The following is a 72089-nucleotide window of genomic DNA, read 5'->3' as shown; positions in this document are numbered from 1 at the left end:
AAATACAGCCTTATAGTTCCTTTATATTTCTTAATATAAAAATCTCTTCGATTCTCCCTCTGAGTCACCGAACAAAATTCTAACACACCCTCCATAACGTTTACGAAACTGGAAAACGGACACTGGCACATTTGAGACTAAGTAGTCTCACAAGCCATTCATTAAGAAAAAAAAATATTTCTTAACATGTTACTACGTTAATATAGATTAATTCCGGACATTTTTTTCTTGGTTTTTGTATTAGACCTGTCGCCTTTCTGTTGGTAGGTCAATGACCAGCATGGATAATGATTGGATATATATCGGATATTTATCAGATAATTACCAAAAAAAATGAACATCTTGATACTTTCAAACCCTGGTTTTTCATAAAAATCGCAAAAAAATTAAGTTAACAAAAATTTGTACTGGAGATAGCCATTGTAATTTCGTAAACCCTTCCAAAATACGTTCGCGTTAACGCAGTCTTTATAATTAACTTAATCTGTCTCCCCGCCGACATCTCAATATTTTATTCAAATCGTGATTGTTGGCTTTAAAAGTCGTTGGTGGCGGGGTAAGGCCACAAGACGCATTATGCTTGCTTAATACCGTTACTTTACGTACATAATGAGGTCTTATCTACAACGAGGGTAAAGATTGCCTTCCTTTTGAAGCTAAATAGATATATTTTTGTTCTATAGCCTCATTACGTAGATGTCGCCTGAGGAATGATGTTCAGTAATGTAGTACACGACTGTAAGTTCTCTGTTTCAGTGATACCCGCAGAATCTTGCGTCTATCGTCACGAAGCAATGCGTGCCGAAGATTCGTAAGTTTTTCTCAGTAAAAACTTATCGCCCTGATGCGGTAGTCACACTAGCGGCATCGTAATTTTGAACCTAGGTTTCTTAACCTTTTTCTATTCATGAACCCATCTGAAAATTTCGATGAGCCTATGAACCCTATCTGAAAAGATGAAGAACTTCTTGCTTGTTTTTCTGCCGCCAGATTTAGATTAATAAGTATCCTTTTTTAAAAAAAAACACAAATAGTAAATAAAATAAGAAAGGCTCGCCGGTTGCATTGACGCTCGTCTCGCTCGCTCCCATAGATAGCCATGACAGAGCGCGAAAGTTCAAAAAGGTCACGTGCACTGTGTTTACTTACAACATATTGTATACCAATATTTATATTAATGCAACATGTTATGTAGGCTCGTCATGGACCCCAAGCATTTATTATACGACCCCCAAAGGGTTCTTGAACCACAAGTTAAACCCTGTTTTCAAACGAATTAACGTGTAATAATACAATATAGCCGCAATACAATTTTACAATTTTTAATATTATTTATTTATTTATTTATTTTAAACACTAAGAATATTACAAAAATATATATACATCACACCCTTAAACCTACATATCAGTAGAGCTCTTTGTGACAGAGTTTGTCCAGGGTAGTACTTGCCTATTTCTGCCGCCCAGCAGTAATGTCAGCGTTACTGTGTTCCGGTTAGACGGGCGCGGTGGCAGTGCCCTCAGATCTTTGCAATTTAAGGCTCTGAGTGACACTGCAACTGTTATAGACAGGCGTGTAGCTTACCATCAGGTGCATGACTTGTTCGTCCCGTTTCTTGATATTATAAAAAAAAACAATTTCCAGACGTATTGACTGTGGACGACAAATTTCTTTACGTCTACATGTGTGCTAGCTATAACTTTTCATGATAGATATTGTTTGGAGCTAATATTATAGGCTCAACTTTAAAGTTGTGTAAAGTCAAAGTCAAAGTCAAAGATTATTTATTCCATAGGTAAAATAAATTTACACTTGAAAACGTCACATTTAAGCTACTGCTCGTTCACTACGCTGACCTCCCTGAGAAGAACGAGCAAGAAACTCTAGGGATTGCTCTTTTCAAATAAACTTAAATGCTATGGAGTACACTTTGAATCAAATTTGTGTGGATTCTGGAGCCATGTCGTCTTTCCATACATCTTTATCTAACACGTAGTCTTCAATTTTGTAATATGATTTTTCGATCAAAATATTTTTAATGTAGTTTTTAAACTTAGGAAATGATAAACTTAATATATGCTCCGGAATCTTATTGTAAAAACGTATACAGTTCCCCATAAAAGAGTTGTTTACCTTGGTTAAACGAAATCGTGGTACCATGAGTTTGGACTTAGCTCTAAGGTTAATGTTATGGATATCTTCTTTCTTATTGAAATTATGTATATTTTTACGGGCATATAAAATATTTGAGTAAATGTACTGCGATGCCACAGTCATGATACCAGTCTCCTTAAATTTTTCTCTGAGAGATACCCGAGAGCCTAGACGGTACACAGAACGAATCGCTCGTTTTTGCAATACAAATATGGTTTGAATATCTGCCGCTTTACCCCACATGAGAATCCCGTAGGACATTATACTATGGAAGTAACTAAAGTAAACTAGTCTAGCAGTACTAACATCGGTAAGCTCACGTATTCTGCGGACTGCGTATGCAGCGGAGCTTAATCTGCTGGCCAGGGACGATATATGTGGAAACCACTGAAGTTTACTATCTAAGGTCACTCCCAAGAAGACTGCTTTATTAAAAATGCAACACCATTTCCTAGTATTTCCTTTTTCCCACGATGGTATTTCGTCGTTCCACGTCATTAAACATTTAGAGATAGACGTTTAATCAGTCCGATAACAACGGTCGAAATAAATAACGCTAGTATGACCACGCTGCACGACGATTAGCACGCTAAAATTCTTTGATGTTCCTCCACCCGAGAGATAACTTGTACGCAGTTCGAACATTCTAGACGATAGCCGATAATGGGGGCGTTATATCTGCGTGTATCGTATTGACACTTGAAAAGCAAAATGGGATAAGCGATACTTTTGGATCATATTGAGTTATATATACCGTTGGAATCAGAAACATTAGCTGATTCCAACGATATATATAATTGAATATGACCAAAAGTGTCGCTTATTTCATTTTGCCATTCAAGTGTCGGTATAATTGTACGAAGCTTCGTAACGATAGACGCAAGTACCCCAGTGTAAAAAAAAATAAAAAAAATCACAACCTTCTTTGATGCTGCTGTAATAATATACTCTGTACACTTAAATCATTATAAATTAAAAAAAAACTTTGATGATTATATTGCAAAAAAAGTAATATAAAACAGTAATTTGAAAACACTGCCTTTTAACTTTTTAATATAAGCAATTCATGATTTTACCTGCTCCTGCAAAGTCTATAGAAAATGTTCCATATTGTCTTTAAAAAATTAACTTAAAGTTGGACCATTTTTGTATGATAATTTACGAGTTTCAAAAAAGCCCGAGTAATTTTTAAGCTTTATCTACAATTGAACTGGGACCTGGTAATCAACGATCTTCGAGATTACTTTGTACATTTTTTTTACAATATCAAGTGACGGGACGAACAAGTTATGCGCCTGGTGGTAAGCGACACACCTATGCATAACAGTTGCAGTGCCACTCAGAGCTTTAAATCGCAAAGATCTTAACTCATTCGCGAGCTGGCACTGTAACGTGATAGATACAGTAACCAGGTTCTATTTTGTACGCTTGAAACAGTCTTCAATCAGACGGCACACTGCGAACCGCACGCGCTCCGCAACATTGCGAACCACGTACACACTATGATTTTTGGTCCGTCACCCGAGACATAAGTTGACAAGTCCTATGTGCTTGTTTTTTTTATAATATCAACGACGAACAAGCCGTACGCCTGGAAGCGACACACCTATCCATAACAGTTGCAGTGCCACTGAGAGCTTTAAATCGCAAAGATCTTAGGTGCAATGCCACTGTGCCCGTCACCCTGAGACATAAGTTACAAGTCCCATGTGCCTGTAATTTCACCATTAACGCAGTAATGCTCACATTATTGCTTGGCGGTAGAAATAGATAAGATGACAGTAAATTAAATTAAGATTACAGGGTGGAGGTGGCTAGTGCAGTGAGGATTTCATCGCTGCACTAGGTTCCTTCGCGTTTGGATACCACTTTCCACTTAACATCAGGTGGAGTGGAGTCATTTGCCTGTCATGTATAAAAAAAAAAGAAAAAAAAAAGTACTTTCCCGGACGAACTGTTTTACAAGGAGCACTGCTGCTACTAGAAATTGTGTCTACTGTATGTCTTTTAGTTTTAAAGCGCACGAAAGGAGTTTCCCCGGACGACATTTCCTTTTCTGTACAACTGGTACAGCCTGGGCAACAATCGGGCGAGTACCTTACACCGATCGGTAAATACATTCACTACGACGCGATGGCAACCGTTATAGTGTATGACATCGACACGATAAGAAGAACTAACTTTTAGTTTGCTTGTTTAATGTACTCCCGGACACATAATTCGAGCCCCCTTGCATTATCAATATTAAATGCTTAGCTTTAACAATGCTTGACTGCTCTAAAATGCAATTATGCAACTCTTAAACTGGTATACTACACATCATGTCCTTAAGTCATCGGGTATATAACCAGAAATAGAGACGAAATGTCATTTAATTTGTTTGAAAACTATTCTGCCATATCACTGCTGTGACAACTGCGCTCCGAAATTGACGGGTGTCGTCAATAGGTGTCGTTAACTGTTTCACTTAAAATCCACCAGTTTACTTGAGCTTTGCTATAATGGACGAAAATTGCAAAATTACATATTTAATATTTAATTACCGATGAAATGTGATTCCGTTTGTTTTGTAATTACATGTTTTGCTGTTTTTCCCAAACCACCGAATGGAACGGCACGGCATTGTTAGAGATTATTATCTTTATTACAATAAATACAGAATATTTTTTGGAATATACGGAGACGTACACACAGGTCAATAGTTGGCCTCTCTATATTTCAGTGCAAACGAGAGTTGATATTTATAAGAGCTGTATCGCTAATGTGTTACCAGGAATATAAGGCCCTTATTTCGTCTCTTTTTCTGGTTATGTACTCGATGCCTTAAGTCTTTATTGAAAATTTGAATTTAAAATATCTAAGAAAACTTTTTCTTCGATGCTAACTATATTTTTAAATATTTTTTTAGGATAAAAATGCAAGGTGCCTCGAATTATGTGTCCGGGAGTGTATCTTAAAGAGAAACAAGTTTTCCGCGGGCTCCCAGATGCGTCCTTTTAGAATAGAATAGAACAGAATTATTTATTTCGTTGTCGTTATTACGTGCTGTGGTTAGTATATTAGAAAATTACTTAATTGTAGAGAAATGCAGTTATATAATTCTAGAAGTGTAGTTCCACCCAATGTTGACAGGAACAGTCCAGCTTGTTGGCAACAACGGATGATATTAGCGCTGCCGCGCACATCATGAGTGAGGCAGCTTTCTTACCAATAATGGCATGAAAGTCATTTAATTGTAGTAGAATTTTTTCTGGAAAACAATTCAAATATATACATATAATAAATATATGAAACGAGAAGACAGGCGAGTTTATGTACAGTTACATACACTGCTTTATCTACACACATATTATAAGGTCTCTGTGATGTGTTCAGAAACCGCATGATACGGCTGGCGAAATGGCAGTAAATAAAAACTTTTCTCACGCATTACACACAACCGTAGTTTTTATTTTTAATTCATAGACAAACTAGAATCGGCGCCAACTATCATATCGTTCGATATCAAGTAACGTGTGAAATTGTCAAAATTGTTTACTATTGACATTTCATTTGGAATAAAACTTCATCTCAACTAATATTAGAATTGAGGTCCAATCAATTGTTTTGTTTTTCAGAGATGTTCGAAATTTGATTGTAATAGTGACATCGAATTCGATGTTATTATGAAGCAATAATAACATTTTCACAGATAAGAAATTTGTTCTAACAAAACAGTTTACCTTTAAGCTGGACGTAATTTGCGGTTTTTGATATGTGTGTACATAAAATATATTTAATTATGGTATTCTAATTCTAAAAATGTACAAGTCTCCCTACACATATATAACGGCGTGTTATTAACATAGTTGATTACTGATTATCAAGATATCGAGTACTTACTTTATTTGCTAAATCAATGACTGTAGTTATTATTTAGACCGGGTAACATCGAATAGAGTTGTAAGCATCAGTTTTTTGGCGGAGAAGAACTTTGACAGGTCGCCGGTTGTGAGATTGCACTTACAAAACCCATTGCCTCTAAATTTAACTACTTTGACGTTTCGAGTTCTTAGGTTTTCGCGATTGTTACACATACCTGTAAAGGGCCCGAAACGTCGGTTTGTTTGAAAAACAAATATACGCGGCTTAAATCCGGAAAAATAGTTTCATTTTCTACTTTGACGTTATTATTCACCGCGGGGCTTAACGAATTTATGATGAAGAAAAAGTCTCCCCTTTTACGTCTTATTCCAAAATATATATTCAACGCTGACAGCAAACATGTCAATGTTAACACACTGAATAATTATCTCGAGAACGGTAGGCGCGTTTGCGGCATATACCGTACGAGTGACGGGCTTGTTTTATTTAACCTCTATAATGCTTGTTACATTAATATCTTGACCTATACAAAATCATTATAAACTAGACAGAGTTCAACTAAAACAAAGATAAATAAGAAATAAACAAGCATATAATAAAACCTAAGGCGAAGTATTTGAACGCAAACTTAGATTTTAGGAAGTGAGGTGTGGGGAACCGCTAATCGCTTTCCGCGCGCTTAAAATGAATATGAATAAAATAAGAACAAGCGGAGAAAATTTGACACAGATCTGATGTCGACAAGCGCCCGATGGCGATTGTTGGGGAAGCTAGCTGCGCGGCATGTCATTAAACCGCTAAGAAAATTATTTTCCCAGACAGGTATCTGACTGGGAAAATAACCGACGATCTTTAAACAACTGAACCGATGTTCATCAAACATAGCTCAGTGGGTTTGGTAACAGTAGAGCACCTTGTGAAAAAAACGTCCAAGAAAGCAATGTGTTCTTCTTCTTCTTCTTAGAAACCCTCTTCAATCCTGGAGGCTGGCCGTCAGCATCCTGTATTTGTCTCTAACAGCAGTCAAACGGAACAGCTGTTCGACGGAGGCAATGCCGGTCCACTCCTGGATGTTCCGCAGCCACTATTTCTTTTTTCGCCCTACGCGTCTCTTTTCCTGCACTCTGTAGTAATGTATGATATATGGCTCAGTTCTGAATAGCACTGCAACTATTATGGATTGGCGTGTCACTTACCACCAGGTGCACGACTTGTCCGTCCCGCTACTTGGTATTATAAAAAAAACTTTGCCCATCATTATCAGCTGTAGCAGTGTATATCTGTGTTGTTCCTGATCAAGTGACCAAGATACTCTATTTACCGCCTTTTGACAGATGGCGTCATTTTCCGGGACATAAGAACACACGATGCACGGTTTCGATCGTGACGGTCGTTACTGTGTTCTTACAGGCATAAGGGACTTGTCAATTTATGTCTCTGGATGACGGGCGCAGTGGCACTGCTCCTCAGATCTTAGTGATTTAAAGCTCTGACCAATCTGAACAATTCGCTTACCACTAGGCGCATAGTCAATAATTCTTAACTTTATGACACTTGGTGTCATAAAGCTAAGAAATATTGTAATAAATTATGTAGCTTTCAATAAAAAAAACGTTTTGATATGAGTCCATCCATTTGTAAGCTACGACGCGATGGATAGAAACCTAGCCAAAGTTTTCAAACTTATAACTCCCCTCCTTTTACGTCTCAGGTTATAAAAAGAAAAATGTGATTTGACACCCAAAATCTATTCAACAACGATTCCATTAACCCTATTCCTTTCAAACTAGAACATTTGAATATGAACAGAAATCCATTCCTAGAGATAGAGCATATGGCTTGGGAAGACAGGTAAACTGATCGTTCTAAATCTCCCCAAGGGATTAAACATATATTGAAGTACACGAACCCGTGAGGAAAATCGTACCTTCTTCTCATCATAAAATGAGAGATCTTTTTCTAGGGGATTATGAATATGTGCAATAAGATCCATTTGTTTAGGTACTTAACTAAATGTAAACAATCTTGAGATGTCTATTTAATGAAACATACATTTATAAAATGATTTTTACTTACCTTCAAATACAAAATACAAACACTTAGGTTCATTATGAAATTGCATGCCTATTTTTATACCTATTGATTTGTAAAGTATATGTTTCAATAAAACGATGTATCTAGATTGTTTACATTTAGTTAGGTACCTAAACAAATGGACTATAGTGATCTTAATACCACAGTATAATTAAGACAAGTATGGTAACTCCATACAAATGGAGGAACGCGGCTTGTATTTGTGCGCGCCCGCCGTGTGCCGTGTATGAGCGCATACTTTCGTATAATCTCGCGATGCACTCCCGTCAACGTTCCCATTATGTCGTAACGTTTTATTTATCAATGGACGACTGTCGCGTCTTGTCTGTTCCCAAAACACGACTATCTGTCGTGACTGTGTCGTGGACGTTTATTTTATCGTTGAACGACTGTCGTTTGTAGCAGTTCCCACTAGATCGTGTTGACAATTTAGCGGTTCACGGCAACCTTTGTGCCGTTTGCACAACAGAATCGTATGAAGCTGCGATTATCTGTGGTAACATTTTTATTGTGACGTTTATTGTCGCAAAACTGTCATTCTACTCTTCCCTTTGTCACGACAGTCCGTCGTCGTAACGTCAAAAAAGTCGTGAACGACAGTTAATCGTGTTGTTCTATGTGTGAATAACTTCATTTAAATATACAACCCACGACAAACTGCACGACTTTCTGTCGTCACGACACTTATATTAGTTCGTACAAATACAAAAATAGTTTTATTAATTTAATTTCCATATACATTTTTTACTTGTTTATTTGTCGGAAAGCAGGTTGTATAAATGCCAGGAGTGCAATAGCACAGGGCTTACCTAGTTTGCTCCTGTCTCCCATATCAAAGCTCTATGTTTAATTATGTACTTTATATTTTGTACTTATTGGGAGAAAATAAATGATATTATTGTTATTATAAAAGTTGATTAACAAAAAAAATATTTACTAGATAAGACAATTACAATAACCGGTTATTGTTAGTGCTATTTGTAAATAAACATGACTTGTCTTAAAAATTCCGTTCTTTCAAGTTACGTTTTTTATATCCATAAATAAAGAAATAAAAATCGATAAAGAAGAATATGCTAATTGAAATAAAACTAACAAACTTAAGTATAGTTTCAATGTGTCGAACTAAGCAAGATTCATCCCCTAGTTTGCCAGAGGTATAATATTGTTCAAATTTAAACGGGACCAATACTGAGGCACCCCTCTTTCCAACAAAAAAAGAATCATCAAAATCGGTTCGTAATTACCGGAGTAATTGCGTTACATACAGAATATAAAGTACAGTCGAATTGAGAAGCTCCTCCTCCTAATGTACATAGAAGCATATTATTATCTATTACTAAATAGATAACAGGCTTCAATATTTGTGTGGTTATTTATGTTGGTAGTTAGTAAACTTAAAATAAACCACAAACAGTTTTAGTAAATAGTGTTAGCATTTCTAAAATATCTTTATAATATAGTACATTAATGTTAGTAATTTGTGTGCGTAAACTTGCGTATTTTGCTATACAGTAATATTGTACTGTATAGCAAAATACGTAATTAAATTAGATTCGCCAACGGAAGTTGTGATTATTATACCGTGTGATGTTTCGCGATTAATAATAATAAGCACGCACACAACATAGCCCCGCTCTAGGGAATCCCTGTGTCGCGGGTGCCATGGATACACACATAGACAACCACAACTCACGAGAGAAATAATTGTAGGCAATACAAATTTTTCTCCCAGCCCGGAAATCGAACCTGGGACCTCTGCGTGGTAGTCAGGCGTGGTAACCGTTCGGCCACAGAGGCAGTTTAGATTATACTACTAGCATAATATAAAATATCTTTATAATATTGTACATAAAAAGTATTAATTCGAATTAATTATAACTATTTATGCAAATGCATAGATTTGAGTATTTTGCTATACAGTAATTGTACTGTCTAGCAAAATACATAATTAAATAAGATTAGGAAACGGAAGTTGTGATTATTATACGCGGGCTGTTTCTCGCTTGGTGGGGTAACCTGATTGATATCAAGAGGGCTTAAAAGCGGGAAACAGCACGTGCGCCACACAGATTATTACTAAAAATTCTAAGGTGAAGACTATAATTATTAAATGTTCGTACTCGTTAAAGTCAAGAAGTTATATCCAACATTTAGTTATTTTAAATATCCCCTTCTCATAGTAGTTGATTAAACGTAACAAGTAATCACTGTAACCCGAAAAGTGCTGATGCCGTATACAAATTAATTTAATTAACCAATAATTTGCACAGAGAAGTGGACACAGAATGAGTTAATAGAGTAAAATATCTTCTTTTAATCTCTACTTCGACGGCCAAGTGACGTGAGGTGAAGTGCCAAGTGACGGTACGACCAAGTCTTGCGACAGAGATTAAACTAACCAGAACACTTAACCCTTCAAAACCGGGACGCAATCGTGTTCATATTACAGCTTGGCGGCAGAAATAGGTAAGGCAGTACTTTCCTGAACGAACTCTTTCATAAGGAGGTCTGTTGATCCTGTATTTAACTGCCTCCGTGCCCGAACGGTTACCATGCCGGACTGCCACGCAGAGGTCCCAGGTTCGATTCCCGGGCCGGGAGAAATATTTGTATGGCCTACAATTATTTCTCTAGTGAGTTTGGGTGTAATTTGTGGTTGTCTATATGTGTGTCCATGGCACCCGCGACACAGGGTTTCCCTAGTGCGGGGCTATGTTGAGTGTGTGCGTGTGTGTGTGTGCGTTATCTACTTTGCTCTTGACAAATCACGCTTCAGCCCGGTGAAAACACAACCAATACGAATGATTACCGCTCACGTGCCTAAATAATTATACATGATTTATAACGAAAATGTAGCATTAGATTTTAGGGGAACAAAATTGCGATTATTGGCAAATTTTTCATATCCAAAGAAAATTATACGTATGCTTGGCATATCTTGGGTCCAAAGGGTTATAATTGAGGTTCTACGTCGAATGGGAAAAAAGTAGGAAATACTCAGAACTAAATAAAAAAAATAAATAAAATATTTTATTTTTATTTTCAGATCAATTAATCCATAGCATGTTAGTAACAGAAATATTTAAAATTATGTTAGTAAAATAATCGAAAAATGTAGCAATATAACTATTTTATTATATGCAAAGCAGTTAACTGGCCGAGGATAACCGAATCCATTCTATTTGCTATCATCTTCAGGATTCCATTGTTGCTCCCCCGTATTCGCCGCACAATAGAATCGGTAAAGAAAAGGCAGCTGCAGTATTTTGGCCACATAATGAGAGGTTATAGGTACAGGTTTCTTCAACTAATAATGCAGGAGAAAATCCAAGGAAAGCGTAGTCGTGACACGAAAACATCATGCTTCAAGAATCCGAGAGACTGGTTCATCTTAGCACACGTTCCCTCTTTCGTGCGGCAGCTTTAAAAATGAGGATAGCCATGATGGTCACCAACCTTCGTAGAGAAGCGGCACACTAAGAAGAAGAAATTTATGAAATAAGTCAAGTGTTTGAGTTCCTGGAATGTTATAAATACCCCATTTAAACATTCTGTTTGGGACGGCAATACTGGCGTTTACGTTTATGTTTTCGAGGAAAGATAATTTCATTTCTGAATACAAATTAGCTACTTTAAACAGATTTCACTTCAAAAGCTCTTAAAATAATAACATTTAATGTTTTTAGTTTTTGTTTTGTGTTTACATTTTGTGAGGCGTTTAAAATAGTCGTGGTAGCCTAAAGCCGGATTTATATTTGTCTGACGAGTCGTGTTGTGATGCGTCCGGAAAGGTATATATATTTAAGGTTTCATACTTTAACATGGTTAGATTTGTATTTGTCTGTCGCAATCTGACGTGACGTGAAGATTCACTAGTCTAAGACTATGGCCTAAACTCTCGCCATGAGAGAAGACCTGTGTTCAGCAGTGGGACGTGTATAGGTGATAAAACTTTAAAAAATAATAATAATGAAAAGCCAAATTCGATGTAGAATAAGGTTGCTACTAAACGAACTGCATGCGCGAAGTCCGTATAATACAACTCCATGCAGACGAAACCTACACACTATAAAGTCTTGATAATGCTTGGTCATAATTTCTAATTTAAAAAGATGTAACAATTCCGGATTGTTAATACTATTTCAACTATACCCTGACAAATAATTCCAATTGTACATTTAACTTTAAGTAAAACATTGTATTCTATTAAACCCTTTCGTGCTTAATTGACTGTTTTTTCTCGCAATGGAAGTGAAAAGTAAAGTTTTCACCTCAAGACAAAGTCAATTTAAATCTTCGGAGTAATAGACACCCGAGCAAAAGCCCGGGTGTCTAACCACCTTTGTTATATATTGGATCGTTTCAGTCCCTCGATAAAAAATATACTATTATTCTGAAATTCCGCAGTATAACGTCCTGTGGGATTCTCATGTGGGGTAAAGCGGCAGATATACATACCATATTTGTATTGCAAAAACGAGCGATTCGTTCTGTATACGCGTTAGGTTCTCGGGTTTCTCTCAGAGACAAGTTTAAGGAGACTGGTATCATGACTGTGGCATCACAGTACATTTACTAAAATATTTTATATGCCCGTAAAAGATACCCATAATATTAATAACCTTAGAACTGAGTCCAAACTCATGGTACCACGATTTTGTTTAACTAAGGTATACGATTCTTGTATGGAACTGTATACATTTTTACAATAACATTATCATTTCCTAAAAAAAAGCAGCAGCTTAAATGTGAAGTTTTCAAGTGTAAATTTATTTTACCTATGGAATTAATAATAATCTTTGACTTTGAGTTTGACTTTGACTAAGTTTCAAACTTACATTAAAAATATTTTAATTGGAAAATCATGTTACAAACTTGAATAGTATGTGTTACATAAGTATGTATGGAAAGACAACATGAGTCTAGATTTCACACACTTATGATTCAAAGTGTATTCCACAGCATTTAAGTTTATTTGAAAAGAGCAATCTCTAGAGTTTCTTGGTCGTTCTTCTCAAGGAGGTTAGCGTAGTAAACGAGCAGTAGCTTAAAAAGTTACGTTTTCAAGTGTAAAAATGTTACCTTTTTTTAATAATATCAAGTGACGGGACGAACAAGTCGTGCTCCTGACGGTAAGCTACACGCCTGTTCAAAACAGTTACAGTGACACTCAGAGCTTTAAATTGCAAAGATCTGAGGGGCACTGCTACTGTGCCCTTCACCCTGAGACATAAGTTGACAAGTCCCATATGCCTGTAATTTCACCAGTACCCTTACCCTTTAAAACCGGAACACAGTAATGCTGACATTACTGCTTGGCGGCAGAAATAGGTAAGTTGGAAGTACTAACTACTAAATCTACTGCTACTAAAATGGAATAAATGATTATTTGACTTGGACATTGAAATCATACGTATCAATAAGTATATTGCAATAATTATTAATACAAAGATCGAACACTCAGAAACAATGCCTTCGCCCCAGCCGGATTCGAACCGACGTCAGCTAGCTTACTGTGCCAGACGCTATATCAAGTAAGCCACGGAACGAACCAGCGGACCTCACGAATTTTTCTATATGCTTGCGTCGTGTCTTTGTATTTTGGTTTTTCAACGACTTTTTAGTCGTAGCGCCATCTATGAGAAATCTATGAAAGATTTATCACCCAGTTAGTATCTTTACAGCTACCAGTCTCGACGAGAGATGTCGCTATTCGCTGTATTTTAAATTTTCATGAATTGGTATTGATATTGATAATATTATATATCATTGTATTAATAATTATAACAAACTAGTGGAGTAATTTCACAAAAAATATTTGAATATCAATAAAAAACAATTAAAGTATATAGCAAACTTTATAATAATTGGTCAGGTAAGTATTACTTCTACATAACCCAATTAGCTGAACCCAATGAGCTCGGATTAGTTAGATTGTGATATTTTTAATACTCACTTATGGATTGGGCTTATCTGAATAACTTTTTGCCCTTACAATAAGTTGAAATACGTCAGCTTATGTCAGTTTTACTGGCTCAAAGTAATATGCTAAAGTAAGTTAATCCACTTCGCGATGTTAGATAAGTCTTATCATTGCTGGAAGCAACTTCCCTTAAAAAATTAGGTTTGTCCTAATGACACTCGACAGGCAAATTTGTTGGGTTAGATACCGAGAGAAAAATGCAATTATACAATAAGAATAATTATCTTTTGTCTCCAAGAAACATGCGCTTCACAAGGCGTAATTGTTAAGAGTCATATAACAACAATGACTTTGGTTGACTCCGCATAATAGTGAAACTGTTGAATCAACCATTTTGGAATAAATATTTAAAGTAAAATTAAGGATATACACTACTACAATACGGTGTGAAAATACGTTTACGGTACTAAAAATTTTCACGATAGAAAAATACACAAACTTACCTCGAAATTTTACAAGAAAACCGCTGTATTCAATAATAAACAGCTGTACTTAAAAAGACATTTATTTTTTTAAATTAAACTAAAAGATTTTATTGCTTTTGGAGCTTTTCTGCTACAAATATGCATTTCATTATGTGTTAACTAATTGTTACGTCTTAAATTAGGTCAACTAAAGCCTCTCTACGGATGTCATATTAATCGTATTTAAGCGTTTAACTTTAAACTTTTGGATATTTTAGTTTTATTTCATAAAGTTTTTCATGTCGGAAGAATCGCCTGGGCACACTTAATGATTACCTGTATACAGCATATTCAAGATCCATGTGTATTCTCAGATGAGATTGTGGAAACGTCACGTACAAAATATAATATAAATAAATAGCTACTTCTGGCACATAGAAATAACCAGGAAACGTATACGTTTCGTTCCAAATCCATTTGACAATGCAAAGACAGGTAAATTGATCGTTCTAGATCTCCCCGAGGGATTATTTAGATGTATTGAAAACGAACGAAAACGTGGAGAGAAATCTATCTTCTTGTCGTCCTAAATTAATGATATTAAACAAAACTTACAGGATGTCACAAAAAGATGCCATTACATGTAATTATATATGTCAAGTCAGTATCACTTCAAGCGTAATCTGAAATAATTCGGTTTATTGTTCACGTATTGTGCTTTAAAAAAATATATAAACCTTGTAATTATTAATACAAAGATCGAATACTTGGAAAAAATTCCTTCGATCCGACCGGATTCGAATCGACGTCTAGCAACCCGTGCCAAATGCTATGCCAACTAAGCCACGGAACGAACCAGCGTATCTTAGGATTTTTTTTTAAGTGTTCGATCTTACCAGAAACGATTTGAAAGGTCAAATAACCGATCAAATAAAATCTGCTATGGGTCCCAGAAAGCTCACTAACAGAAGGAGATTTAGTAGCATTAGAATTCCTTGAAAAGTTCATCCCGGAAACTTTTTTTTATAATATCAAGTGACGGGACGAACAAGTCGTGCGCCTGATGGTAAGCTACGCGCCTGTCCATAACAGTTGCAGTGCCACTCAGAGCTTCGAATCGCAAAGATCTGAGGGGCACTACCGCTGCGCCCGTCACCCTGAGACATAAGTTGACAAGTCCCATGTGCCTGTAATTTCACCAACACCCTTACCCTTTAAAACTAGTAAGTAATGCTGACATTAATGCTTGGCGGCAGAAATAGGTAAGGTGGTCGTACTTCCCTGGACGAACAACTATCTATCACAAGGAGCTCTACTGCTTACAAATTACTACTACTTACTAATCACTTGATGTTATAAAAAAAAAACTGAAGGCTGTCTATCACCTTACCTATTTCTGCTACCAAGCAGTATGGGATCATTACGTTGTTCCGGTTTTGAAAAGCAGCTGGTGAAATTACATGCTCGTGGTACTTGTCGTCTTATCTATCAACTTATGTGGCAGTGTCCTTCTGATCTCTGTCCTTTGTGCTATGGATAGGAATGTTGTTTAACACCAGGCGTACGAATTTTTCATCATGTCACTTGATATGATAATAAAAGGTGGCGAGTTATCGTGAAGACTGACTAACTTACGTCATCGTCGTCATTCCACAACATAGTTCACAGAAGTATTTCGGAATCGTTGACAGTGAACTCTGCTCGTATTTGGAACTTCTCCCAGTCCAGGTCAGACAGTCACCTTCGGCTCGGACTTTCAGAGCCCTTTTGAAATCTTGGGATTATTCAGACATGGTAGAGCTTACAAAATATTTATTTACGTTAACACATATGTAGTTATAGTCTTATTTTATACATTCTTTTTTATTATATATTTTTTATGTATTAGTGTATTCATAATTTATTTAATATTATTTATGTATAATAAATTTATTCTTTAATTATTAAGTACGTAGCACTCAATTTAATGATTTATTAGATTTTATTGCCGACTCAGGAGCTAACTTTCCTTTCAATTATTCAAAGGTTAGCTGGAAGAAATCCCTTTATGGGATACGCTCGCCTTTGTACAATGACGTTCTAATTCTTTGTTAAAAATTTATAATTTGTTTGTGTTGTACAATAAAGTGTTTACATACATACATACTATATAATGACTACGATCGCTGTTAAGATAGCAACAAAAACTAAGAAAAATCAGAAAATGTACATGATGCATGATGATGAAAGCGTGAAGTTACGGCGAAAGATATAGGCTCTTTTCTTTATCGATTTTGCAAAAGGGTTCATTCAATTAATCCCACCCCGGACTTTGCCTGCGGCTAGCAAAATATCAAAATTTAACCCAGCGGCAAGAAAAATAAACACGAAGTCATGTGTGGCGGAAAATATGTAGGTATACGTATTTTTACTTGAGAATTCCGTTTGTATTTTTCTTTCGAATTTGCCATTACCACGCTTGGCATGTTATGCGAATCTGCAATGCGTAATAATAACATGAAGAATTAAATTCATTCTGCCGCTCGTCTCTTTTATTTATTTTAGCTCCGTTTGAATATAAAATAGGTTTCGAGACATCATATATTTTAACTTTCTGTACTAACCGGCGTAACTAACCGAAAATATTGTAACCCACGAAAATGTTCCTCAAATATTTTAGAGCAACGCGTTATCGGTTTTACAGTTAAGATTTCGAGCTTATCTCGCGTCGAACTTGTTCTAGTTACATTAATACATATAAAAAAGGTAGACATAAGACGATTAAATGGAAAATGGTCGCTTTTAAAGCCTGAGTAGGATCATACATCTTACTCAGGAGCTAACAAAATGTCAGATTCGGCAGCTAGTGAAGATAGGGATGGTATGGCAGAGTCCGAGGCGAAAACTCGTTTCTGGAGCTGTGTCGTCAGCCGAGACGGGACGACTGGTGCGACGAGGATGGTTTCGAAAAGATGGAACGGAGAAAGAAGTACACCTGCCGTAACCTTAGTGGCACCGCCCCTGGCCCTAATGATGATTTTCATTATTCCACAAGTCTGCGGATATTGTGGAGTGTATACCTACGAGTAAAAGCCAATGTCGCCCTAAGCTCCCAGTTACTTGTTGTTGTTGTTGTTAATGGCGAATCGGAATTATATTTACTAGACAACAACATTTAAATTCTTCGGAATAATACAACTGCGCAGTCGCCGCGCAGCCGCCGCCGACGCGTAGACCAAAGACAAGCTAGCCCCGGCCGTGCGCCCGAGACGCTCATTGCAGCTAAAACGTAAAAGCTAAATAAATAAAGCGTATTTTGCCATGACACTTAGATGCACGCTGTCGCTGCGGCCACGCGGGATTCGTGGGACGACCGCGGTGCGTGAGCACGACGAAATTCGTGACGACTATCATGCGTAGCAATGCTACGGGGGCAGGATCGAGCGTTTGGGGTCCCATTACAATTTCAATTTTAATTCACTTGTAGTGAGAGTACCAACTGAACATCTATCAACATTTGTGGGGAAGGAGTTTGAAGGGTATCTGTACCGACGTTTCCAAGGACGGTTACCGGACACTCGCCTTGCGTCACACGTTGCAGTCCATACGTGTAAATAAATAATTAGTGATTTTTATGTTATTATGTATGTTCGTTTTCAAGGTACGTATTTATGGGTCTGTGTAACGTGATTATAAATAAAAAAGAATTAAATGTTACAACTATGTGAATGATTATTACTAATTAAGTTCTCACCACGGATTGAGTCTACCCTTGACCATGGAGCGTGTAACCGTTCAGAAATATGAGGAAAATAAATCGTATCGTGGTAAGAAACCTGTTATTAGATAAGTTATTTTAACTCTTTACATGTTCTTTTATTGTTGGATATTATTAGATAACAAGCAGTTTTTTTTCACACACTCATAGCTCCGCACTAGGGAAACCCTGTATCGCGGGAGCCATGGACACACACATAGACAACCACAAATTATACCCGAACTCACGAGAGAAATAAAAGTAGGCCAACAAATGTTTCTCAGGACCCGGGAATTGAATCCGGGACTTCTGCGTGGCAGTCCAGTGTAGCAACCGTTCGACCACGGAGGCAGTTAAAAGTGTGTTTAAAAGTGTAACACAAAAACTATAAGTTAGAACCATTGAAAGGTTCATGAAAAAAGTACATTATAATGAGTTACTTTATACACGAAAATTCTCACACTTATTGGGTTTAGCCTCGGGTTCCTCGATATGTACATATAGTTTACGAGGGATAGGTAGATAAGAAGAAAATCAATTGTTCCCGTCCCGTTTCATCTTTTCACCGAGACGTCGGCTCCGTGTGACAATCTTTTGTTTCTGTTCAATTACTTTGAGTAGAGCACAAAGCTAGAACACCTTATTTCTTATACAAAATACTAATCCATTCTGTGTTTGTTTTGGTGCCGGCGTTAGTCGTAGCCTGGTGTGTATTATAAATATACAGTGGGTGGTAAAGGTTGTGTGCCTTGTATAATTTAATAGGTAATAAGCAAACAACCATAACATATAGCACTTTGTAACAAGGGCGCATCTGCAAAATAACAACTTTTCAATTGCTTTGGAAAAAATATATAGTAAAATTGAGGATATATACAGATTATTATAACGATGTGCAAACACGATTCTTAAAAATTTTCACGATGGAAAAAAACAAATTTATGTAGAAATTTTACAAGAAAACCGATGTATTATTCAATACGCACTTTTATACATATATACCAATCTTTTTTTTTATATCAACTGAACTAAATACAACTCGTATACTATACGATATCCATTTTTCAAATGGTTTAAATTTTTTTTAATTATTCTGAAATAATGCCAGTCTGCGTGCCATTGTCCTCAGGTCACTCGACCTGAGCAAAATGAAACGTATAAAAAAAATTCGAGCTGAGGTAGTTACAGACTTTTAGAACGATTTCACACGACGGCTTTTAGCAGCGACGCAAACGAGATATAGTAATGATGCAGTCGCTAATCGTCTACCTTTACACACGTGCGCGATTTTAAGCAGCGATGCAAGCGCGCGACTGTATCGATACAAACACGCGTTTGTATCGATGCAGTCGCCTATAAATCGCAAGAGTAACGATGCCGCGACAGCGCGTTTCACGAACACGCGTTTACATCACTGGTAAAAGTCACAGTGTGTCATGACATACACATCATTTGTTATGTTTTTTTATATAATATCAAGTGGCGGGACGAACAAATCGTGCGCCTGATGGTAAACTACACGCCTGTCCATAACAATATCGGTGCCACTCAGAGCTTTGAATCGCAAACATCTGAGGGACACTGCAATTGCGCCCGTCACCCTGAGACATAAGTTGACAAGTCCCATGTGCCTGTGATTTCACTAAATTTTCAAAAACTTTCATTAAATTTATTTCTTTCGTGTGATAAAAGCACTTTTTACGTATAATCACATGTGGATTTGTTATTATCACAGACTGTTGCTCAGGGTGGGCCAGACGTACGGTAAAGGCTGAATTAATGAAGGCTAGTGGTGTAATTACAGGCACGTCAGACTTGGCAACTTTTGTCTCAGAGTGACGAGCGCAGTGGCAGTGCTCCCCAGAACTTTGCGATTTAAAGCTCTGAGTGCTCTCCCCTAGTTCACCACTATACAGGACTTGACACTGGAGACAATAAAAATAGGTTCTAGCTACGAAACTACTCAAAGTATATTAAAAGAAAAACACCTTGAATTGAAGAAATAGCAAAATCAAGCATTAAAGTAATTGCTCCTAAATTAAAGTTAGGCGCTATTTATAAAAATGAATCTTCATGCGTGAACAGCCACCCTTCGAGGTGGATGATTTTCTTCAAAATGAAATGGGACCACTATGGAAGTACCCCCTTTGCAACAAAAAAAGAATCATGAAAATCGGTTCACAAATGCCGGAGTTATCGCGTAACATACACACATAAAAAAGAACATACAGTCGAATTGAGAACCTCCTCCTTTTTGTAGTCGGTTAAAAAGGCTCCTTTTTTGCACTTTTAATAATTCATAGATTTTACTTTTGTTCTAGAAATATTTTAATAGATCGCTCTGAACGCCAATAAATCTGTGTGGTGATTAATAGAACGGTCAATAGGTTCAGGTATTTAGCGAGTCGGGTGAATGATTGTGGAGATCTTGCGCAAGAAATTAAAGTCCGCATCCAAAGGGCTCGTTCAATGAATAGAGTGCTGTGTGATAGGAACTTGAGTCTCAACTTAATTTTGGGTATTGTACGCTGTTACGTCTTCTTAATTCTACTATGTATTTGTTTATTTATTTCATAAAATTACACAGTATAACAGTAAATTACTAAGGCACTGTGAAATTCATACAACATAAAATTATTTTTAGATCGTAGATGATAGTCGTTCATCCATCATCTCACAAAACTTCAAACATTCATCACGCACAGTCACCCATCTACTTGCGAACACATCACATTCTGGTGCAGATACGAGAAGCGCATTAAAACAGTGCAGAGCGCGAACTAGTGGCGAGTTACTGTGTGCCACAGTGCGCAATGCCGGCTATGCCAGAAGATGGTGACCACGTGGACGCAAATTAAATTTATTTAGCGGGGGTACAAACAAGCGCACCAGTTGCGCCACTAATTCAGGGCAATCATAATCTCCGCGCAGGATCCTACCAGTAATTGCCATCAGACTAAAATTACGTCTTACTACCAAAGAATTAAAACCCAAGACGCCAAGAAAGATTTTCGTAGGATATAAAAATGGATAGTATCCATACATTGACTTATATAAATATCTTAAAAATGTCCTTTGAATTTTCTCTTCGACGTAAATTCGAAGGTTCCAAATTATTGAAGCAGCTTTTAATTTACTTCTGACCAGAGTAGTAAAAACAAGTGTGATGACTCTAGGATCATAAAAATCACGGGAATTGCATATAACGAACCCTAACTTCCGATAGCAACTGGTGGCTAGCGCTTTGATATGCTCGTGAAAATTAAGATGAGTATCAAAAATGACACCTAAGTCCTTAATAGAGTCAACACGGGTAATGAGCTCAGTACCTAACACATATTTGGCATGACTATATGGCATAGAAACTTGGACTCTCACAACTAGGAAGCTGGAGGTTTTGAGATGTGAATTTATCACCTTATTTTGTGAATCTCGTGGCGTGACCGGGTTACAAATGTAGACTCAATAAACTAAAGAAAAAAGTGGACTTATGAACACAATAAAGTGCAGAACGATGACGTTCTTCGGTCACGTCATGAGGAACAATACGCACAAATTACTCCAGCTTATCATCCTTGCCAAATCACTGGGAAACGAAGAAGAAACGATAGAAGGCAACACTCCTGGTTGAAAAATTTGAGGGAATGGTTCGGCTGCAGTACCACTTTACTCTTTAGAGCGGTAGCATCTAAAGTCAGGATGGCCATGATGTTGTCCAACCTCCGATAGGAGACGAACCCCAAGAAGAAGTTCTAAGGAAAAGGGGAGGGCCCTGCACGTCTGAACTAATAACCTTTACTACCAACAGATCTAAAAAGTATCACACAGTACAACAAATACTTAAAAGTTTAATTTTGATTTTAATGTTTTGTAAACGGTCGTGGAACAAAAGTTGTTGTTTATAACGTTAATATAGTCCTGTAAGATTGTTAGTAGTTACAAAAATAACTCTGAACATTCGTGTATTTTCAAATAAAGTCCATTTCACATAGTATGGGTACTATGGCTTTTGAGATTTGAAGTTTCTAGAGATTAGTGACGTAAAATCGAATGAAAAAAATCGATTTTAATATCTTATCGAGATAGTTTATAACGAAGAGAGAATCGATTTAGAGACTATAGTACAAGAACAAGTAATAAACAAAATAAAAAGGATTCAGTTATTTTTTAGTTAATAATTCCGTTAATGTAAATTAAAACTTTACACAGGAAGCATATCGTTGAAAGCTCATTACCTATTATTGTAAGTTACGACGTTTTGATTTTATAGTGAAATTTCATTCAACGTCGGTGCTATGTAGCGGCAATAGGTGAAAGAAACACTTATTAACGTTCTCCAAAAAAAGTCGACCATATTGCAGCGGTATAAAGTTTACTTTTGTTTCTTATAACAAAAAACCTATTATGATAAACATAAAATGGAAAATTTATTCAAATTAAATAATATAAGACTTAACGGTGATATGAAACACCACCATAGATAACATTACAGGTGCGACGTGCGATTATCACGTCGTGCCTATCTACGTCTATGGTCGAACGGTTGCTGTGCTGGACTGCCACGCAGAAGTCCCGGATTCAATTCCCGGGACGTGAGAAAGATTTGTATGTCCTACTTTTATTTCTTTCGTGAGTTCGGGTGTAATTGGTGGTTGTCTATGTGTGTGTTCATGGCACCCGCGATACAGGGTTTTCCTAGTGCCGGGCTATGAATATGTGCGTTATTATTATTACATTTTTTGCACTCCAAAGCAGCAAAATAATGTTTCTTTCCACGATTTTCCAGGTTTTGTGCGAGATAATTGACACGACAGTCGTATTACAAGGACACGTGTGCGCGCAGCAAGCAAGCGGCTCTACAAGCAATATACTCATTACGCATGCGCACCGCGGCGTGTGCAGGCGACAGATCTCAGCCTACATTCAGTTTGCGCTTCCGCGACCCGGCGTTTATATGTGTTGTGTGTAGTCCCGCCCGCCGCGCACCTACCCCGAGGCTTTTGATGTTAGATAGATAGATAGAATACATTTATTGACTTTCCACAAGCACACACAACAATATGAAACAACAAGTAACGAAAAAAAAGAAGATTAAAACGCAAAACTAATAACAAAAAGGTAGGAATTCTTACAAATATACAAAATAAACAACTATATTATACTTGTCGGTGTTTTATTGTGATTCGTAATGTTTCTAATAGTGCAAAGCGACAATGGCGCACTGAGCTCAATTATGCGGAACTCCACGTAGTGTTGGCACCCATATCACGCCCACTAAGCACTTCTACTGTATTTATTGTTCTGTGACTATTGCGCTTCGTTAGGAAATCGATATTCCCTCTAGTATATAAAATGATTATACTTTCGAAGAACACTAGTAATTTTATTTCCGGGACTCTGTTGGTATTAATTGACAGTGTTGACACATCACGTTGCGCCAATTATTATCAAAGATGTCTCCTTAACAAGAGAGTTTCAGTATCTTAACTTTATTATCTGTTTTGCGAAGTTATCTTTTAAGGTAAAAATAATTTACAAAATTTGTAAAATTATTTTGTTTTTAAAGTATTCAGGTCAAGACAACGTCAAATCCAAAATGACTGACGGTAATAAGAAAGAAGTGGGGATGATTAATTAATTATGACGCGTATTTTGTATAGAATAAGGGACACTTCAAATTAGATGCTTATAGAAGCGCTTCTTCTTGTCAAGTCAATGACATTTTTGGTCCAGTAAGCAATCATATCTACGCCCGTATCTGTTGCCTTCCCGTGTGTAGCCAGAGCCACAATGATAAGAGCAAGTAAGACATCCTATTTTTTTTTTATTAAAAAATAAGGGCGCATTTGACTTCCATCTCACTTGATGGAAAGTGATGATGATGGAGCATGCACACCTATATAATGCCTGTTCACTCTTGCATTAAAAAGGTCGAAGTTATACCGTTCAGGAAACAAGTCGGCAGGCAGGTTATTCCATTCCATAGTCGTTCGCCATATATAAATGTGGAAGTGAAACCCTTCGTGCGAATTCTTGGAATATCCACAGCGTATGTCTGATCCCCCGATGATTAAAACTTTGTTTGGGAGATCCGCAAGCACAATAATTTTGAGTCGGGTTGATATGTCCCCATATCACCATGTTGTCTCTGTCGACCAACTTGTGACCAGGGAACCTACCAAAACCTCTAAAAACAATATTACTTTAACCTTACATTGACTTTTCGTAACGTGACGCACTTAAAGTAAGCTTATTGTAATGTTAAAACTATGATGTTTTATTGGCAGCTTTGTGACTATTCATTCACTCAGTTCGTACTATGACGCGACTTTAATATTAAAATAATATTGATCTTATGTCAAATTTAGCAATCTTAAAATAGTTGCTCGGACGCAGTGAAAACCATATTATTTTTTAATATATTGTCTAAGTATTGATTTGTAATGATTAAAAGTCATAACTTTTAATATATTTATTTACATAAATATATTCAATATTTTGTTTACTTTTTTATCTAATAGTGCATAGGTAATAATTTCTCGTTATATAAAAATAAGCGATATTTTACGACATTGTTTCGTAAAATTATAACAGCGACATCTATATGCTCCTTGGCGACACTAGTAGTTGATACTAGACTATAATTCCGAATTCACAACGTAACTCAAGACTCAGTTTGTTTTATTTATTTTTCTTCACGAAAATGCGGAAAAATAATTAAAAAACAAGAAAAGAACGCAATTTTAATAGATTTTATTATTGCATACTTTTCTTTTTTTAGCAGTTAATATTCTCTGAATGTAAATAACATTAAGTACTTAAACATTATACTACCATGAGGCGATTCGGAACATCAAAAAAGAAAGATATTGCATTATGCAGTTCATATCGCGTTATTTCTTTCCTATTTTTAGTAAGGAATAGACAATATTGGGAAATCATTCGATCTTTCAATCACTTTTGCAATAATACATTACTTGGTTGACAGGTTCATCATAGTACGAATATGAATAATATTACAATAAGCTTACTTTAGCTTACATTGAAATAAGATTGTTTTTGGAAAGGTTATGGTGGGTTATGGTGGGAGACGGTTCAGGCATTTCGCGCTGCAGTGGCGTTTGTGGTTCTTAAGTCGCGCCACTACTAATTTTCATACACGGCACGATACGGCTGCAGCGCCAGACGCATCACTGCAGCGCTTCTACAAGAATCTAATTTGAAATCACCCTAAATACAGACGTATACAAATACAGTTTACTTGAGAGGTGTGGTTGTACAGTGTGCTATATTCCGTTCAACCATTTATTTTACTTTTGACATAGGCATGCCTACAAATTTCACAATTATTTACAAGCAATCATGCCATGAACAAAAAAGCAATGTTACATGGATTCTTTTACTAAGCAACGTGCTTTATCTCCGATATTTATTGAGCCGACAGATTATGTAACGAAGATTATTTAAGTTGATAAAAATTTTGGTACTTGTCTAATATAATCGGGAATCATCACTTGAAGAAAAGGAACATTGATTTTTCATTGTTGTGTACACAAATTGTTAAACGCAATTTCAATCCCAATCAGACAATATCTTCTTTTTTGAAACCGCGCATATTCACGATTAAAACTTCTTCATTAAGTTAAATCGATTGTTAGGACATCACTAATTGATTAGAATTCGAGCTGTCAAAAGTAAAATAAACGGTTGGACGTCGGAGTGTATAGTCTATTTCAATAGAATTGAGAGTAAACGTAAACAAACCAGTTGGGTTAAAATTCTGAAGAAACCACTCACTATATGGAATAAGTAACACTTTTATGTGTATTTTGTAGGTTTCCACTAGATATCTCACCACTTTTTCCAACAATATTCGTTTGTTATGCATTATAAAATCATAATTGAAAAATCTTCGCCGAAAACTGAGATTGATTTGACAATCCATAGTCTAGAATGTCTATGGTTGCATAGGGATGTACGGAAAAAAGTTCAATTGAGTGAATCATAGTTTGAGTAAGTGATTGCCTCAAGAGTCACCAGAAACTTACGTCTTGAAGTCATTTGACCAACTCTTGTTTCTGTACCGCTTACAAACGATTTAGCGACTTGTTAACTATCAAGTATTTTCATAATTTTCTGTATTTAACTGATAGCTTCTAACTTTTAAACAATAAATGTCAATAATCGTAAATAAAGAAACGTTTTTATATGTATCACCTTCAATCAATTTACAACGGTCAAATGCGCGGAATCCACTTGATGTTAGTCCAACAGATTCAATTGATCGATCTGATTCATTCAATAATTGATTAGTAAATTACTCTACAATTGCCCATCACTAAACCGACTATGGTCGGGTCAATGCACTCAATGTTTACCTTTACTCTCAATTCATTTGAAACAGGGTATAGTAGCGATACAGTGTCCCAATGCATTTGACGTCATCTAAAAATTCAATGTATATTTTTGGATGGTTTCGTAGCTATGTTTCATGAACATCTGTACAGTTGTTTAAAGATCATCAGTTCTTTTTGTTGCCTGTAGTAGATTTCAGTACCTAATGAAATAAATGATAAGTAACAATAGGTAATATCAAAACTGACTGTGCAATACCAAGACCAACAACATTCTCAACAAGCATAGAAAACTCTCCCTTCGTAATAAGGTGAGATTGTATTCGGCCTGCATCCGCTCAATTATGACGTACGCAATTATATACCGCCTGCAGGCTCTCCAAAATAGATTCATGCGCAACGCGACGGGTGCCCCGTGGTACCTGCGCAACGCTAACCTCTACATAGATTTACGGCTCCCCACAAGATCCCAATTCATGAAACAGGCATCGAGGAAATACTTCGACTCTGCTCCTCACCACCCCAAACCCCTCGTGCTGGCCACATCCAACTACGAATCCTTAGGAAACACCCCCACCGCATACATAGGACCCGTCGGCCAAGGGAAGTCCTCAATGACCCTGACGACCCTATTACTCTTGCCACTTTGAAGGCCAACCAGATCGCTAGTCAGTCCCGTCCATCACGCACCAACCGTCCTCGCTGGCGAGGTCACAGAGCCCATCATTTCATCACGTGTAGTGGTAGATTCTCTCCCAAAGCATGCCCTTCTGGTGGAAGTCTTCAGTAGCACCCTGAGCCGAGGTCCATGCCCACTTGGGCGCCCTCAGGCCCGCTACTTAGCTCTAAGTGTATGTTACGGGCATCGAGTATATAACCAGAAATAGAAACGAAATAAGGGCCTTATATTCCTGGTAACATATTAGCGATACAGCTCTTATAAATACCAACTCTCGTTTGCACTGAAATATAGACATGCCAACTACTGACCTGTGTGTACGTCTCCGTATATCAAAAAATATTCTGAATTTATTGTAATAAAGATAATATCTCTAACAATGCCGTGCTGTTCTATTCGGTGGTGTGGGAAAAACAGCAAAACATCTAATTACAAAACAAACGGAATCACATTTCATTGGTAATTAAATATTAAATATGTAATTTTGAAATTTTCGTCCATTATAGCAAAGTTCCAGTTAACTGGTCGATTTGAAGTGAAACAGGTGACGATACCCGTCAATTGTTTCGAACTCGGGCTTGCCAATCAGAGCGCAGTTGTCAAAGTAATGATAAGGCAGAATAGTTTTCAAACAAATTAAATGACATTTCGTCTCTATTTCTGGTTACATACTCGATAGTTGCGGGCTATGAGCCTTCAGCTCGCCCTTTTTTTCTGGTGGCGCAGTCAAGGCCATCAGCGGTCAACTGCAAAGTGTCCTCCAAAAAAAAAGCTCTTTTCTCAGTAAGTGTTAGTGTGCGGCTAGAGTACCCACCCGCACATATCGAACGTCTGGCGGCGATCGTGTCAAACAAGTGCATACGCGTAGTGATGTCCTGGGTGCCGCACGAGTGGCGGCAAAAGAAATATACACGATTCACATCCGAAAACATAGTTTCATTTCCTACGTGTAACAATCGCGAAAACCTACTAGTTATATACCAGTGTTATTTTACTAACCGACTTCAAAAAAAGGAGGCGCTTCTCAATTCGTATTTTTTGTGTATGATACGCTATTACCATGGTAATAAAATGTCGTAACATTGTACCAATGATTTTGATTTGATTTTGAAATTTCATAACCTCAAAAGTAATTTTGAAAGGAATATATTTTTTTTCTTTTAAACCTAACTTAACGTAACCTTGCCGAACCTAATCGTGCCTTTGCGATAAACATTTAACATATTCTGAAATAACAACTGCTTCGTTACAATTCGGTTTTCGGTGTAATGAAAATTGGAACAAAAGTTATTTCGGACAAAAAAAAATTTCTATAATATATGGCGTAGTTGTCTTTGTGTGGCGGGTTTGTCTCGGAGTAGGGGTGAATATGCTTTAAAAGCCATTGTAACGGAAAAATACAGTCAGTTATTTTGAATCTTGTTTATTGTTATTGTTATTGATGAACAATATATATTTAAAAGTATCTAATGTTCATCTTTTTTATTTTTTTGTAATTATTGTCACTTTGAGGTAACACACTTGCAGACGTAAAACCTAGCTACCCCGTAGTACAGAGAATCCTAGTTTGGGAGCTAGATACGTCTCTGTACCTATTTTTCTTTTGCAATAAAGTTATTTTTTTTAGCCTTGCTTATCTTGAAATCAAAATAAAGGTCATCGCTGTTTATAACTCTTATTATTCTACTAACAAAGCTACAGTCCATATACATATTTATTCTTCTGCCACCTTCCGGTTGATAATGTACGAGGCGTGTAGCCAGCACCGTGAAAATATTATGTCCAGTAATTTCCCGCAAATAAATCTCACTGAGAGATAACGTACCCAAAAATATAACACAAACTTGTGTCAATGTTTTTTTTTTATATTATTTATCGTTCTCGGATTTCCTTGCGGAATTTGAGTATGCTTTGCCATTTGTTCTGCATGATTTATGTTATATGGAGACTTTTGTGAGCTGTCTAAGAGCTGAGAAAGGTTAACATGGATGTCACATCTGACCGAGTGTAATCGAAAATAAAACATATCAACAACAAAAACGAATAACAATGTGTTACCAAGATAATTGGGGTAAAATTGGAATAGGGAACCAAACTGTACCAGTGGTCAGGATGGCACTTTCTTCTCAACCGTATTCTTTATTGCTAAAGGTCGTCTTTATAGATTATTTCCTTCCATGTAGTACTGTTTTCGGTTTCTCTAGGACAGTTGCTATAAGGAAGGCAAGTGAGGATGATCACTTGGTCTATCGACTTGATGAACCACGGAGTCTTCCTTCCACCTTACTCACCACAATCAGTTTTTTTTTTTTAATTTATTATTCAATTTACAATTAAACACATATGTACATTTAGATTTTCCTTTCAAAAACCCTTTAATGGGTTTATGCGAAAGGAATTGAGTCGCAATAACTAAATACTAAGACAAAAATATTATAATTTAAAGTAAAAAAATAATATAATATAAGTAAATAAAGTTATGAATTCTGCCCTTTAAATCCACCGAAATAATAACGTTTTACAGCTTGTTTACATTTTTTTACACTTGAAAAAATATCCCCATGAAGCTCTCATCATCATCATCATTCAGCCATACAACGCCCACTGCTGGGCATAGGCCTCCCCCAACGATCTCCACGACGATCGGTCCTGCGCTGCCCGCATCCATCGGCTTCCCGCGACCTTCACCAGATCGTCGGTCCACCTGGTGGGGGGCCTACCCACTGAGCGTCGTCCGGTGCGCGGTCGCCATTGAAGAACCTTTCCGCCCCAACGGCCATCGGTTCTCCTAGCTATGTGCCCCGCCCACTGCCACTTCAGCTGAGCAATTCTTCGAGCTATGTCGGTTACCTTAGTTCTCCTACGGATTTCCTCATTTCTGATTCTATCACGCAGGGAAATACCGAGCATCGCTCTCTCCATTGCCCGCTGAGTGACCTTGAGCCTTCTTATGAGGCCTATAGTGAGGGACCACGTTTCTGATCCATATGTGATCACTGGCAACACACACTGGTCAAAGACTTTCGTCTTGAGACATTGAGGTAATTTGGACGCAAAGATTTTTTGGAGTTTCCCGAACGCTGCCCATCCGAGCTGGATTCGACGAGAGATCTCTTTCTCAAAGTTGGACTTACCTAACTGGACTGTCTGCCCCAGGTATACGTAATGGTCAACAACTTCGAGTGTAATGCTCCCAATTTTTACTGGAGCGGGTACAACATGGACATTCGACATGATCTTCGTCTTGTCCATGTTCATCTTAAGACCCACTCTTTGGGAAACACTACTGAGATCTTCGAGCATTGTGTTCAGGTCTCCCAAGGTCTCAGCCATAAGAACTATATCATCGGCAAATCGAAGGTGTGTTAGGTACTCGCCATTGATGTTGATGCCAAGTCCTTTCCAGTCCAGAAGCTTGAAAATATCCTCCAACGCAGCAGTGAACATCTTTGGAGATATCACATCTCCCTGTCTCACGCCTCGTTGCAGTTGGATAGGATTAGAGCTCTGATCCTGTAATCGGACTGACATAGTGGCATTTTTGTATAAGTACCTTAACACCTCTATATACCTATAGTCTATTTGGCACCTTTGGAGAGACTGCAGCACCGCCCAGGTCTCGATCGAATCAAAGGCCTTCTCATAGTCCACAAACGCTAAGCAAAGTGGCCGGTTATACTCCTCGGTCTTCTGTATAACCTGCCGCAGCGTATGGATGTGGTCTATGGTACTAAAACCCTTTCGGAAACCGGCTTGTTCGGGAGGTTGGAAGTCGTCAAACCTGCGAGCGAGACGATTCGTGATAACTCTCGAAAACAACTTATAGATATGGCTCAGAAGCGAGATTGGCCGATAGTTCTTCAAGAGTGTTTTATCACCCTTTTTGAAGAACAGAACGACCTCGCCTCTGCCCCATGCCTTCGGCGTTTGACCTTCGACGATGACAGAATTGAAAAGCTTCTGGAGGACTTTAAGTATCGGCTTGCCACCCGCTCTCAGAAGTTCTGTAGTGATTCCATCATCGCCCGCCGCTTTGTTGTTCTTGAGTTGTTTGAGAGCCACACTAATCTCATACAGGCTGACGTCCGGGATATCTTCGGTATAATGTCGGGTAAGCTTGGCTCTGGGGTCTCTAACCTCGCTTTCAACAGGTGCTTTCGTGGAGTATAGCTGTCGATAGAAACTCTCTATCTCCCTCAGGATTTCAGGCTTAGATGAAATGATGCTACCGTCATCAGTCTTTAGCTTCGTCAGTTGGCTTTGCCCAATAGACAGATCTCTCGCGAATACCTTGGAGCCTTTGTTCCGCTCAATGGCCTCTTTAATACGCTCTGTATTAAATTGGCGTATGTCGCTAGTCAAAGACTTCGATATCTGCCTATTTAGCCGCCTGTAGTGACTTGCATCCTCTGAGTTCTGTAGCCTCATTTCATTTCTATATTCCATGAGTTGAAGTGTTTTGTCGGAGAGTTTCTTTGTTCTGGTACGGTGGGTTTTGAAAAACTTGGACCCAACCGTACGGACAGTGTCCACCACCATGTTGTTTAGATCGTCCACATCTATGCAGTTTTCGAGGGCTTCGAAGCGGTTTTGAAGTTCGAGCTGAAAGCTCTCGGGGTTTTGGAGTTGTGCAGGTATTGGTCGGAGCGTAGACTCTATCAGTCGAGTTCTTTCCAGCCGGATATTGATATTCAATGTGCCTCGTACCAACCGGTGATCACTTCCTGTTTTAACGGTGTTGATCACAGAGACATCATTGAATATATGCTTTTTCGTCGACATGATAAAGTCAATCTCATTTTTTATTTTGCCGTCCGGACTCATCCAGGTCCACTTACGAGTTGGAGATTTCCTGAAAAAGGTGTTCATCATATAGAGGTTCTCCTTTTCCATGAAATCAACCAACATCCGGCCTCTGGCGTTCCGCTGTCCAACTCCAAATTGCCCCACTCTCAGTTCATCACCGCAACGCTTTCCCAACTTTGCATTGAAGTCCCCCATAACAATCGTGTAGTGGGTTTTGTAGCTATGCATGGCTTTTGAGATCTCCTCATACATAGCCTCCACTTCGTCATCTGGGTGTGTCGAGGTCGGAGCATAAACCTGAATGACATTCAACGAATATCGTTTTGATATTCTGAGTATCAGGTATGCCACCCTGGTCGACACACTTCCGATGGAAATCACGTTGTTAACAAGGGACTTGTGGACAATAAACCCGACACCGCCAAGGGACTGTTGGTCGCCCTCCCGGTAGTACAGTAAGTTGCCGGAATTAAGGATTATCGAGTCCTCCCCCTCTCTTCGGACTTCAGATAGCCCAATGATATCCCAGCGTAACTTACTAATAGCTTCTTCCAATTCTGTGAGCTTTGCGTCGGTCCTCAATGTGCGCGTGTTGTAAGTTGCCAGGTCCAGTCGTCGTCGTTGATGGTAGCCGGGTCTCCCCCGGGGATTCTTCGCACCCCATGCCCTGTTTCCAAAGCCGCTACCGTGACTAGGAAGAGCAGGACTGCCGGGGACTAGGGGCCAATTCTTTGGTGTGTGTATCATAGGGGGGGTTGTGCCATAATCGCCACGCTTGGCAGGCGGGTTGGCGATCGCAGTTCTGGTCAAGATGGGTAGAAGACGCTGCTGCCCGTCTTCTTCTGACAATGAAGCTCTGCTGGTAATTTATTTAGTATGTCAGGCAACATGTAGTTAGCCGCCCTCATACCGTACGTATTAGTGGTTCTAGGCAGTTGATATGTGGGCAGGTAAGTGATGTTGCGTAACCGACCATCTCTGCTCGTTTTCATTGGCCAATCTTGTCAAAGTTGTCAAGGTTGTTTGGTTGTAACACATTCCTACATTAAAAGTAGTCAAAATAAATAACTGTTGTTTTGTTGGTTGTTATTGATTGTTTTTGTTGGAAATTAAAAATTAAAAATTAGTAACAAAGAGTTCGTACTTGTGAAAGGGTACAATCGCATAAAAACACTCCCGACTGAAATTAGATACAGGTTAAGGTAAAAAGGAAGTTACCCCAAAAGGGCCTATATTTTCCAGAAATACTATGCTTTATAGGCTGTTCGGTACGTGATTTAACTGGTCAGAATATCATGTGAAGTCGAGCACGTGTGCTCGCTTCGGAAATTTAGTAGAGAGTGGCGTTTGTAAGAAGAAACGTAAGTGACGAACAAGAAAGGAAATTTAAGAACGATTCAAAATTTCAAAGTAGGTGGCCAGTAACCAGAACTCGCCTGTCGGCTCGTTTCATAAACCCACACTCGTATTTTTACGCCTTCTCATTCATTATATAACAGTCACATAAACTACTATTTCTAACTTGCATTAAAACTATAATAAAAAAGTATTTTTATGGCTCATTTTGATAGTGATAATCTGGCAACATTGGTTAAAAAGTCATCTAGTATCACATGCTTATTGATATAATTTTTTTTGTGGTCCATCTGTGTAAGCAAATAAAGATGATCAGCTTACATGTGCAAATTTTGCTAAACACTTACATTTATAAAAGGTCGTGCCTCATTACAAGATGCGCTCACGTATTGTTTGGACCTCGAATTGCACCACATATGATGCATGCACAGGGAACGTGTTAAGTGTAGAAGCAATTAGTTTGAAGCTATTATATTAAGTATTTATTTAATGGTTATGTATATGGAATATCTTTAATAAATAAATAAGTTATTAATTTAAATTAAAACATAAACAATGACAAAAATTAGGTTTGTTATACCAAAGATCGAATATTTAAAAAAATCCTTCGATCCGGTCCGATTCGAACCGACGTCACGTGTCAGGCGCTATGCCAACTAAGCCACGGAACGAACCAGCGGACCTCACGAATTTTCTATGTACTTGTTGTCGGATTTTTGTATTATGTTTTCAACGACTTTTTAACTGTAACGCCATCTATGAGAAATCTACGAAAGTATTTCGACACTCAGTTAGATACCTTTACAGTTACCAGTCCTGGCTAGAGATGTTGTCGTGGAGAAAATTTCACAAAAAAGTTATTGAATATCAATACAATAAAAGATTAAAAATTAGATTTTTTCAAACACAAATTGGTTCTGTAGTTCGTTGATAACTACGTTAACTGTGTTCTTTTACAAACGCTCTTTTAGCTAGTGTCCAGTAGCGTCTGACTTAGCTTATTATACGGAATAAAAAGGCTTCAATTACCCTTTTGTCCAATGACGTAATAAAGGCTTTCAGAGACCATCTGCTCTGAGTCCTCTAGAAAAAACAATCTATCAATCATAACAAGGGAAGTGTTACAAAAATAGGCAACTAATAAGCTATAAAAATGTTCTCATGGTGAACATGTAAACTCTAGGTTCATTTTTTAAAGTATTCCATAGCGGAATTAACATCATAAATAAATCGAGTTTTAAGTTTTCGCAATTGTTACACACAGGAAATAAAACTATTTTTGCTTAAACCTAATTCGTGTGTATTTGTTTTTTCATGTTTGACATAAGACTGCTGAATTAATTAATATGTTTAATGTTGGTTCTGAGGTTTGCTAGATGTACGGATACAGTGAAGATAAGATTGTTTAAGCCATTTTGTACATCACTGTACACGGCAAGTTTGTGGTTCAAATCTACCCAAAAATCGTACAGTACTCTACGAGTCCAATTTTATAATGCAATAAAGGCACTGCTGCAGCTCCCGCGCTTTTGCAGCACATTTTCGCAGATGCGCGCGTGGACGGCTTCAACGCGTCTGGCGAAAGAAAACTGACTCGCTGTTGAACAGAATACGCGGGAGCTGTAACGGCATCCTGAAAGCTATAACTGATAGGCCTGATTACTCGATGATACACTCGCACAGAGGCCAATTTTATTGTTAGTTGTTAAGTATTAATCTAGGATAAGCTCTGCTAACATTAAAATGGACCTTAAATGTTGTGTGAAGTAAATAAATTATTATTAATAATTATTATTATTAATTTATTTTATTTATTTATAAATATATAATTAAATATTACCAATACAATGTATGAAACAGTATTTTTTATTTAACAGTATTTGCCTTCGTGTTCGATCGGTTACCATGCTGGACTGCCATGCAGAGATTCCGGTTTCGATTCTCCAGGGCCGGGAGAAATATTTGTATGGCCTACATTTATTTCTCTCGTGAGTTTGGGCGTAATTTGTGGTGGTGTGTGTGTTTCCCTAGTCCCAAGCGTTGGTCTGTTGAAAAAAAGAAATATACGCGATTTACATCCGAAAAAGGAGTTTTATTTTTTATCGTGAATAAAGTTAAAAGTTTTTAATGATTAATAAACAATTTATAAAACCATTGAATACAACATACGCTAAAAACTATCCATCGATTTTCAATTTTCAGAAAATTGCATTTAACATCGTCGTTCTACATTTGAGCTTAATAAAGTTTTGCTCCAAGTCCCAAAACTATAATACTCTTTATACCAGTATTCCAGGTCATCGTGAAATCGAAAGACACAATTTCTGATCAGTGAATAAAGGCCGGTTTAAAATAGAGTACAAATTGATATTTACTGCGCAGCTCGTTAGGCGTAACACACGACTGGATATTTCACGTTTAAATTTTGCTTGTCTCGTGTATCCAGTGCTTTTTAAAGCTGAACGTGGAAAAACGATACTGCATTTATTACGGGAGTGTAAGTATATAAATGGATGCTAGTTTTTGGCTTCGACTTTTAAATGCGAGATTTGTTTAAGGCGAGTCACTGAAGGAGAAACGGGAAAAACTGTTTTTCTGGATCAAATGGTTTAGGTATTTAGTATTAAATAACGGCTTATAAAAATGTACGATACACTCAAGGATATGACGAAAGAATGTGCTAATTCGTTACACGATAGAATGTACTTCATCCGATCATATAAAATCCTGAATACAGACAAAAATAAAAGTGTATAACGAATTTATTTAAGAATAAACTGTCTACCTTTGCACACCATTTTTGTATGGAGATATTTTTCTTTAAGTACTACAGAGAACATGCTAGGTTCTGATTTTCAACTCAAGCCCCGTAGTTATTAAATTCAGATTTATCCCAAAATTTGAAAATTGCCCAAAGAGTTTTCAGAATTCTATTGTATATTAATTCATTGAGCTTTATTGACTAATTGTAATTATGAAACATTATACACCCGACATGGGTATGAATTGTAGTACTCAAACTTCATCTAACATCTTCTTTACCTGTTCAAACAATAAATGGAATTACACGATTTAATTCCGCCTTCCCCTTTCCATCATCGGGGGACTAGGCGTAGGCTTGGGTTCCACCCCTATGTTGTGGATATTCCACAGATTCACACGAAGCGTTATGCTTCCACATTCATATGGGTAACGGCTATGGAGTGGAATTCCCTGCCTGTAGACTTATTCCCTGAACGTTATACTTGGACCTTTTGAAGGCAATAGTGAATGGGCATTATTTAGGGGTATATGGAGCATCCATCGTCGATCTCGTCGTCACTTTCCATCAGGTTGAGATGGAGGTCAAATGCACACTTACACTTGTATAAAAAAAAAACAAATATTCTGATTGTGATTCTGACACGCCGCGCTATTTATATTTGTCAAATTTTCTCCGCCTGTTCTTATTTTATTCATATTGATTTTTAGCGTACTGTTTGCGGGACGCGAGGGCCGGCCCCGAATACCTCGCCTCCTAAAATGTACGCTGTACCGGTATAAAATACCTCGCCTTAAAAGGGGTAACGGTTCACTCGAAATGAATAACAAAATTATGAATTAATGAAATATTATGAATAAAATAACAAAGGCCGAACACAGAGAAAAATTTATTATTGAAATTTTTTGTAAAATAACTCCATTCGTTTTGTAATGATTAATCACATAGAAAAGTTTCTTTGATCCGGTAAGAAGAAATTTTTCTGTGTTCGATCTTTGTCTTAATTTGACTCAATACAAAGAAAACTTCCTGCTACAAAGCTCAAGTCAGCTGACTTTACGATTTCTTTTAATGCGTTATTTTGCCGTTTGAGAAATCTATGAAAGTTTTTCTTCACTCAACCAACAACTCAAAAGATCTGTTAGGTTAGTTCAGAAATGTGGTCATAACGATGCACGAGCATAGCGAGCGAAGATAGAGATAATAATAGAAAGAAGATAGAGTGAAGCATTATAACCCATTTGGAGCACTTTAACCCAAGAGGGTGCTTCACCGGCTGCTTAAATAAACAAAGAAAATAATAAAATATTGTTCTTTAAAAAACATTGAAGCTACACTTTTCCGTCGAAGTCAGGCGCCAAGTAGCTTGCTGCGTTCCGTCTGTGTGCGGAAGTACCAGTGCCTTTGTGGAAATTTGAGGGTGTTTGTTGCGCCGCTTAGTACCGGTCTTGGACTCTGAGATAAGCTGTACCGGGTAACTCATTCTGGAGGGTAGCGGGATCCGAGGCACGGTCCTGCCGTTGGCCGACCGCAGGCAGTAGGGGGCCCAAGTAGCGCGCCAGCCACGTGCAAAAGGCTGCCCCGCCACCTCGCGAAAAATCCCAAAATGCTCCACCGTGCCAGTTGGCGACTGGATGGGAGGACCCGGTGGCCATTTCGGGGGGGCTCGGGCGTCCCCGCAGTCTCCATGTGAGTTCCCCAATGGGCAGCTATCTTAAGAGATCCTATTGGTCAACTGAGTGGCGCCTGGAACATCAAATTTTTCCCCACCAACACCACCAACCACCATGAAAATAAAAAGTCATAAGAAGAGTAAGTTTAAACAACGGCTGCACTTCCTCCCAATGAAGCTGCACCTCACTAACATCCGAGGCCTGCACTCTAACCTTGATCCGGTCCACTACCACCTAGAGACTGAGAAGCCGCACCTATTCTTCTTAACGGAGACGCAAATAGTAACACCGTCTGACGTTGCGTACCTCAACTACCCAGGATACTCGCTTGAGCATAAATTTCTGCAGCGAGCTGGGGTTTGCGTATACGTACGTGACGATATTTGCTATCGGCGTCTCCGTTGCTTTGAAAGTAACGGGTTTTCACATGTATGGATTCTGGTGGACACAGGAATGGAGAAATATCTCTATATCTGTGTCTACAGATCGCACAGTGGTGACCAGGAGACAACTAAGCTCTTCGTCCACCTAACTGAGATGGCAGATAAAGCCCAACAAGGGTACCCTTCAGCAGAGCTTATTTTTCTCGGGGACTTTAATGCTCACCACAGTGAGTGGCTGTTTCCGTACGTAAAAACAGACCATGCTGGGAGGGAGGCGCGCAAATTTGCATTATCGCTAAATCTCACCCAGCTGGTAAGCCAAGCAACGCGGGTACCGGATGTTGACGGACATGCAGCCAATTGTTTGGACCTTCTGTTGACAACAGATCCACACGGTCACTCGGTTTCGATCTCGGCACCGCTGGGAACATCCGCCAATGTGTGGTGAAATCCGTGTCGACTTACTCTCCTCCTGATGACTGTCCAAGAGGTACAAGAAGAGTATAGCGATACGAGTCAGCAGATTGGGATGAGATGCGGCACTTCTTTGCGTCTTATCCTTGGCGGCAAGTCTGCTTTTCCTCGGGTGATCCCTCGTGTTCTGCTGATGCGGTTGCAGATGTGATCCGGCAGGGAATGGAGTACTTTATTCCATTCTCCGACATTCCACTGGGTCACAAAGCCCGACCTTGGTATAACGTGGACTGCGCACGTGCTGAGGCCCGTAAGCAGTCTGCTTACCAAGCATGGGTACAAGCTCGCGACCGCAAAGTTCGAGCCCGGAAGGTTCGCGCGAGAAAGAGAGCTTTTAATTCTGCCGCCAAGTCCTGCAAACGCGAATTCCGGAAGGCTAGATTCAACCATATCAGCAGGATCGGGACCAGGCTTGCATCCTACCCTCCTGGTAGCAAGCAGTTCTGGTCCCTGTCCAAAGCAGTTGAATCCAACTTCTGCCGTCCCACCTTGCCTCCCATGCAAAAACCTGACGGATCACTGGCTCACTCTGCAACGGATAAAGCAAACTTATTTGCTGCAATGTTTGCAAGCAATTCGCATCTAGATGCAGGCTCAAAACATCCACCAAATTTACCTCGTTGTGACACTTCAATGCCGGAGGTCACAATCCACGCAAAAGAGGTTCGTAGAGCTCTGCGAAGTCTAGATGTGAATAAGGCCAATGGTCCTGATGGTATACCAGCACGGGTACTGAGGCTTTGCGCGCCTGAGCTAACTCCTGTACTGACGTGTCTGTACCGCCTCTCACTAAAAACGAGAATAGTGCCTAAATCATGGAAGCTTGCAAATGTGCAACCAGTCCCTAAAAAGGGAAGCCGCGCCGACCCCTGTAATTACAGACCAATCGCCATAACTTCCATACTCTGCAAGGTTATGGAAAGAGTTCTGAACGGTAAGCTGCTATCATACCTTGAAATGAATGACCTACTCAGTGATCGTCAATATGGCTTCCGCCGGGGACGATCAACTGGGGATCTTCTAGTGTATGTTACGCATTGCTGAGGCGAGGCCATCGAGAAACACGGTGAGGCACTGGCCGTATCGCTCGATATCTCAAAGGCCTTCGACAGGCTTTGGCATGCAAGTTTGCTGAGCAAGCTTCCTGCTTACGGCATCCCTGCCGACTTTTGCAGCTGGATATCAGATTTCCTTGGGGAACGGTCGATTCGAGTAGTCATAGAAGGCTGCTCATCTGACTTGATGTCTATTGATGCTGGAGTTCCTCAAGGGTCTGTTCTCTCGGCGACTCTTTTCCTGCTACACATCAATGACCTATTGGTCCCGGGTATAGTTGGGTATGCAGATGACAGTACAGTTACCGAGAGATATCTGTCTAGCGCAAGAGACGGCAGGGAAGATATTCGTTCGCTGAGAGAGGCTATGGTAGAGCGAACGAACCTGACATTAAGTCTTGTTGCCCAGTGGGGTGACAACAATCTGGTCAGCTTCAACGCCACCAAAACGCAGGCCTGTCTTTTTTCCGCAAAAAGGAGTCCATTTGATCTGACTCCTACTTTTCGGGGTGTATCTGTCCCAGTTACCGACCGCCTAGAGCTTCTTGGCATGACATTAAGCGCAAACCTCAACTTTGGCGCTTCTATAGAGTCTAAAGCGCAAACTGCAGCCAAGAAGCTGGGTATCCTTAACAAGGTGAAGAGATACTTCTCGCCTGGACAGCTTTTAACCTTATATAAAGCGCAGGTCCGGTCTTGCATGGAGTATTGCAGTCACCTGTGGGATGGCTCAGCGAAATACCAACTAGAGGCTCTTGACTCGATTGATCGCAGAGCCAGGAGGCTTATTGGCGACGATGAGCTCGAATATAAACTTCATAGTTTAGCCCATCGGCGAAAGGTCGCGGGTCTGTCGGTTTTTTACAGATTATACTTCGGAGAGTGTGCCCATGAGCTCCACCAGCTCATTCCATCCGCCCCCTTTTACCATCGGACATCTAGACGAACGGCGGGATATCACCCTTACCTGGTTGATATTCCTTTAAGACGTACTAAGCGCTTTTCGTCATCTTTTATAATGCGCACAGCCCGTGACTGGAATTCCCTGCCTGCGTCTATTTTTCCGAGTACATACAACCCGAATATTTTCAAGGTGCGATTGAATAGGCATCTTCTGGGCGAGCTCGTACCAACGTAGACCTCATCTTTGCTCTAGGGCTAGGTAGTGGTCAAGAGTACGTCCATTTTTAATAAAAAAAAAAAAAAAAAACTCACCGATAGAAATAGAACGCACTTCCCGATATGGTGGAAAAAAGATATTTATACCGTTGTACGCGAATAGGTTCCAAAGCAAAGGGAAAAATACGAGACGATCTGAATGTGGAAAATACAAAAGAGTGAGCAACGGCCTGCAAAAACTGTAATATATGGAGGGAACGTTTGTGCACTTTTATGAGGTACACCCTGGGCAATTTACGCCGGAAGTCAAAATGTTCGAAATTCAAATAAATAAGATGGCCACCATACAAATTTCATGGCCTTCTATAACGGAAACTATTAGAGATAGGTACGAGGTGCTCGAAGGAATGTCATAGAGGATAACAGTGGTCAACTGACTGTGTCAAAAAAAATTTAAAGATGACGAATTCAAAATGGCGACCCAAGAAAAACTTGCTTTGATCCGGCTTAAAATTGGCATGCAGCATTGGCATGGCATGTCTTTAGGAGTTCTTAATCATAATTTGGGGTTAAAAGTTATTTTCGCCAGTTTTTAATATAGCTGCCATATAACCGTTTTTTTTTTAAAAATATTTGAGGAAAGGGACTTGCTCTGATTTGGCCGAAAATTGGCATGTGGAGGCCACTAGGAGTGCCAAATAAAAATTTGTAGTCAAAATGGTTTATCGTCATTTTCAAATATGGCCGCACGCCATTGAACGGAGGAAATACACATTCGTAATAGATTACGAGTACAATATCTCACAATTGTAAAAATGTAAGGCATACTTCCCGATGTAGTGGAAATGAGACACTTATAATAACGTTGTTGTATCTCGACCGTATCTCTATTAGATTCCTTTTTTTGGAACCTACGCCAAAGAGAAATATTTAGAGGGAAAGAAAATGCCAAACTTCTGCCGAATTTCCTGTACTATGAATACCAGAATAACGATAACTCTGAGGGCAATACCCAGAATACTCAGGCCAAAACCAACTTAGAAATGTTCGTTTCTTAAATTGGCCCAAATCGGGAATCGAATGTCCTCACCAAGCACCCATAGTGCTAACTACTATGCCACCGAAGAGCATGAGCACGTCCCGTAATCTGAACCCAAACCCACCGTAGGTGGAGTATTACAGGGCTCGTGTAAAATATAGATTGCACTTTAAAAGTGACCATAACGATGCTCAAGCGAAGTGTGCAGTGTGAAGTGTGCAGCGGCCGCCAAAGCGCAAATCGATCTCTTGGCAGAATTTTTGATATGAAAACCGTATATTATATTATTCAATCCAATAAACTGGCAAAACATATCCTATTAATTCATTATATTAGCTCATCTTTATACCTGATGTTGATATACTGAAATCATACCATTAATTACATAAAAGGCATTCCAAAACGAGACATGAGGAATCAAAGCAAAGCGAACTCTATTCAGGTCCCTATAATGATTCTTATACTGTGTGTGTATGTGTGTATGCTACTTATACTTAAACGTGCTTAAATACGTAAAGGACTACAAAAAATGAAAATATATAAGAAGTGTTTGAATATTTTTATACGAAATGGTTCTTTCTTCACGTCTCGATGTATTGCGGTAATGGTCAGGCACATTTAAATGTGATTATACATAAAAAGTCAGTTACCTATTTAACTAATTAATAAACTAGTGTAATAATTTCAGTGAAAATGAATGAATCTTTTTTTAAGCAACGTTACAGGATGTTGTAAGCATTATGCTCGTATGAACGCCAGTATTGAATCACTTTCGCTAATATACAGGATCCTAACACTTAGTGACGGAACGAACGAGTCGTGCGCCTGGTGGTAAGCGACACGCCTGTCCATAATAGTTGCAGTGCCACAAGGTTTAGAATAGCAAAGATCTGAGGTGCACTGCCACTGCGCCGGTCAACCTGAGATATAAGTTTACAAGTCCCAATTTTTCCCTGGACGAACCTTTTAACAAGGAACTTTACTGTTACAAGTCATATTGTACCAGTACACTCTTACCCTTAAAAACCGGAACGCAGTAACATTACTGCTTGGTGGCAGAAATAGGTAAGGTGACAAGATTATGCCATTGTTGAACGTAAAATTTGATTCTCTACACGTCAATAAGACGGTCGTTAGAATTTTGTAAAAAACAACTAAGTATAAAGTTAATTAGTTAAGTAGACATATGTCTACTTAATTAATTAACTCAAAATGAGAGACGCTTTATGTGAGCTAATTCTGGCCAAAATTGTCCTTATTCAAAAATATGAAACTGTTTTTCTCTTTTATTTTTAAATATGTATATTTAGCAAGTAGGAAATAACTTATACATAAATTTACATAGATCTTTCACGGGAAGCGAGTAATTCGTTTATCGTCGATTCTGAGAAAATACACTTTTCGAGTTAATACACTATTGTATAGATTTTAAGACTTTCGTGGTTATTCACTAAATGATTATCTCTAATATCAGGTTTGGGGAAAATAAAAAGAAGTAATACCGTGGTAAGGAACCTGATATTAGTGATAATCAATTAATACAGTATTAACAGTGCGATATGTATCAGGGAAGTATCCCTAGACGAACTCTTCCACAAAGAGCTCTACTGCTACTAAGCGATATAGATATTATTATACCAGGATCGCAGATTTTATACCGGTACCTCGATTACGGGAGCATGATCGTGAAATAGAAATGAAGTGCTAGTTTGTATACTAAATTTAAAAAAAAACTAAAAAAAATATTTTATAATAAAAGGCGCATGTGATGACCCTCGCTGTGCAACTCGGATGCACTGCGACATTATGCGACAGTGTTCGTCCGTAAACGGCGCGTAGGGCCTGCACACATACAAACCGCGCTGCTACGTTTGGATCTACTTTCATTACTTGCTTTATCACGCCAGGTACTCACTAGCGAGCTGTAACTATGAGGTTCTAGTGTGTATGTGTGAAACTGTTTTCACTCGCTAGAATGAGTTGGTTATCGTCGGCTTACTGCGAATCGCTTGCGGCAAACTCGCGGCAAGCTTGCGAACCACCGCACACGATATGATTTTTGGTAACATGACATGCAACGGTTACGGTTACACCTCGCTAGTGTACCCGGCTTTATATTACGATACATGTTTTATAGTCCGTGACGTCTGTACTCTATCTATCAAGGACTGTAATCCGACGGCGCTAGTCCGCTTTGTGGAGGAATTATATTCAATGTTATTTCTTGATTTGTGTTCCACAATGGTATACAGTGTTGTCACACGAATCACGACTTCATTAACCTCAAAGTCTGCGGATATTATGAAGTACATATGGGTGAAAACCAATGCTACCCTGAAAGTCGAGCAGTTGGAGTCCCTCACAATGTGAATTTAAATTAATTTGTGGTGAGAGTACCAACTCAACAACGTCTTAAGGAAGACTTTTGGCCGAACGGTGTCATGTACCAATGTTTCCGAGGACGGTTACCGGACACCCACGTTGTGTCACACGTTGCAGTCCATACGTGTAAATAAATAAATAGTGTTTATATTATTATGTATGTTAGCCTATAAGGTATGTATTTATGGGTCCTGTAATCATCATAAATAAAAAATATAAAAATAGTAAAAGAATCACATTGAGGACGCTTGTTTGTGAATTAGGGCACAGAGTTACTAATGATTTTTCAAGTTACTGTCAATGAGATTGCATGGCTCTACCCCCTCTATCTTGTCAAATCAAAACACCGTAATATCAAAAACAGCATTTTGGGAATAGCTGCAAAAAGGAATTTTTGTTTGTTTGTAATTTTTGATGTTAATAACCATTTATACAAATAAATAAACAATAATATAAAAAGATACTTTTAAATAATTTTTTACATGAGACATTTATACATATTTTATAGTAGCAGGAGAGCTTCATATGAAAGAGTTCGTCCAAGGAAGTACAACCATATCTTACCTATTTCTGCCGCCAAGCAGTAATGTCAGCATTACTGGCGGTGCTGGTGAAACTATGGGCACATGGGGCTTGTCAACTTATGTCTCAGGGTGACGGGCGCAGTGGCAATACCCCTCAGATCTTTGAGATTTAAAGCTCTGAGTGGCACTGCAACTGTCATGGACAGGGGTGTAGCTTACCATCAGGCGCACGACATGTTCGTCGCGTCACTTAATATATATATAAAAAGAAAACCAATAAAATTTCTTTAACCTCTTCATTCTGGCTTTGATGAAATTACAAATCACTATACTGAGACTCGCATCGTTTTGGTTTGACACGATAGCCCTATTTCCATATAATAAATAAGAGACTTATGATTAGAAAATATAATGATAACTAAATCTTATTACTTATAACTAAATCAACGTCAAAACTTGTATTAACAAATCATTGTACTGGTATTATAACAATGATATCTCCTACACGCAAAGTACAAACACGTGGACGTGAAATTGCGGAAACAAGCCCATTCATAATAAATACATACATACAACGCTATCTCTATTGCATTACATCAAATATATCATGTGTTAGATAGCAGTAGAGCTCCTTGTGAAAGAGATAGTCCGGGGAAGTACTGTCATCATACCTCTAATAATGAATTTCAGTTTTCAACGATGCTGGAAAAAATAAAGATACCCGTGATGGACGTTGTGGCAATGCCATTCAGGCCTTTGCGATTTAGAGCTCTGAATGGCAATACAACAGTAAACGTGATGCTTATCACAAGACAAATACAAAAAAAGCTATATAGCGGTACGAATTGAAAATAAACGGATAGCCTTAACTAAAAGATAGAATTACGGCGTCCACGAATTTCATTTTAGAGCTTCTAAGAGAGTCCAGAAGGGTTCCAAGAATTACTTAACAGAAACCTTTTCTAGCCTACGTTTTCTATATGTACTGGATAAGTGAATTGAATAAAGTAATATAAGTAAGTAGTTACTTTCAGACTATATGTTTTAGAGGTCTATATTGAGTGATGAATTTTCCTTGTACATGTTATGGATAATTTAATTGATACGGATCGGTCATTATGAATAATGACCAAGGGAATAGGGTAAATCGATAAATTTATTACTTAGGACGGTCCATTTGACGAATCTTTTATTTTCGTTAATAGGCGTTTATCGTTCGTCGTCTTCCAGCTATTGCCGCTAGATAGCAGCACATTGAATGAAATTTCAATACAAAATCAAAATGTCATAATTTGAAATAATAGTTATTGAACTTTGTTGTAGTTATTGAGTGAGTTAAGTATAAATTATATTAACAGTCCTGTATTTGTTACATCTTTTTAAATTAGAAACTACGTCAAATCATGATTAAAATTTCAAAGTGTTTAACATATGATTGTGTGAGATTTGGTGACAGCGGTTCTGATAGCAATCGAGGTTCAAAGCACTTCTATTGTTTTTTTTTCTTCCGTGTAACAGACACGGCAAGTCGCTTACCACCAAGCCGTTCCGTAACTTGACATCTACAACACAGTTATACAAAAGACTACAAAGTTGAGAATAAAAACCTACTGCGGGATCATTATTTATGATTCGGATGACCTTACACAATATCCTTTTTCAAAAGAATTTTTATTTCTGTTACAGTAAACACACTCAATATTACAGCTCAAAAAGTAGGTATTTTTTTATTTTCAAAGCGATATGTATATTTATGTTTCTTTTTCTTCAGCGTTCACCCAAACGTGGCAAGGGATTTTACCTTTTTTATGGTAGATAATCCTCCAATACGTAGGAAGTGTTTTGCTTCCACGTTCAATATGCGAACAGCTTAAGGGAATTTCTTGCCGGTTTCTATATTTCGCGAGCTACACATGGCTATATTTGGATGCTGATATGCAATAACGTGTCAACTAACGATCATAGTTTTGAGAAAATGTCGCCTAAAATTTTGAAAATGTTTCTTAATCTTAACTTTTTTATAGAAAAAAGTCGAACTCAAAATTTCGTTGAATTACACCGGAACGTGCCCGAGATTGGATTCGAGTTACTTACTAACTAACGTTACTAGGGAGTTTGCCGCCCTTAAAATATTTTCTTCAAATTTAAATAAGACTAATGTTCAGGTACTACCACCTTTCAAACAAAACAAGAATTATCAAATGCGGTCCACAAATGCCGGAGTAATTGCGTAATATACATGCAAAAAAAAGGAGGAGGTTCTCAATTCGACCGTAATTTTTTTTTGTATGTACGTTACGCGATAACTCCGCGATTTGTGAATAAATTTTGATGCTTAGAATAATAACGCATAGAAACCTAGCCTGCACACGCTAAGTGAGGCAAATTGAAGCGCGCCCAAAGGGCCTACACGAGCGGGCGGGCCTTCAGTGCTCAAGGTCAACTTGCACCGCGAACAGATCAAGAATTGTAGCTAACAATGACGAAATGTGCGGTAAATGAGCGTAAAAATGAGTCAGACAAACATAAAATAGATACCAACATCACATTCCACAAGGAAGTAACGCGTTTCAACTTGTATTTTTATATAAATATTCACTAAAACCGAAAATTAAACTACTACTAAAACTAGCCTACATGAATTTGATTTTTACCTCACTTGTAACAGTTCGTTTGATATGAAAGTATCATTCTATGCGTTATTATTCTAAGTTTTGATGATTCTTTTTTTGTTGGAAAGAGGGTACCTCCATAGTGGTCCCATTTAATTTTGAAGAAAATCATGTACCTCCAAGGGTGTCTGTTCACGCATGAAGATTAATTTATAAAAATAGCGCCTAAGTTTTATTATAAGAAGCAAAAAGAGGTTGATTTTGCTATTCTCCAATTCAAAATGTTTTTCTCTTTCAATATACTTTGAGTAGTGAGAACCGATTTTTATTATCTCCTGTGTCAAGTTCCTTATAGTGGCGAACTAGGGGATGATTCCGGGTTTGCGCACTTTCCGGTAACCGATTTCAATAAAACTTGGTATTTATATGTAATTCCACGTACTTTTGAGGTCGGTTTTTTTAGTACTCTGTACTGAGGTTATTTTATTACATTTATAAGTATTAAACTATGCAAACTAACATAGTGCGGTTACTGTAAAAGTAACAAGCAAGTGAACCTAGGTTGTCTTTCGTAGTATAGTTAATACTATTCCGGGGCCACACGGTTGGACTGCCATGCAGAGGTCCCGGGTTCGATTCCCGGGCCGGTAGAAATATTTGTATGGCCTGTATTTATTTCTGTCGTGAGTTTGGGTACAATTTGTGGTTGTTTATCTGTGTGTCCATGGCATCCGCGACACAGGGTTACCCTAGTGCTGGGCTATGAGTGTGTGCGTTAAATAAAAGAAATGGATTTATGTCAACTGTTTCTATATATTTTTTTAATATTTAGAGGTTTCAAATCCATTTCAAGGCCACAAATTCGCAATGGTGCACTATGGGAAATAGTAGAACAACGGCGTATCAAAAATGGATTTGATCAATGTCTTTGAGATACATGTCTCATTTTATTTGATAGTTTAGATGTCATACTTTATTATACTGAATTTTAGATAGGCATAGGTTAATGTAGATAGGTATGTTAATTTAATAAAAATATATCCAAGATGTCCTTTCACATATTCATTACCTTGTGCCATATAATTTTGGAAGATTCGTGTTGCAATTCCTATTGATTTTGTTAGATAAGCTATATATTTCTATAAAGCACATCTTACGTAAATGTCAAAAATAGTTTGTAGTTTTCAAATTGATTGTGTAAAGTAATGAAAATAAATCATAATTAAAAATGGAGACATAAACCTATCTTTGTCATATTCGTCAAAGGTTTTGACTGTTAGCGAAGTTTGTCGAAACTTTGGATTTTGTATTATTTCATAGCATAATTATTCGTTACCTTAAATTTTGTCAAAATTAGCTGCAGTTTTCTGCGGTTTCTAAAGATTTGAAAGAAATAATAACAAATCTCCTACCGCAGAAAAATACCCTTATCAATGCAACAAGATAAAATAATATAAACGCGGTTGCATTTATCATATTTATCAATATTATTCGCAACTACACCATTACTATATAATACTCTGACATATTAATTTCATAAATGATTTAATAGAATAGAATATAATAGAATTATTTATTTCGGACCATGATCCATAATAATGTTAGTAATACAGTAAATTTTTCTTATGTGCTTATGGTTAGTACAATACAAAATTACTTAATTTTAGTGAAAAGAAGTGAAAGTCTAGACCACTACCCTACGCACGTGTAGTTGCACCCAATGTAGTTGGTAGGGGCAGTCCAGCTTATTGGCAACAACGGCTAGGATGCTATTAGCGCTGCCGCGCACACGCATCATAAGTGAGCCATGAAAGCCATCTGTGTGCGCATCCGCGAACATGCCGGATGCACTACAGTGTCGCGGCAGCCCCATTAGCATCCTAAAATCCTAAATTTTCCAGTTAATACAAGCAGTCCTTTGTAACTGAATTACTTTTCCAACTCCTTTGAAAATGCGTACTTTAAAATGTTTGAGACAAGAACCTTCCTACATTGAAAGTGGAAGAAATTTATCGGCTCTAGAAACATTTTTATGAGATTTTCATGAAGTTTCAGAGGACAATTTACGTTTGATAAATAGTGATTAAAAATTGAGAAAAAATTGCGCTCTCAGTTTAACAGACGATGGAGCCAAGCATCACGAAAGAAGTTTTTTGAGGATAAACAGTGATTGGTTGGATCAAGAATTTTCTGTTACTTTGTCAACGACCATCGATTCCACTCCATCTACTGTATTAACTAGAAAAGGAGGAAAACCATATATGTCTTATGAAAATTCTTCGGAATCTATTAAGAAGCGCAAAAATACTACACTACATAATTAATATGGATTCGAACACGTCTTTGGTGCATATAATCAAGGGCTACAAACAAACGGAGAAAGTAATGAAGCAAAAATCGCGGAAGAGTTAAGGTCTGTAGATGCAGAGAATAAAATATCAGTGCCAAAATTAGTGGATGACTATAATAACATCCAAACACTGAGCGATCAAGAAGCATTGAGTGTATTTATTGAATTGAATCTGACCAGGGCTCAATATTTTTATTTCAAGAATATTATGGATGAACGGAACTGTTTCTTACTGCCACCTTATTACAAAGTACAAAAAAGTAAACAGAACTGTTACCCACCTGCATCAGCTATTGAAATTACAAACACATGTGCAGACATGTTATCGCTACAGGATGTATTACATTTTACATATTTCTTACTAGCTTTCGTTTCAAAAACGGTCAGCTGTGAGAGACACTTTTGAGAAGAGTTGGTGGTAATACCCATGATGGTAACACAGCGAAAAGTTTTTTTTTATAATGCAGCCTGCTCAGCTGAAATTGCAGGAGTCAAAGAAATTTTGATAAAGCGACTCTGTAATCTGTCAAGCCTTATCGTCTGGCATAATGTACATTCCCAAAAAATTGGGGAATATGCTTTGGAAACTGCAACAATATAGGTTGATTCAAGGAGAAGGTATAATTAACCATTTTGCAGTGTTACCTATCAGACAACTTTCAGAAGACGCTCAAGAATCTCGTAACTAAGACCACAAAAAAATTAGATTACACTACGCAAGAAAGTGCTCAAGATCCGCTACAAATGAAGACGAATTTCACATGTTACTTTGTACTTCTGATCCATATATTACTAGTAACCGAAAATCTTATGTTAAAAATCGAAAGGATCTTGACGAAGTAACGCTATATCTATTGAAAGTGGAAAACTCGTCACTTATTCTGACAAAGATATTATATAATAATTCTCATAGGCCATGATAGAAGAGAGAGGCTAGGGTCTAAAACAGATATCCGAAATAATAATAAATATGATTACATGTCTTTTCTTTGGTATTTTATTTTTATTTCTATTATTTTAAGTAAAATTTATGATCACATTTAATTTATTTTATGAATAAATAATTATTGTAACACGGCATTTCTATTTTTTTTAAATAAATGTTGTGTAGTATTTACCAGAGAGAGATTTAAGATTTTGCAATTTTTTTCTCTGAATTACGGGTAGTTAACATTGACTTACAAATAAATGGACGGCGGGTCTAATACAAAAACCACGAAAAAAATGTCCCAAGTCAACCTATTTAAACGTAGTGACATGTAAAGGAATATGAAAAAGCTAAAACGTTAGACTTAAATTCTAATGTCATCGCAGTACTGTCTAATTTTGCTTGCTTCGCTGTCACTCGAACAAACGCAGACTACAGCGTGAATGACGCTCTGTATACGATTTTAACGCCCTATAAGTTCGGACACTTTTTAGCGCGGACCCGACGTCCATATAATTGTAAGTCAATCGTAGTTAAATAAAAATTTATAATGCATTTACAACCATCATAAGTCCTACTATGTACAAAAAAAAATTGTACTGTTTATCTTGAATAAACAAAAAGTTACAGATTTATGCGGATCAGAGGGGCGTTAAAACTTTGCGCGTACATATGTAAATCCCAATTTCAGAGTTTTTGTGTGTTAACAGGTTGTTGCTCATCAGCATCCATTTAAGGTTAGATGAAACATTTTCTAGACGAATACTTATTATCTTTGTCCACATCTTCAGTTTTAGTTATAAATTGGACTAACGCAAGCCTTAAAAATCCTTTTAAATTACTTGAAGGTGTATAATATTGCTTAAGAAGCTTTTTATAACTGAATTTGCCAAGTTTTCATTATTTTTATTGCACTAAACTTTATATCAAAGCTATAAGTATTATTATCCTGAAAACTGAGATTAATGAGCTTTCAAACTTTTATTACCACTTAACCTTTGTTCTTTATTTGTTTTTTTACTATGCCTTTGTAACGTTTTGACGCGAATTTAGATAATATTAAAGTTCTTAAGAGCTCGTTCTTAAAAAGTCCTTTTACCCTAGTTTAATAAACAAAGCTAATTTAACCAACGGCTAACGCAATAACGTTAATGGTCAATGTCAGGATTCAACAAGGTGAAAACACACTACGGAACAAGCCACACGAAATTTTGCTCAATTGTAAGGAGTAAATGTATTTTTTGCATTTAGGAAATGAATTTTTACTTTTTCCTTTTTTTTTTAATAACACTAAGTTACGGGACGGGCAAGTAGTATGCCTGTGATATACGACACGCCTGTAACAGTAACAGTGCTATTCAGTCACAAAGATCTTAGGAGCACCGGCACTGCGCCCAACACCCTGAGACATAAGTTGACAAGTTCCTTGTGCTTATAATTTCACCAGCCTCCTTACCCTTCAAAACCGGAACGCAGTGATGTTCACATTACTGTTTGACGGCAGAAAATTTGTCATGATCAAGTGTAATTGCGCGCCTGTAATTTTGCCGTGTATTTTCGATTGAATGCGTTTGAAGCCTATTGGGTATAGTTGCAGTTGGAAAAATTAGGATCTCTTTATGAAATTACATTTGTTAACCGACTTCAAAAAAGGAGGAGGTTCTCAATTCGACTGTATGTTCTTTTTTTTTGTATGTATGTTACGCGATAGCTCCGGTATTTGTGAACCAATTTTCATGATTCTTTTTTGTCGGAAAGGGGGTACTTACATAGTGGTCCCATTTCGTTTTGAAGAAAATCATTCACCTTGAAGGGTGGCTGTTCACGCATGAAGATTCATGATCATAAATAGCGCCTAACTTTAATTTAGGAGCAATTACTTTAATGGTTGATTTTGCTATTTTTCCAATTCAAGGCGTTTTTCCTTCAATATACTTTGAGTAGTGAGAACCGATTTTTTATTATCTCCAGTGTCAAGTCCTGTATAGTGGCGAACTAGGGGATATTTCAATAAAACTTAGCAAATTACACGTACTTTTGAGGTCGGTTTTTTTAGTACTCTGTACTGAGATTATTATAGTCCATCTTGCTGACTCAATGGGAGGACTTGGAGGTATAATTTTCAATTGTGTTTTACATATGCGTTATACCTTTGTTGGTCTTCTTCATTTAAATAAACATGTAATTATTATAGAGTTCTTAGGTTTTCACGATTGTTCAAACAACAAAGGTCTTGTCAGTCAACCGTGACCATGGGACCTGTAAAGGGCCCGAAGCGTCGGTTTATTTGAAAAAACAAATATACGCGATTTAAATCCTGAAAAATAGTTTCATTTCCTATGTAATGATTACTTTTTTTATACATTCTATGTGCATATTATTGTACTGGGATGTCACTGTGACGTTACATTATAAGACTGTTCATTATCATCATCCTTTAGTACTAGAAGAGCTCCTTGTGAAAGAGATCGTCCAGGGAAGTACTGCCACATTATCTATTTCTGTCGCCAAGCAGTAATGTCAGCATTACTTTGTTCGGTTTTGAAGGGTCCACCCTGCGATACCGGTACTACCGGTGACCGGCGCAGAGGCAGTACCCCTCAGATCTTTGTGATTTAAAGCTCTGAGTAGCACTGCAACTGTTATGGACAGGCGTGTAGCTTACTATCAGGCGCTTGTTCATCATCATCAACCCATTTACACTTTTCACTGCCGGGCACGGATCTCCTCTCAGGCGAGGGTTTCAGGCTTTAGTTCGTCACACTGGCCCAATGCGGGTTGGGACCTTCACACGTTTTCCGAAAGAACCTTCTTCGATTCGCAGGTTTAATCATCGATGTTTATCTTCATCGAAAAGCTGATGGTAAATTTCAAATAAAATTTCGCACATAGATTCCGAGAAACTCAAAAGCGCGAGCCCGGATTGGAACTCACTGCCTCTGCTGGAGAAGCGGTAAGTTAAGCCAATTGGGCTCATTCAGAGTGCAGGTGCGGGCGCGGCGGCGGGTCTTGACGTCTCCCCTTTCACAGTGCCGAAGCGGCTACGTGCTGGTTGGTCCGCACGTCGAAACCGCAAACAGACACTTGACGCTAGACCAAGCACTGTGAAAGGTACGGGCGGACCGAGCCAATATCAATAGATATAAGCAGACGCCGACGCGCGCGGCCACTGAGAACGTAACGAGCGTCTACGTACGTTTGATTTAGAAGCACCTGCGCCCGCCGCCACTCTGAATAAAGCCATAGGCTACCACGGCTTCACACAAGACTGTTACCGTGAATTTACAGTACTAAGCTGTTCCTGTGATGTTACATTACTTTAGGTCACATTACTATGATGTATTACTGGGCAGTTAATGTGACAAATTAATTGGGTTCATTCAAAACGTGCAGTCTGAAGAAACTCCATAAAATATCCCTATTTCATATTCCTGATTACGATCTTGTTAGTTCCGGAGCGTCTTGTTAAGACCTATTGACCAAAGTGAAGGCCAACCTCAAACTTTAAAATACGTTGATAACTAGGATGAGTTCAGTTGTACTGCTGTTGAGAAAATATTTAAAGGACTTTGAATTTTTGGATGCAATAATATATGAGATGTAAACCCAGTGACCAAGGTTGGATATGTATTGTTAAGGATCGGATCTAGCTGAAATACGAAGTAGAAGTGACTCAAAGATTTCGCTTTGTAAAATTCGAGAACTACTCTAGAGTTTGAAAGAACTTAAAATTATTATGTCGATGATGTGGCTCTAGTAGGATCAAAGATGTTCGGTGTTCTTGATCTGTATTAATGAATACAAGAACCTGAACGCAGGTTCTTGCTCTTCTCAGGATCGAAAATGAAACGCTTGTTCAAGTGACTTGCTACAGTCTACTGACTACGATTGTTGCTCAAAATGTTCCTACTTAAGTACAACTCTCAACTAGTAACTATGTTAGAGATTAGGTGAATCAGCGCGCTGTGCGAAATGCGGGGTGTGGTGATTCCATTCGACGATGTGTGCGGGGTGCGGGGGATGTAGTGCTCTCGTGGATGGCTCGATGTCCGTAACAATTATTAAACGAGGAGAGGTGCATCTTACACCGTCCATTATAACCAAAGCTCAGAATAGAGCATATTTCCCTAAACTCCTAGAAAGTAATAGCCGTAGAGTACCCATAGACTGGTACAACGCCACTGATAATGCTGTGTCAGTCGCTGAGTACTGGTCCTCACAAATATAAACGTCAGAGTCGACACGCGAAGAAGAAGAAGTAGATAGGTAATTCCTCCCTCTGAAATCCCGGAATTATTTATTGTATATATCGAAATATCAGGGAGACGTCAAGGGAAACACCCTTATTACTAATTGAGTTAGGAATTAAATAAATAAATAAATAAATAAATAACGCACACACTCAACATAGCCCCGCACTAGGGAAACCCTGTGTCGCGGGTGCCATGGACACACACATAGACAACCACAAATTACATCCAAACTCACGAGAGAAATAAATGTAGGCCATACAAAAATTTCTCCCGGCCCAGGAATCGAACCTGGGACCTCTGCGTGGTAGTCATTGTAACCGTTCGGCCACGGAGGCAGTTAATTGAATAATAAACGTTCGAGGATTGACCTATTCAGTTTCGTTCGTCGGTTAATTGTAATTAATTCGTTTATCCACTTTTCCCAACAATAACTTAGAAAGAACAAATGACGGATTAGATTTAAATGGATTTTAAATGTCACGCAAGTTCATAGGGAGCGGCCGCGCTTGTTCACTGTTCGAGTACGAAAAGCCCCTCTTGTTCAAGGTCGTTTATAAACCATTGATCATCAACTTCATCCTTATTTTCATATGACAACTCTGCTAACGATCATCATGCGCACCCGAAACCAAATACCGTCGTAATTCAAAATTATGGCATTGAGAAAACACGATTTGAAAATTTTAAATAAAACTGAATGAGGCCACGTAAACAATGAAATTAATTCTGTCACGTTACGTTTCAAATGATAACAACTGGCGCCGACGACGTATGCATTTGGTTCTATATTTTTTAATGCGATTACTTTACTACTATAGTGTATTTATTTATTTGTATTTGCTTTTTGCCTTTACTTTTCACTATTCCGGGATTTTAGAGAGAGGTGTTGTTATTCACTCTGTGTGTTACTTAAAATGTAGATTAATGCATTCTGCATATTTCTATCGAAATAGACATAACCTAGGTACTCAAAACAGACATAACTTAAAATGTTAATAAAAACGAATTATTTCCATCGCCGTATAGAAATTGTAAATCGATCAAACGAGTTATGACTAGGGCCCGGATTAATATGTAATTACATATTTTTGATTTCAACAAATTGACGTTCTTGAATTTGTTTTCTACATAAATAATGATATTTAGAACCAAAAAAAGTTACTTATTTTACATATTTATAGGTTTAGACAGTACCTCTATACAAAACTTGCGATAATCCATATTTTCAATATTAGTTATGTGATATTTTATTTAATTTAAAAATTAAGGTGAGTGTGTGCTTGAAAAAGAATAAAGGGTTTAATACACTAAAAAAATTAACAATATGCTGTGTGGAAGATGTGACGTCGAAAGGTCATTCAGCCAGTACAAAGCGTTGTTCCGGCCAAACAGACAGATTTTTAATTTTGTAAATGTAAAAAAACATGTAGTAGATGTCCTTGTAAAAGAGTTCGTCCAGGGAAGTACTGCCACCTTACTTATTTCTGCCGCCAAGCAGTAAAGAGAGCATTACTGCGTTCCAGTTTTGAAGGGTAAGGGTGCTGGTGAAATTACAGGCACATGGGACTTGTCAACTTATATCTCAGATTGACGGGCGCATTGACAGTGCCCTTCAGATCCTTGCGATTTAAAGCTCTAAATGGCACTGCAACTGTTATGGACATATCGCTTTTCACCAGACGCACGACTTGTGCGTCTCGTCAAATAGTATCATAAAAAAAAGTTAAAAAATCATCACATCTTGCAAGAGTTTAAATGTTTAAATCGTTTTCATGCTGACTGTACTAGAAGCAAATAGTTAAATTGAAACTTAGGCTAAGTATGAAGCTCGAGATAATAAAACTAGAGCGCGTTTATTGTATGTTCAATGAGCTGCTTAAAGTAACAACTTTACGGTAAGACAATTTAGTAAGGATATCACAGACATTCGAGTAAGTTAAACACTTAATTGTGACGTTGAATTAATAAACTTATTTAAACAAATAGTACAGTCAAGTGCATATTGGTATGTGCATATATGTGCAAAATTGAGATTAAATTAGATTTTTTGCAAATATGAATCTAAATGTCATGTCATTAGGCGTAATGCAATGCTGACATTACAGCTTGGCGGCAGATATAGGTAAGGTGGTAGTACTACCCAGGACGAACTCTTTCACAAGGAGCTCTGGTGCTACTAAATGATGTGCAAAGTAAGATATTAAATATGTTAAATAATTCGTTGTAGGCTTTTATTTTGGCCTGGTTTCAGGATTTTGTATGATCGGGCGAAGTACACCCTATCGTGTAACAAATTGGCATATTCTTCAGACTATATCCTTAGTACATCGCATATTTTTTGTGAGACCATTATTTAATAGTCAACACCTAAACCATTTGATCTAACAAAACAGTTTTTCTCTTTTCTCCTCAGATGACTCGCCTTAACTTAGAAAGTTATAATGGGAAAATGACAAACTGCCACACCGGAGCCGTGGGTGTGCAACTACGTATACAGTTACAAAATTGCAAAAATATCATAACGTTCGACCAATATTATGCAAAATTTTCAACACAGTTAACTGGTATTATCATTATCGAGTTCTTAGGTTTTTGCGATTGTTACACATAGGTCACGGTTGACAGTCAACCGTGACCATGGGACCTATAAAGGGCCCGAAACGTCGGTTTGTTTGAAGAAACAAATATACGCGATTTAAATCCGGAAAAATAGTTTCATTTCCTATGTTATTGTTATTACAGTTACAGAGAGTCAAGAATATAATTTGACGACTTTGTTGGTCCTTAGGTTTGCACTGTGGCCGCTGGACGAAGAGGTATCAACCTCGGATTCAATTCCCAGTAGGAATAATTTCGGGAACGAACTTATAATTGAGAAATTTTAGCGTAACGTACCTACATACTTTCCTAAAAACCCCCTGAACCCTGCTGTATAGGGTTCGTTTCCCAATAAGTTTGCTTTTGATAACCACACCAATTACCAAGTCTCAAACTAGGGAATGCCCTATACTATGAGTACCAGAGCAACGGAATTCACTCTGGTGCACAACCCAGAACCAACTCTAAAGTTTATTTCCCAAATTGGTCCTAATGGGAATCAACCCGGAAACTCTTCTTCCGACGCCCATAATGCAAATTACTAGGCCACGGAAGTTGTCAAAAGTGAGGATTTATTTTGAGACTACAGTTGGTGTGGTAGTCTGGAACATTATTATACTTTTTTATTGAAAACTTAAACCTCAGCTATAGTTTTATTTAAGTAAATGAACATCAAATTACGAAAAGCCAGTATGGAGTTGATTGTAACCATGTTTGATACTATCAGAATTTGTTAAGGCAAGAGGTCGCGGCCTCGACCTGTCACCGGCAAAGCAAGAATGACATAACAATGCCGATTTATTTCGCCTGTCGGATTCTGCGGCTTTTTTTGCGTGCACAAAGATTTCTTTGTGGATGTTAGGTGAAAAATATTTACTTCGCTGTGTCTGAAAGGTTAATTAGGCAAGAACATCTGTAATCGCTTGTCTTTTATGTAACAAAAAAATCCGAAATCAAAAGTTGTTGAATTACATCTATTTGCCAAGTTTTATTGAAATTAAATGAAATAAACTGTATGTATCCCCTTATTTACCACCCTTAAAGCGGTTACACACGGCGACTTTTGTCAGCGATGCCAACGCGATGCAGTAGAGAAGTCGCTAATCATCTACATTTATACGGCTGCATCGATACAATCGCGCGTTTGTATTGATGTGTAGCGATTACATTATTTAGAATATTATTAAGTATTTATAATAAATGTTATTGCTGTTACTTTTAAATAAATAAATAAGTAACGCCGTTACTTGACGATGCGCGCGCGCAGTGATAATAGCGGCGACGTCACCTTCGGCTATTTCCGCCGAGCCGAACGCACATTCCTGCGCTCTCGGGTTTTTGAAGAGGCATTGTGCCTGAACCGATCCCGAGGCTAAGACGCCGCACTCGCGCCGTTGAATAACGGTACTTTCTTTTGTTTGCGTATAAAAATAATGGTGTTTCATTTCTTCAACAAAATTCCCCATATACAAAGTGGTGACCCCGACGTGATTAACGAATTCGCGTAACGGAAAATATAACATCGACGAAATGTCGGAAGGTGAACCATCAATTTGCCGCGTTGGTGTCAAAATACCTCCCTTTTGGCCAGATAAGCCAACCTTATGGTTCGCGCAACTCGAGGGACAATTTGCTCTCGCGAATGTTACGACAGACGCTACGAAATTCTATCATGTAATTTCGGTATTGGAACCCAAATATGCCGCTGACGTTGAAGATATCATTACCAAACCACTGTCTACCGAAAAATATGAGAAATTGAAGTCGGAACTCATTTCCCGTTTATCCAGCACAAGGGCGGAGCGTTGGAAGCAGCTCATTTTTAAGGAGGAATTGGGAGATAGGAACCCAAGCCAATTTTTGCGCCATATACGCAGCTTGGCTGGACCGGAATGTCCTGATGAGTTCTTACGTAATTTGTGGACGACCCGGTTGCCGAGTTTATTGCAAAGCATTATAGCCATGCAAGATAATTTATCTTTGGATGCGGTCGCACAGATGGCGGATAAAGTACATGAAGTTACGCCAAATATACCTACTTCCCATGTAGCTGCTACATCAACTTCACAGCCGCCGTTATCTTAATTCGATGAGTTGCATTCGAAAATTGACGCATTGACACAGAGGCTTGACGCGATGTCTACTTCCCGGGGTCATAAGGATGGGCCAAGGTCGAGGTCTCGTCGTCGTAACCGATCAAGGAGCCGTTCACGGACCGGCAGGCCCAGCGGAAATGGCCAGCGATACTGCTGGTACCACTTCAAGTTCGCGGAGAAGGCAGATAAGTGTATTTCCCCTTGTTCTTTTCCAAAAAACTAAACGATCGGTCGCTCGCGGCGGCCGGTAATGCTTGTGTGCCATGTGTTTCAGTGTCTTCTCGTTTATTTATTACGGACATTAAAACTAAAGTGCAATTTTTAGTGGACACTGGGTCGGATCTGTGCGTTTACCCAGTTAGGTTATTGCGTGCACAACGCCGTCATAAGACAGATTATGAACTTTATGCCGCTAATAATACCACTATTAGTACTTATGGTTGGTTAAGTTTATCACTAGATTTAGGTTTACGCCGTGCTTTTTCTTGGCGTTTTGTAGTTGCAGATGTCAGTAAACCTATAATAGGAGTGGATTTTCTCTCATTTTACAATTTGCTTGTCGACATTCGCAATGCCCGCTTAATCGACAATACTACCTTCCTGACATCAGCTGCTTTGGTTGCTTCCGCTTGTGCCTGTCCGCAAATTAAGGTTATTTCTGGTGACTCACCTTATCATAAGTTGTTGAAAGAGTTTCCAGACATAATGCGGCCTGTTGGTAATCCTTCCGAGCGAAAATGTAAACACCAGACACAACATTACATACGGACAACACAAGGACAACCTGTTTTCTCACGCCCAAGGCGTTTAGCTCCTGACCGCCTAAAAATCGCGAGGCGCGAGTTTGAAGATATGGTGCGCACAGGTATAGCGCGGAGATCGGAAAGTCCGTGGTCATCCTCTCTGCACTTAGTACCTAAAAAGGACAAAGGGTGGCGCCCTTGTGGCGATTATCGCGCACTTAACGCGCGCACAATACCCGATAGGTACCCTGTGCGAAATATTGCCGACTTTTCGCACAACCTTTTTAATTGCAAAGTTTTCAGCAAATTAGACTTGGTGCGCGCCTATAATCAGATTCCCGTCGCACCAGAGGATATCCCTAAGACGGCAATCACGACTCCCTTTGGACTATTCGAATTTCCATTTATGAGTTTTGGTTTACGCAATGCAGCGCAAACATTCCAGCGTTTTATGGATGAAGTCCTTAGGGGTCTTGATTTCTGTTTTCCGTTCATCGATGATGTTTTGGTGGCTTCAACTAATGATATAGAACACCAGGCGCACTTACGCGCGGTTTTCGAACGGTTTAACGATTACGGTATTTTACTTAACGTCAACAAGTGTGTGTTTGCCGAACCACAGATCGAGTTTCTAGGCTATTTAGTATCCTCGGAGGGAACACAGCCTATGAAAGATAGAGTAAAAGCTATACAGAATTTTTCGCGGCCTAAAACTATAAAAGAGTTAAGGCGTTTCTTAGGTGCCCTAAACTTTTACAGGCGGTTTATTACTGGCGCCGCACAGTTACAAGCACCTCTCCATGCACTACTCAGCGGTCCAAAGGTAAAGAGCAATAGCCCAGTAGACTGGACTCCTATTTTAGAAAAAGCTTTTAATGCTTGCAAAACAAGTACTGCAAATGCCGTTCTCCTAGCGCATCCTGATTACACCGCCTCTCTAGCAATAATTACTGACGCTTCCGATTTCGCTATTGGTTCCGTGCTACAGCAGAAAGTAAAGGGACATTGGCAGCCGCTAGGATTTTTCTCTCGCAAGCTAACTCCAGCTCAACTTAAATATAGCGCTTATGATCGCGAACTTCTGTCCATTTATGAGTCTGTTAAATATTTTCGTCATATGATCGAGTTGAAACCTTTCTTTATACTAACTGATCATAAGCCCATTATTTCTGCTTTTAAAAAGTCACTCGATGAGCCGGGAATGTGCGTTCGGCTCGGCTATTTCCGCCGAGCCGAACGCACATTCCTGCGCTCTCGGGTTTTTGAAGAGGCATTGTGCCTGAACCGATCCCGAGGCTAAGACGCTGCGCTCGCGCCGTTGAATAACGGTACTTTCTTTTGTTTGCGTATAAAAATAATAGTGTTTCATTTCTTCAACAAAATTCCCTATAGATGCAGTCGCGCGTTTGCATCTAGGCAATCGCCTACAAATCGCAAGTTTGTATCGCTGCTAAAGGCGCTGTAAGTAACCACTCTTAGAGGTGGAATATTTTTTCCAAATGTAAGTGGATCTACTTACTGAGCGACCCCGTTTGTAATAAAAAAAGACATCATAAAAATCGGTTCACGAATATCCGAGTTATCGCGTAACATACACACAAAAAAAAGTACTGTGGAATTGAAAACCTCCACCTTGTTTTAAAGACGGTAAAAAAACAGTGGAACCATTTTTAAGATCAGATTTATTATTGCTTAAAGATCAATTGAATTTAAATCTAAACGGCTCTTATTATTGATATTATTATTTATTGCACAGGAAAAAGCACAAAACACATTTAATAAAAGGCATACACAAACATAAGGTTCTGCTTATTTCAATAAGAAATTTTTCCCTGCAGACGAAAGTACATAGTAACTATAATAACGGGCTTACGTGCGTAAAAAACAAAATTATGTAATACAATATTAATAACAAACAATTATAAACTAGATAAATACATATTTCAAAATATAATATCTATAAAATGGATGGAACTCTCAATTTAAAAGAAGCTAATGGTGTACTTTCGTGAACAGAAATAGGAAGTTTTAAATTTTTATTAAATTGATATTTTATGTTTGTTATAATTATTAATACAAAGATCGAACACTCAGAAAAATTCCTTCGATCAGGCCGGATTCGAACCGACGTCTTCTAGCTTACCGTGCCAGACGCTATACCAACTAAGCCACGGAACGAACCAGCGGACCTCACGAATTTTTCTATGTGCTTGCGTCGCGTCTTTGTATTTGGTTTTTCAACGACTTTTTAGTCGTAGCGCCATCTATGAGAAATCTATGAAAGATTTATCACCCAGTTAGTACCTTTACAGCTACCAGTCCTGGCGAGAGATGTCGCTATTCACTGTATCTTAAATTTTTATTGAATTGATATTCTATTATTTTTTGTGAAATCACTCCACTAGTTTGTTATAATTATTAATACAAAGATCGAACACTCGGGCACGGTAAGCAAGAAGACGTCGGTTCGAATCCGGCCGGATCGAAGGAATGTTTTCTGAGTTTTCGATCTTTGTATTAAAACTTAGAAATAGGAAGTGCCTTCCAAAGTCTGACCGCATGAACAGTGAAGGAGTGAGAATAAAAACAGGACTTGGAAGGAAGGAAAAGATAATTGAGACCTAACGAGAGTGCGACAAGGTTTATCCTGAGACCTGAGAAAGCTGAAACGCTCTTTCAGATACTCGGGAGATACTCTTTCAGATACTCGGTTATGAAAAATATTGTAGAGAACAGGGAATATGTTATTTTTAATCAAGTAGTCTGCCCATTCGAAATCAGTACAAAACAACTTGTAACTTGTTGTTTAACCATCTAATATTAGGATAAATTACAATAATTTAACTAATATCCCTACAGACGAACCTCGCCAAAGAGATGATATCTGTCAGCGTTTTTATTTTCTGTTTAAAAATTATATTTTAAATTACAAAAAAATCCCCTGAGTTTAATATCCTTTGGGCGTAACTGTTTTCTTTGAAATCTTCGGCGGTAAAAATCTTTTCTGTTCTGCTACGGACGTAATTAGGAATGTGGACTTTATAAGGACCTTATTATTTTATTCGAATTAAAAAAATATCAACGAAGAAGAAATTTTGCAAAATATTTTAAACAAAAAAAGAAATATTAGACAACATCAAATACGTTGCTCTGATTTCAAACTATGTAGCTAAAGAACTTGTGTCATGAATATCGGCAATGTCAATAAAAATATATAACAAACTACCCCGAGTGTATGAAACAAGAAAGTAAAGCAAATTAGTGAGTTAATAGTTTAAAAACACTCTTACTAATAAAAGCTACTATATACACTACAACAATATTTAGACGATACATTTCTGTAACGTGAACCTGCCTCATTCCTATGATGAAGTGCCCTGCAAGGTTCTTATGTTTTCTATGTGTATGTTTAATACAAGATCTGTATGTACATATTATGATGCAATTAATAAATGAATATGAATTGGAAATAACGATGACATCACAAACATCGTCGGCAATATAGACAACTTATTTTTCTTCATTGACTGAGCCGGGGATCGAATACGGGATCTTAGAGATGTCGACACCGGGGGTGCGCAAGCCACTCGTCCACGGAAATTGTGAAAATGAAAAATCAATTCTTTCAGATTTATTGGAGATGGAATCAATGATAACACGATTTTACTATTGAACAGGCAACAGATTGTTTTGAAAAGCATTTTTTACGATACCAAGTGACGACGGGACGAACAATTCGTGCACCTGGCGGTAAGCGACGTGCCTATCCATAACAGTTGCAGTGCCGCTTAGTGCTGTAAATCGCAAAATTCTAAGAGGCACTGCCACTGCGCCCTCACCCAGTACTTCCTTGGATGAACTCTTTAACAAGGACCTTTAGTGCTACTAAGCTACGTCGCAATGATGTACAATCAAATCAAATCAAAATCTTTATTTCAGACAAGATATCCATAAAGTGTAAGTAACAAAATCCTTACCATCTATGTTAATAAGAGTTAACTAGAATGTACAATGTACCCTTATCCACCTATACAATATGTGCCCATCGTTCCTCTCGGCCACTGTTCGAAGTATGCCATTGGCGCTGCCCCGCACCCTGCGCATCAGGGATGCCACCCGCTTCCGCAAAATGGAGCTAAAACCGTCCACACGTGTCTCGGCAAACATTCCTGAAGCGCTACAGTAGCGCGGCAACCCCAACAGCATTCTGAGGGCGTCATTGTACTGGACGCACAGGGCGCGATACGCTTTCTGTATACTTGACCCACAAGCTGCACGTGTAAAATGATTGGCAAAATGCTTTAAAAAGCGTGAGCTTCACGTTTGTAGTACAGCGTGCAAACCTGCGGGCCAACATATTGCACCTTACAGCCAACGCCCTGCGCTCCCTGTCCATGTCCATATCATCAGACAGACAGACAATGCCTTTACATAAAAATATATCTACCTGCACCAAACTTAAGATTGGTTACAAGCTCAAATGGCTTTGGTTGATTACGCATAAATAAATCAATATTAGACAACATCACTTACGTTGCTCTGATCCCAAAGTAAGTAGCGAAAGCACTTGTGTTATGGAAATCGGAAACAACGACGGTACCATAAACACCCAGACTCGAGACAATATCGAAAAGTTAGTTTTCTGCACTAACTCGGTTGGGGATCGAACCCGGGACCTCAGAGATGGCGACACCATGAAAACTGGTGTGCAAGCCACTCCACCACAGAGGCCGTTAAATAAGCATAACAGTGTTAAATCAATTACTTTAGAAAAATTATATAATTGAGAATTATAGAACACGGTGTGAAAATATAATTCCTAAAAATTTTCACAACGGAAAAAAACACTTATCTCGAAATTTTATAAGAAAACCGCTATATTCTAATTCAATAGGTACTTTATATATACCAATGATATTTTTTGTATCAACTGAACTAAATAGAACACATATAGTATACGGTATGCATTTTTCAATTGGCTTTAAAGCCAAAGCCAAAGCTTTTTTACAAACGAAATTAATTTCGTTTGTAAAAAAAGTTTTTTCTGAAATAAGCAAAATGAACCGTATTAATACGAGAAAAAAATTAAATTCGAACTGCTTAAACCAGTGCTTGCAATGCAAAAGACAATTAAGAGTTGACACACTTTTAACACTATCTTTCAAGACATTGTATTAAGTGTTTATCAATTTAAGCATTGGTTTAAGACGTGCAAGTGGATTTTAAATATTTTTTTAAATAAGAACGGATTTTAGGTACCGCAGATGTATATAGTAAAAAAAGTTTATTCCCTGGGAATTTGAAAATCGGAACGTTCTCTTTGAGAGATTTATTCGATTATCAAGCAAGTTCCAAATAGGTTTTATATACTAAGACGTAAGATATTAATTTTTATTTTCATTTTTATTTTCCTTGTCAAACAAAACCTATACCTTAATAAAGTTCTGTTTATCATCTGAAGACATTTTTATTCTGCCTAATAAATAAATTTGATTCGACGCTATTCGTTAGTCTGTGACAAAGATCATGGTTAATCACCTAATTGTTGCGTCTTGTTTTCTGGGTAATTAGCTTTAGTGGCGTAACGACATAAATACTTTGATTTTTATGGCCTTTATGAAAACAAATAATTATATACTTCTTACCGACCTCAAAGTCTCTTCGATGGTAACTGAAACGCATAATATGAAAGTCTTTGTCAAAACGAATAATGTGAGACCAAACACAAGGTTTATCAGTAGAGCTCCTTGTTCGTCCAGAGTAGTACTGCCACCTTACCTATTTCTACCGCCAAGCAGTAATGTCAGCATTACGTTCCGGTTTTGAATGGTAAGGGTGCTGGTGAAATTACAGGCACATGCCCCTCATATCTTTGCGATTTAAAGCTCTGAGTGGCACTGCATCTGTTATGGACAGGCATGTAGCTTACCATCAGATGCACGACTTTTTCGTCCCGTCACTTGATATTATAAAAAAAAGACGGTTCCTCATTAATAAGTTTTGTGACTCCCTTACGTTCGCGAAGATAACATGTTTTAATCGACTGCAATTCCGTAACGGACTCGTATATTGTTGCAAAAAAAAACATCTGAAAGTCTGACTTTTATATTATTGTAAATGTAAAAGGGCCACATTCGCCTGAAACGACACTGAGCCCCCCCGATCTTTGTCTCCAACGAATCTGAGTGCTACATTTTACCCGAGTCTATTGAAATTTCTCTCGAAGAAAAAACTTGCAAATTACCATCTCTCCCGAGCATTTCTTACACGCACGAAAAATTCAAAACATATTTCGTCTTTATTAAATCGATGATGGACTGTAATAATAGGTAATAAGATACAGATTGAACTTTCAAAGAAGAGTCAAGTTTGTTGATCAATTTCGGGATTGTTCGTAACTAATCGGTTTTATTTAATGGAAAGACGAATTAAGTTGTAACTTCTGTTCTAAATATGAAAGTGATCAATTTATTTTTGTTTTGGACGTCTTCGTGGCAGTTATTGTTCTTTGTCTTCTTTTATGAAATAGTAAATTACGTGTACATTTGGTAATTGGTTGGTGATTTTAGCAATCTATGTTTCTGCCTACATTCTATTATTCTATTACTTGACCTCCTCGCACCGGTCCACCTGCTCAGTGGTTTTGCAACTTCAGAGACAGGCACACGCGGAATAATTTTTCCCTTAGCAGATTGCCGCCGCTGGAGTTTTGAGTGAATGAGTTTTGGCCGGCTAGTTGAAGCAGCTACAGCGGCGTATGTCTAGTGGGATAACTATTGAAATTACAGTACCAGGCCATAATTATTACATATTGAGCTTTAAAAAAGACTATCTGCCGTAATCGGCTATCTTCGGTTTAGTAGAGCGCAGTTTCCTCAAGACTGATAAAATACCGACAAAATGTTACACAGGTATGAGTGACAGAGGCGATGCTCAATATACACACGCACACACACGCACGCGCACACGCACACACACACACACACACACACACACACACACACACACACACACACTGTTGCACTCGATAGCCTATGCTTTATTTTGTAACTTATTTGTATTTTTATATTAAGTTTATGTCACGTCTTCTATTACACTAAGAGGGAGTGAGCCTGGTGATCTGTAACACAGGTTACCAACCTAGCTTATTAAGAGAAATAAAGCATATTATATTATATTGAATTGAAGCCTAGCCTATAACATATGGAGACTAAGAATGAAACGCGCGATTGCATCGCTACTCTTGCGATTTATAGACGATTGCATCGATGCAAACGCGCGACTGCACCGATACAAACGCGCTTATAAATCCCAAGTGTAGCGATGCAATCGCGCGTTCGCAACACTACTTAAAATCGCGCGCATGTGTAAAGGTAGACGATTAGCGACTGCATCGCTACTGTATTGCGTTTGCATCGCATTTGCATCGCTGCTAAAAGTCGCGTGTGTAACTGCCCTTACTTTTGAAATAGTCTCGATATGTCATATATACACTGTTTTTTTTAAAGGGAATTAAAATAGCACTTTGTATATACGCGCTGGTACAATTTCTAATTATTATTTTAAACGCGACCCTTCTCATCCATCGCTGCACTTTTAATAAATTTATGTCTCCTAACATTCTAAATAATAATGCAGAAATTCAACTCCATACCTTCGTCACTTCATACTTTCATAGCTTCCTGATATTGAAGGTATTTACGAAGAATGTTCCACTATCTATTCGCGTTACCAGTAATCGTGTAGGACTGAAGATTGCGTTAGAATTTCGAAGCACGTAGGGAAATTCGATAGCGGCCGTATCTACCGCCTGTCGAATACGTGTCTAGATGGCAATAATTTTGAGAAATTACAGATAAAATGAGCTCGGTTATAATGTCCTTCACTTTACTTTACTACAGGCACTCCAGGATTTAATAAAACAGTGTTTGTAGGAAGGTTTTTTTGTATTATGAAAACTATCGCGGTTTTCACACATTATAGTATAAAAGTGTCAGTGCTAGACGTGACGCGGTTGCGAACGTTGCATTCAACCCCTGATGAAAACCATCGATTATAGTTGAAACTAGTCGGACCGCTTCCGACTAAAATACTACGCGAGTAAATCCCGTTACTTTTATACTATAATTTGTAGGATGTCCTTTGTCACTATTCAAAACGAATTGAAAGCCTAACCATCTGCGGTAATCAGTTACGATTTTGAAAATAGTGTGCTCATATGCCCGTAGTGCGCGCTTTAGAAGATTGGTTACAAAGGCCACATGCGAGGTATATCAGGTTGTTAACATATCGACGCTGGAAGGGCAAAAGGGATAACGAGCATTTGGAAAATAATAGGAGAGCGATTTAAAGTATTTTTTTAAGAAAGTTGAATACTATAATAGACGAAACTAGAAAGTTTTAGCTATTGATGACGACTATAAATTTGTCCTTTGGTTTTGTCTTCAGCACGGAAAAACAGCTAATAATCATATTTTTACATAAATACGTTAGAGATAAGGAACTAACGTACATTTTATACTACAATACCTTACTTACTTAGTGGGATTATTCAGATTTAAAGTAAAACAAGGCATAACACTATTATCTAGCATTATGTTATAACTGCCCGCTATATAGAAGGTTCGTTAGTTAATTTCTTTCACATGAAATATTACAACAAATACAAATTACAGAAATACAACGTACATGTATATAAAGTCTTTTGTTTATTAAATAAAGATGGCACTGATTAATTGTGGAACGGATATTGTATATCATATAAAGTACTTTTGATTTAGTATGTTACGTTGAATACACATCTACTGCACATTTCATCGTAAGTCTCCAAACTCTCAGCAATATATGAACCACTGGCCAGTGTACCAGAACGTTTAAGGTGAAGTATCTGAATGCGAGCCTAGATTTTAGAAGGTGAGGTGGGGGGGCACCCCTCACGTTCCGAAATCCGTGCGCTGTAAATTAATATGAATAGTCTCAGTATAGAGCACTAAAAAACCGACCTCAAAGGTTCGTGGAATTATATCCGTTTGCCAAGTTTTGTTGAAATCGGCTACCGGAAAGTGCGTGAAACCGGATTCATCCCCTAGTTTTCCACCCTTAGAGGTGGAATATTTTCTTCAAATTTAAATGCGACCACTACTGAGGCACCCTCTTTCTAACAATGATAGGATCATCATCAATCATCCGGAGTTATCGCGTAACATACATACCTACAAAAAAAACAGACAGTCCAATTGCAAAAGCTCCTCCTTTTTCGATGTAGGTTAATAAAATAAGAACAAACGGAGAAAATTTGACACAGACCCAACGTCGACAAACGCCCGATGGCGACTGACGGGGCAGCGCAAAGTTTGGAATAAATGTGAATTTAATAACTAATAGGGCTTCAGTTGAAAACCATCACTCATTCCGTTGTCGGAGTACCTCCCTCCTAGGCATAATCTTTAAATGGATTGCGGACCCAAGTCGGCCGAAGTAAGGAGAGCATGCACAGTTAGGGTTATAGCTCTAAGATGTATTTGTGGTGTCTGTCCCCAGACTAAGGCACGTCTTTTGTCTTGTCCTGCATGCCCTACACCTGCACACGCGAGGATCTGTACAACGTCACTGATAATGCTGTGTCAGTCGCCGAGTACTAGTCTTAACAATTATAAACGTCAGAGTCGACACGCGAAGAAGAAGTTGAAAACCGAAATTTATATATTTGTACATGATTTCCTGTACATGTGACCAGTAACAACATTGTTATCATAATTCAACCTTTTTTTATAACGTTCCTCTGAATATGTCCGTGAGAGGCATGAGTGGCTACGTTTGTGTATATATAAAAACCATTGTTTCAGGTGAAAAAGAAAAAATACTCTTCGAAAACATTTTCGAAGAGTATTTTTTCCCTTTACATACTACGGATAAATAACCGAAGAGAACAAAGGCCTTTTGAAGGACCGTTAATTACCAGGACCTATTATTATTCGAGAAACGTCAAAGGTTCAGCTTCTGTGTCGGCTATCGAGAAATGATAAGAAATTCAACGTTTCCTTGCTTAACAGTTAAATTGATTGTTATATAATTTCAAACAAGCTAACAACAATGTTCCTTGTTACTAAACAATGTAACAGATGTATTCAATCACATCCCTAACGTTGCAGATGAGCGTCTTGGTTACCAAAATTTGGTGATATATTTTTCTGTTTGTGTAATATTTATTAGATTCTTTTGTCACACCTTGTTTAACAGTTAAATTATGTGGGGCGCACTATAAGTTTCCGAAATTAATACTATAAATGGTCAGAAATTAATTCATTGTTTCTCAAAATATAACTCTGATAACGTTAATGCACTTTTTCATACGAATGAACCAATTTTGAAAACATAATTTATGCCTCTCCTCCGTGACAATTTTCTTGAAGCTTTTTCACACCCAAACGTTTGTGTATATCACATGCCTGTCTGTTTTGATCATACTGCGCACAGCATCGATGTTTTTGTTGTTCACAGTAGTGGACGGGCGACCATCACGAAATTCGTCACTGAGATTCACACGACCGCGTTTGAATTCTGCAAACCAGCTATAAATAGTCGTCCTGCATGGTGCTTCATCGCCAAAAGAGCGGAGCTTTGCTCGGCTTCAAACAGTTCGAAGCTGAGCTGTTAAATTACACTTAAAGTCGTAGAAAATCATACTACGAACATTTTCACGAGTTAAATCCACGGTGATGGAGACAACCAATTTCTAAAATGGCGCCACAATGTAAAAACAAGTGACAATCACAGAAACAAACTGTATTCTACAGCCAAAGAGTTCCAATTTCAAATGTCGTAATTACTTTTAAATATTGTTTATGTAAGTGGCCAGTTTCGGAAATTTAAGGTGCGCCCTATGTACATATCAAGTGTATTAAACATTGACTTACAAATAAATCGACGACGGGTCTAATACAAAAACCACGAAAAAAATGTCCCAAGTCAACCTATTCGAAATTTAAATTGTAATGTCATCGCAGTATCGCGCTGTCAGTAGAACAAATGAAGACTAAAGCGGAGTGTCGCGCTCTGTATACGATTTTAGCGCCTTACAAGTGCGAACACTTTTTAGCGCGGACCCGACGTCCATATAATTGTAAGTCAATGGTATTAAAGCGCGAAACACACAGATAGCGGGTCGGGCGCGAGTCGGTTCGGGACCGCGGCAAGTCTAATTCCGTGTATTTATATGGACGACAACACACCGAGCGCGGGCACGTGCGCCCGTCCTGCGCGCACGCCCAGACGCACGCCGCGGTCCCGACCCAACCCGCGCCCAACCCGCGCCCGACACGCGCCCGACACGCGCCCGCTCTCTGTGTGTTTCACGCTTATTTGTTGTTGTTTTTTTTTTGTGTGATTACTCCACTAGTTTGTTATAATTATTAATACAAAGATTGAACACTAAGAAAAATTCCTTCGATCCGGTTGGATTCGAACCAGTGCCTTCTGCATACCGTGCCTGATGCGCTCCCAACTGAGCTAAAGCGGAACGAAACAGCAGACCTTAAGAATTTTTCTATGTCCTAGTTGCAGACCTATTAGTTCCTTTTTTTTTGTAGTAAAATTACATGTCATATAAAGAAGACTGAACGTATGGAGTTTACTATTTATTTATAATATATCATAAGTAATTACA

The 72089-nt window shown here is 38.2% G+C and overlaps 1 protein-coding gene across 1 annotated transcript; it reads left to right on the top strand.

The window, feature by feature from the left end:
- Positions 1–59115: 59115 nt before the first annotated feature.
- Positions 59116–59670, top strand: LOC113237625. Its single transcript, XM_026474230.1, has one exon. It carries the CDS (start codon positions 59116–59118, stop codon positions 59668–59670), a length of 555 nt encoding a protein of 184 aa, XP_026330015.1.
- The last annotated feature ends 12419 nt before the right edge of the window (positions 59671–72089 follow it).

The sequence above is a fragment of the Hyposmocoma kahamanoa genome, unplaced genomic scaffold (assembly GCF_003589595.1).
Source record: "Hyposmocoma kahamanoa isolate Upper Pololo Valley unplaced genomic scaffold, ASM358959v1 93, whole genome shotgun sequence".
NCBI classification, from domain to species: domain Eukaryota; kingdom Metazoa; phylum Arthropoda; class Insecta; order Lepidoptera; family Cosmopterigidae; genus Hyposmocoma; species Hyposmocoma kahamanoa.
Note: the sequence above shows the minus strand (reverse complement) of the source record. Positions and strands in the feature narration are given on the sequence as shown.

Bases quoted from the DNA above. Each gene is read 5' to 3' on its own strand.
- LOC113237625 (XM_026474230.1), top strand. From the start codon at position 59,116: ATGTCGGAAGGTGAACCATCAATTTGCCGCGTTGGTGTCAAAATACCT.